Here is a 72,089-nt window from a genome sequence, read left to right as displayed (position 1 = left end):
TTAGTATGTTGCGTCAATGTCTCTGTTTCGGCCGAGTACCAGATTTGGCCCACCTGTTGTTTTTTTCTTGCGGAAGAATTTAGCTATATCATAAGATTTCTGAATTACACATTATTGCGTCGTTTTAAAATGCTCATATCTAATAAATCGTACATCGTGTGTAAAAACATAGATATGTAAAATGTCTACAATTTTGTGTAGATTAATAATATGCCACTTGCATGCATGTTAAAATTATTTAGATGTGTTGTTTAATTAAACTTGCATAGATTCCATATAAAAAATGATTTAAATCATATATAAATAACTGCGCACCGGATTAAATTTATTTCAACATGAAAAGTGGGTAGAATTTTCTGTAGTTTCACAATAACCAACTTGCATCCATGTTAGAAATGATTAACTTGTTGTTTTCATTTAATTTGCTTTAGGTCATGCTAAAACGCTTTTCACCGTATCTAATTAACCGTAGCTCTGATTAAAATGTTCCACATAGGTAACTTGGCTACAAAAATGTGCAGAATAACATGGTAGTATTTATTTTCCTGTTTAACAACTCTAAAATTGAATTGTGTTTTATGCAGATCTGTAGCAAATTCACAATTACATACAGGGAGTTTTTGGAATTTTTATTCGTTGTTCCCGCCTCATTTAAACTTGCTAAGAATTGCGTGTAGCATCATGATATCTTATGCATCCATGATTTACCATGCTTGTGTTGTCGATTGCATACATATTGCGTTCATGGCATAATATCTTCCGATGACCATATCTTTCAAACCCTAACTCCGTTGAAGATGAACTGTATATGTAAATCGACTAGAATAACGTGTAGAATCACATGAACCACTTTATTTTTTTGCTTAATAAACATAAAAAATATGTTAGTACAGATCTGGACAGATTTCCAAATTAACATATGAGGTCATTTCGGAGACGCTATATGTTGTTTTCGACATCATTTAAAATGCCTAGATAGTGTAGTTATTTACGCTTCACCTCTTGCCATGTTTAACAACATTTAATATTGTTGTGTAAGCAAATGAGAGTGAACTAAATATTTGGACGTGGAGTTTCGTCAATATGCAACTCGTTGCAAATTGAGCTTCATTTAATGTGTAGTAATAAATTGTTTTGCTTTGTCGTGTCGTGCATAATTAAACCGGACATGCATCATATGTGATTATGCATCACATCATGCATATGTTGTGGTGTTATCATATGTTGATTCTTGTTTCCGGATTGCTTCTTCTCGATAGAGTTCCGCAAGCGTGTCAGAATGTGATGATTCGTTCGACTACGTTCGTTCGTCTGCTTGATGGATTCGTTCTTCTTCCAAACGGGATCACAGGCAAGATGATCATTTCCCTACATACCATTACTATCATTGCCATGCTAGTTGTCTCCTTTCTTTCGCTATGTCTTGCTGCCTACCACTTAAATGTCAGCCTTCCATCATTGCCATGAAAAACTTCTAACCTTTCCACAACCCAGCAAACCATTGTTTGGCTATGTTACTACTTGCCCAACCTTATTATAGTGTTGCTAGTTGCACGTGCAGTTGCTTCCATGTGGAAACATGGGTGCCTTGTGTATATCACCATATTGTTGTTATTTAATTTAATGCACCTATATACTTGGTAATAGGTGAAAGGCCTAGTCTTCTAGCCTGGTGATTTGTTCCATCTTTGTTGCCTTAGTTTTGCCTATCGGTGTTATGTTCCATAACTGAGCGCTCCTAACATGCTTGGGTTGTTATGGGGACCCCTAATTCGTCTTGGCCCAACTTTGGTACTACATTTGCCTAGTAATTAACATGATGATAATTAATCAACAACTCGGTCTAGTGCTCCTCATGTGTGATAGTCTGGCTTATTAGGGATGATAGACTACTCATATCAATAAGGAATTCCTTTTTTTCCTGGAGCCCATTCGAACAGAACTCTCAGTTTAAGCGTGCTCGGCTTGGAGTAGTTCTAGGATGGGTGACCAACCAGGAAGTTCATCTCGGGTGCGCATGATTGAGGACAAAGTGCGCAGAAAAGACTAGTATTGATATGTGGGGCCAGTCTAGATCCCGCCAGGAGTAACGACCGCCGGCGGGTGTGTCCGGGGCGTTACATCATGAGTGTTGGTCCAAACTAGAGCATCGTGCGGGGCCAACCCGGGGCAACTCGGGAGATTTCTATCAGGCCCCCATACGCTTAGCGCATCTGTCGTGTCCTGAGAACGAGATACGCGGCTCCTATCAGGTTTGTCGACACGTTGGGCGGCCTTGCTGGACTTGTTTTGTCTTTTATGAAATATCTTGTGTGAGGGATTTCGAGATTACTTTGGGCTATCTCGAGGTTGAGGTTTGCCAATATGAACCCGAGGAGATGACGGGTTTTTCGTGGTTGAGGTCATTCCGGCGCAGTGTGTGGTAGTTTGTGATGGACTAGTTGGAGCACCCGTGCAGAGTCAAGGCTTTCAGAAAACCGTGCCCGCGGTTATGTGGCAAACTTGGAAACTTTGTTTAACATCCGGTTCTAGATAACTTAAAGTAAAATTAACTAAAACTTGCCAACTATGGGCGTAACTGTGACTGTCTCTTCTCGTGAGTTCTTCTCCGAGAGAGGACGCGGTGGAGTTATGTCTGACGTAAGTAGGTGTTCAGCAACATTCATTTGATCATCATTAGTCACGTTCATTTATGTGTAGATCATCCCCCTTTTATTCTTGTACTTGTAGGTTAGCCACTCAAATAAATGATTAGTTGCTTGGTGGAGCCTCACCACTTAACTATACCTCACCTATTAAGCTTGCTAGTCTTGATACCTTCCAAAATAAGATTTTTGAGTCCATGTGGATCATAGATTACTACAACAACAGTTGCAGGTATAGGTAAAGAGTTACTTTGATATGAGCGCGATGATTGTTCTATTTGGAGTTTCTTCTTCTTCTTCATCGATCTAGGATGGGTTCTAGGCTGGCAGCCTGGGATAGCAAGGATGGATGTCGTTCCTTTATCGTTTGTTTTTGTCCGTAGTCGGACCCTGCTCTTCAATATGGTGATTGAATATGTTCATGTATTGACGTGATCTTGATGTAGCTTGTGGCGAGTGTAAGTCAATTCCATATAATCATCTCTTCTGTACATGTACTTGTAACAATATCCATTCTTATGAAATGATGAGATGCACTTCTATCCCTGTCGAGACCCTCGTGCCAAAATAAGGATAGGATCGCATCTTGGGCGTTACAAGTTGGTATCACAGCAGTACCGACCTAGGAGCCCCTTGATTGATCGAACTTGGCTGAGTTGGGTCTAGTTATATATCAGATAGTAGGGTTCTTTTTACTCCTCTTTTATGCTCGGTGGGGAATCTCGACTTTGGAATTTTCTACTCCTCTTTGCACTCAATTTTTTTGGATCACGCGGGTATTTCGGAACCTCTACGATGTCTTTGTGACCGGGATTTTGTTCTTGGTGCCTCCTATTATCGAGGAGTTGAGCTCCAGGGGATTCTTGTCACACTCGCTATCGTTCAGTTTCCTTAGTATCTCAGGAAGAGGATGTTCGAAATTGCTTCAATACCAGTAGTGGTAAGAGGATTCTGGCATCTCCAGTACTAGTGGAGAGCGTCTGGATCTACTGCCATACTTGATATCATTGTGATTACGAGGGTCTGATGTAGATGAGTTTCCAAGATCTCTGGTTATGTGTTGATGGATGTGATACACTAGACGGGTCTTGTTATTGCTAGGAGTTGAGTGATTGATTTAACTCCTTGTATCCGTGGACCCGATTGCATAATTAGAAAATTTAGGGAGTTCTAAGGTGGGAATTCAAGTAGTTACCTAGGATTATCTTCCAACAGATGCCTGATGTGAGGTTGGGGTTCGACATATAGTGGATTTGTTTGTTCACAGTCATTTTTACAGAGGACAGTCTTGATATATGTCAATAGATATGCTTCGTCAAGCCTTGTAGTTTTCTACGCCTAAGGAGCATATTTGAGCGTCATTTCAATATGACAATCCAATGTACGATCAAGCCCATGCGAACCTTACCACAAAAATATCGGGCAGAATCTCTATCATGAATTTGTTCTGGCTTGTTTTGTAAGCCTCATCCTTTGGTTTGTTTGAATATGGTAATTCGAGTTCCTTCAATGTCAAGTGGTGATTTCATATATTTTCTAAGTGGTGTTCTCATATTTCTATGGGAGTGCTAATTAATTCGTTTGCTCAATCAAATTGTCTTATCAATTCTTTTGAACCGGAGTCGTCATGTCAATTCTTTTCATCCGGAGTGCTTCTCTTCAAGATAATTCTATCCTCTCCAATATTTGCAAGATCAGTCCTTGTTTCTTTCCGGAGTTCATCTCATTTGTCCCAAGTTTTCTTTGTTTTTCCCCACCATCCCGCCCTTTTTCTTCAGTGATTCAATTATCCTCCAAGTGCCTTTCTTTTCATTTATGCTTCCTCTAATTTTTCCTCCATATTGTATCCGGTGTGTTCCTTGTGAAGATTCTCGGGAGTTTCTAGTTCATAATTCTTCATTCCTATTTTCTTCTCCGGTGGATTCAATTCAAGATTTCGGTGTTCATCATATCCTTTTCATTTGTTCAATGCTTCCCGTGTTGGAAATTATTATTCTAGCCTCTCTTGTTATTCATCCATCTCTGTTTTATCCGGTGTGTTGAAGGTATCTCAGAAGTATCTTGTTTTCAATCCTTTCAGTTATTTCGAGGTTCTCACCTCATCAATTTTTCATTTATACCGGTGCAATATCTTTCTTTCTTAGCAATTTTTTTAACGGTGTTTTCTTTGAGTGGGCCCATAACCCACATGTTTTCCCAGGATCTTACGTGGCTCTTCTAATCTTCTCGAGATCTCTAATTCTTTTTCAAGTGTGACGTAAGAATGATTTTCATCAGTCATATTCCTTCTCCAAGATCTGTTCAAATCAATTTTATTTGTTGGCTCAACCTTTCTTTCTTCATTATTCCGGAGTGTCTCAATAATTCTTGATGGTGCTTCTTGTCATCATTCTCAGCATTGAAGATCGAAGAAGTGTTTCTCTTAAATCTTCTCCATTCTTTTGAAGATTTGTCATCTAATCTTGTGGTGGTCCTCTTAAATTGTTTTCGATCATGAGAAATTCCTTCCATATCTATCCGGTGCATTTTAGAGTTGTTTTCATTTCTCGATCTTCTGAAGGCCACCATTTCAGAATATTTCTTCGTCCTCAGCTTTTTTCTTTCATTCTCAAATTCTTCTCAATTGTTGTCTCTTCGTTCGTATCTCAATTGTTCGGGTGCCTTGTTCAAGTTTTCTCTCACGTGGATCATGATATCTTCATTCATTCTTGGTATCCCCATTTGTTTGAATTCTTACCGGGGCTTGTTCAAGCATTATCTGATCCAGTCATGCTCTCTTTGTCCTCATGTAGGCCAGCTCATTTGTATTATCCTCTTCCATTCTAATTCTTAACGGTGTTTCTTCCAAAACTTCTTCAAGTTTGTGCTCTATCTCTCTCTCCAATCTTTTCAAGAGAAATAAGTGGTATGCTTAATCGGTTGTTGGTCATCAATGTAACTTGATGAAGAATGAGCATAACATAATTCTTATTCTTGTTTCATCAAGGTGATTTCAATATTTCTTCCGGAGTTGTTCATAATGTCAAATTCCTTACCCCAAGTGCTTCTTCTTTTATTTCGGGAGTTGCAAGTTTTCTTAAGTATCTCTTTGCGAAGCTTCATCTAAATCTTTGCAAGGTCATAATCTTATTCTTTTCTACCTTCAATTCTTTTCTATCATCCTTTCATTCCAGTGTTCTCAAGTGGTTTTCATGGTGGTTCTTCAAGGATCTAATTCATTCTAATGTTATTCTTCAAGATTCTCTTGGACAATTTCAAGTATTCTTCTCTTGCATTTCGAAGTGCAATTCTTCCTCCTTTTTCCTCTCATGTGGTCTTATAGCATTCTTGACTCATGAGGAGTCTCGCACTACAGGAATCAGCTTCTTTGCCGTCTGCCATCACAGACGGCAAAGACAAAATCCCGGACGGCAAAGACAAAACAGCACACGCAAAGATTCTCACGGTCGGCAAAATTTCTGCGTCAGCTTACGACTGCATAGGACCTTCTTTGCCGTCTACCCCCCCAAAGCGGATGGCAAAGCCCTTTGCCGTCAGCTTTCCTTAGGAGCTGTCAGCAAAGTGCTCGAGACGGCAGCCGACAGGCGTTGCCTCCGTTAGGGGTTAACGGAGGCTTTGTCGTCTGCCTCTCCCTTTATCTTTGCCTTCTGCCTCCCCTTTATCTTTGTCGTCTGCCTCCTCCTCCTCCCCCCTCCACTCTTTGCCGTCTGCCTCCCCCTCCATCTTTGTCGTCTGCCTACTCCTCCCCTCCCCCCTCCACTCTTTGTCGTCTGCCTCTCCTCTCCCCCCCCCTCCATTCTTTGTCGTCTGCCTCCTCCTCCCCCCCCCTCCTCTATGCCCTCTTCTTTGCCGTCTGCCCACCCCAGGCTGACGGCAAAGAGCCTATATAGACACCCCAGGATGCACAACTGGGTGCCATGTGGCACCTTTGCCATCTGCGAGCTGATGGCACAGGTCTTTGCCATCAGCTGGCAGACGACAAAGTGCCCATATAGTACCTATTTTTTGTTTTATATTATTTCACAGCATATATATATATATATATATATATATATATATTTGACAGCACATTTATATAATTCACCACACATATATGATATATAGTTCACCACACATATACTCATATATATAATTCACCACACATATATGATATACATATAAATCAATGTACATCCCCATATATCGAAAGAACCAACATACAAAGTATTGCACTGTTTATCCATATATACATATACATATAGTTCGACATTGTTCATCAACTCAAATGAAAACTAGATGATATACATATAAAGTTCATCCATCGACATTGTTCAACTCCATGAATGTCAGCTTCCATGCATGTAGTATATCCAATCTGCAAAAATGTGAATAAGAAAGTCAGAAGAAGAACAAAATATGATGTTTTTCAGCTAATTATGTCATTTTTAGCGGAAAACAAGCTAAGAATATAATATTCATGAGCTAACCAAGGTTCTTATGCCATTTTTAGCTTATTATGGCATTTTGGAGCTAAATGGGTTAATTAAAGCAAGGATAATATGAAAGAGGAGAAGAAAGAGGAGGAGGAGGAGAAGAAGAAGAAATAAAGAAGAAGGAGGAGAAGGAGGAGAAGGAGGAGGAGGAGAAGGACTAGTAGGTCCTTGGCCTTCTCCTCCTCCTCCTCCTCCTCCTTCTCCTTCTTCTTCTCTTCTTCTTCTTCTTCTTCTTTCTTTTCATTTTGCCTATTTCTTCTCCTCTTCTCCTCTTGTTGGAGCTAAATTACCTAATTATGTCTTTTTGGAGCTAAATGGGTTAATTATCCCATTTTAGAGGAAAACAAGCTAAGTATATAATATTCATGAGCTAACCAAGGTTCTTATGCCATTTTGAGCTTATTATGACATTTTGGAGCTAAATGGGCTAATTATGTCATCGTTGGGTTAATTAAAGCAAGGATAATATGAAAGAGGAGAAGAAAGAGGAGGAGGAGGAGAAGAAGAAGAAATCAAGAAGAAGGAGGAGAAGGAGGAGAAGGGGGAGGAGGAGAAGGACTAGAAGGTCCTTGGCCTCCTCCTCCTCCTCCTTCTCCTCCTTCTCTTCTTCTTCTTCTTTCTTTTAATTTTGCCTATTTCTTCTCCTCTTCTCCTCTTGTTGGAGCCAAATTACCTAATTATGTCTTTTTGGAGCTAAATGGGCTAATTATCCCATTTTAGAGGAAAACAAGCTAAGTATATAATATTCATGAGCTAACCAAGGTTCTTATGCCATTTTGAGCTTATTATGGCATTTTGGAGCTAAATGGGCTAATTATGTCATTGTTGGGTTAATTAAAGCAAGGATAATATGAAAGAGGAGAAGAAAGAGGAGGAGGAGGAGAAGAAGAAGAAATCAAGAAGAAGGAGGAGAAGGAGGAGAAGGAGGAGGAGGAGAAGGACTAGAAGGTCCTTGGCCTTCTCCTCCTCCTCCTCCTCCTCCTCCTCCTTCTCCTCCTCCTCTCCTCTTCTCCTCCTCCTCATCCTCTCCTTTTCTCCTCCTCCTCCTCCTCCTCTCCTCTTCTTCTTCTTCTCATCCTCCTCCTCCTCTTCTCCTCCTCCTCCTCCTCTCCTTTTCTCCTCCTCCTCTCCTCTTCTTCTTCTTTCACGGGAAATTTCGGCATGACATGTCCCAATTCGAAATATCACGTGTTCAAATCACATGTCCACATATGACATGTCCACTTCAAATTCTCATATAATAGGAAGAACAATATAGAACTTGAAGCAAAATGCAAGAGTCTTTTTTCTTCGCAATATTTGGAACTAGTGGTAATCAATTCTGTTTTTTCTTTAAATAGCCTATATGAAACTTGAAGAGAAATTTGCAACCTTATAAGAATTAACCTAAGTAACTTAACCTAAGAACCTAATAAAAATTTGCAACCTTATAAGAATTAACCTATACAACTTAAAGTAAGAACCTAATAGCAACAAGAACCTAATAACAATAACCTAACTAAATTAAGCTAAGTCACTAAACTTAACTAAATTACCCTTAGCAAAGAGGCAAAGAGAGGAAAGGAGGGCCGGAGGACTTACAAGTGACTAGGGGAGACGTCAGCGACGAGGTGGAGCTCGGGGGAAATGCCGGCGGCAAGGTGGACCAGGGGCACGGAGAGGAGGGGGCGGCGGTGGAGCAGTGGGTCGCAGGGAAGAGGGGGCGCTGGTGGAGCAGGGGAACGGAGAGGAGGGGGCGGTGGTGGATCAGGGGCACGATGGTGGAGGAGGGGGTCGCAGGGAGGAGGAGGGGCAAGCTCCGGCGGCGGGTCGCGGGGAGGAGGGAGGAGGGAGGACGAGCTCCGGCGGCGGTGCAGGGAGAGAGTCGGGGGCGGTGGTGGAGCAGGGGAACGGAGAGGAGGGGGCGGTGGTGGAGCACGGGCATGATGGTGGAGGAGGGGGTTGCAGGGAGGAGGAGGGGCGAGCTCCGACGGCGGGTCGCAGGGAGGAGGAGGGGCGAGCTCCGGCGGCGGGTCGCGGGGAGGAGGGAGGAGGGAGGACGAGCTCCGGCGGCGGTGCAGGGAGAAAGTCACGGGTTGTGGTGAGCCGTTACGGGGGGAGAGAGGGGGTGGGGTGGGGGTTGACGACGTTAGGTCTAGTGGGAGCTTTGTCATCTGCCTCTGACGGCAAAGGGGTAACAGGCTGACGGCAAAGAGGGTGACCGTTATGGGTTAGAGGGCTGTGTGGGGTGGGCTCTTTGTCGTCTGCCTGCATGTGCTTTGCCGTCAGCTGGCAGACGGAAAAGAGGCAGCAGATTGCAAAGACACTCTTTGCCATCAGCCTGCTCTTTGCCGTCAGGTTTTGGGTAGCTGATGGCAAAGAGTGTCTTTGACATCAGGCAGCATACGGCAAAGAAGCAGCAGATGGCAAATTCTCTGATTCCAGTAGTGTCGAAGAGAATTTTGTTTCAAGAATGAGATATTTAAACCCACCAATTCTTTGATCATGAGATATTTTCAACCCATCTTTCTTCCATTGAGCTATCTTGGGTTAGATTTCATCTAAAGCTTTTTCTAAGGATTGTTGCTATTATAATGATTATCGTTGATCCAAATTCCCAATGTATCCTATTTGTGAAAGAAGTTTTTCATATCTTGTTGCTCCCAAGCAATCTCTATTTCCATTAGTGTCCGGTTGTCACCTCATTATTTGAGTTGCTTCTCTTACGTCCACTAAAAGCTTCTTCTTTTCATTGTTGAGTTTCCAACAACTCCGTTCAATTCTTCTTGTGAGGATGCTTCTCAAATTCAATTGTGGTAGTAGTTGTCATTTTATTCTCCGTTCTGTTCTTCTCAATGATCTAGTTTCTATTATTTTATTCCGGAGTTGTTGTGATGTTGCTCTCTTCGTTTCATCATCTCTTTTGTCAAGATCATGTTATTTCCTTGTTTAATTCATTTAACCATAATATTGTGCTTTCTTTCATGTTCTTTCATCTTATCAAATTTTGCCCTCTTTCCTACCGAAGTGCTGCCGAAATTTCTTTTGAATTCTTGCTTGTTCTTCATATCGTTCTTCATCTCTTTGCAACCTTCAAGGTCCTTTCTTTCACTCGTTTGTCAAGAAGCAACTAAGTTTACCACTTCCTTTCTTCTTCCTCTTCCCCTTTCATTCTTAGATATCGGGGCGAGATCTCTTGTTAGTGTAGGAGAGTTGTAACAGCCCGAAACCAATGCTTCAGAAGATTCCCCTTTTTATTCCTTTGTCACCGTATGATTTATTTGTTTTCGCATTCATCATCTCATCATACGCATCATGCACATTGCATCGACCCTCCGTTTCCATCATTTTTCAAAACTTGCATCCGTCATTAGTTGTCGCTTCTCTGTGTTTTGACATTGACCGTTCTAAGACCAACCACACACGGACGCACCCGCGACATCGTTAAAATATTATTTTTAAAGTGTATAAAATTTTCTCGGATTGGGTTGAAACTTGGCGTGTGGTCTTGGTCTGGTGTAGGTAGACAGCGTGCCAAATTTCATCGCAATAGGAGTCCGTTTGATACCCGTAGAGGCACTGTCATCGATTTATTCGTCGGATGTTTGTCGATTTTAAAAACACTATCACGGGCTGCCATCTTCCCTCTCATCTCAGCCCAAGCCCCCCTACACAACCCAACGAAGCCCAATAACCTACCCCCACGATCGGAGTCGTCTGATTGCGATTGGAGGGTCAAAATGGGCTAAATCCCCCATAAACCTAACCCTGCCTATTTATAGATGGTCTAGCCCTCCTAATTTGGGAAACCTAGACATTTTCGTTGTTTTCCGCGCCCCACCAGCCTCCAGCCGCCACCTTCAGATAACCAATCCCCACTGCGGGCCCGTGGAACCCATCACCGGCCCGCCCGGGCCTGAATAGCTGCTCGCCCATGGCTGCAGAACCTAGCTCCACAACGTGCCTCCCCTACATTCCCGAGACGTTCCCCGCGCCATCGCCCTAGTGCACCCCACCACCACAGCAGAGCTCCGACGAGCCCTGCCGTGCAAACCGCCATCGGCCACTGTAGATCCACAGCCGCCCGCCCCCGCACGGATTGTTGCCCGTGTCGTTGCCCGCGCTGCAACCACCACCGGTGAAGCCGTCGCTCGACCCGCTATCCCCTGCCGCCTGGACCTCGCACCAGCAAGATCCGTAGCTCCCTGCTTGGATCCACCGCCTCCCCGCCACTCGAACCTCCTGCCGGCACCATCTTGCATCCCTGTCTCGAGCGCCGTCGCAGCCTCCCGGTGTCCCGCCCGCGTCGCCCATGGGTCGAGCTCGCCCTTGCATGGGCCAGTCCGTTGGAGATGAACTGTATATGTAAATCGACTAGGATGGCGTGTAGAATCACACGAACCACTTTATTTTGTTGTTTAATAAACATAAAAATATGTTAGTACGGATCTGGAAAGATTTTGAAATTAACATATGGGGTCATTTCGGAGACGCTATATGTTGTTTCCGGCCTCATTTAAAATGTCTAGATAGTGTAGTTATTTATGCTTCACCTCTTGCCATGTTTAACAACATTTAATATTGTTGTGTAAGTAAACGAGAGTGAACTAAATATTTGTACGTAGAGTTTCGTCAATATGCAACTCCTTGCAAATTGAGCTTCATTTAATGTGTAGTAATAAATTGTTGTGCTTTGTCGTGTCATGCATAATTAAACCGGACATGCATTATATGTGATTGTGCATCATATCATGCATATGTTGTGGTGTTATCGTGTGTTGATTCTTGTTTCTAGATTGCTTCTTCTCGATAGAGTTCCACAAGCGTGTCGGAATGTGAGGATTCGTTCGACTACGTTGGTTTGTCTGCTTCACGGATTCGTTCTTCTTCCAAGCGGGGTCACACGCAAGATGATCATTTCCCAACATACCATTACTATCATTGCCATGCTAGTTGTCTCGTTTCTTTTGCTATGTCTCACTGCCTACCACTTAAATATTAGCGTCGCAACATTGCCATGAAAAACCTCTAACCTTTCCATAACCCAGCAAACCACTGTTTGGCTATGTTACTGCTTGTTTGGCCTTCTTATAGCGTTGCTAATTGTAGGTGAAGTTGCTTCCATGTGAAAACATGGGTTCCTTGCTATATCACCATATTATTGCTATTTAATTTAATGCACCTATATACTTTGTAAAAAGTGGAAGGCCTGGCCTTCTAGCTTGGTGTTTTGTTCCATCTTTGCTGCCTTAGTTTCGGCTACCGGTGTATGTTCCATAATTGAGTGCTCCTAACATGCTTGGGATTTTTATGGGGACCCCCTTGATAATTTGTCTTAGTTAAAACTGGTCTGGCAAGGTCCAACTTTGGTACTACATTTGCCTAATAACTAATAAACATGCATAGGGAGTAATTAGCCCGAGGATAATTAATCAACAACCCGGGCCAGTGCTCCTCATAAGTGTTGGTCCAATCTAGAGCACCGTGCGGGGCCAACTCGGGGCAACTCGGGAGATTTCTATCAGGCCACCGTACAATTAGCTCATTTGTCGTGTCCTGAGAACGAGATACCCGACTCCTATCGGGTTCGTCGACACGTCGGGCGACCTTGGTGGACTTGTTTTGTCTTTTACAAAATATCTTGTGCGAAGGATTCCGAGGATACTTTGGGCCATCTCGAGGTTGACGTTTTCCAATAGGAACCCAAGGAGATCATGGTTCTTCCGTGGATGAGGTCATTTCGGCGTAGCGTGTGGCAGTTTGTGATGGACTAGTTGGAGCACCCTTGCAGGGTCAAATCTTTCGGAAAGTCGTGCCCGCGGTTATGTGGCAAACTTGGAAACTTTGTTTAACATGTGGTTCTAAATAACTTGAAGTAAACTTAACTAAAACTTGCCAATTGTGTGCGTAACCATGACTATCTATTCTCGTGAGTTCTTATCCGAGAGAGGGCACGGTGGGGTCATGTGTGACGTAAGTAGGTGTTCAGGATCATTCATTTGATCATCATTAGTCACGTCCGTTCATGCATACATCAGCCCCCTTATATTCTTGTACTCGTAAGTTAGCCACTCAAATAAATGCTTAGTTGCTTGCTGCAACCTCACCACTTAACTAAACCTCACCCATTAAGCTTTACTAGTCTTGATACCTTTGGAAATGAGATTGTTGAGACCAAGTGGCTCACAGATTACTACAACAACAGTTGCAGGTACATGTAAAGAGTTACTTTGACGTGAGTGTGATGATTGTTCTATTTGGAGTTTCTTCTTCTTCTTCGATCTAGGATGGGTTCCAGACCGGCAGCCTGGGATAGCAAGCATGGACGTCGTTCTTTTATTGTTTGTTTTCATCCATAGTCGGACCGTGCTCTTCTACATGGTGATTGAATATGTTGATGTATTGACGTGATCTTGATGTAACTTGTGGCGAGTGAATCCAGTTCGATATACTCATCTCTTCTGTACATGTACTTGTAACGATATCCATTCTTGCGAAACGACGAGATGCGCTTATATCCCTGTCGAGGCGCTCGTGCCAAAATAAGGATAGGATCGCATCTTGGGCATTATAGATCTGTTGTACCAGAGGCTGACGAAGCGTGGAGATCACCTATGACGGCCGAGAGGACGAGGGAAACCCTAGGGTTGGGCATGAATTTAAGGGCTCTTATAGGGGGGAGATCACAACACGTCGCAGGTTGTCGTCACCCTGCTCACGACATTATGTGCTCCCTCTCTTGGGAGGAAGATGGCGGGTAGTGACGGGGCCGAACAGAGCAAGTGGTCGCTTCGACTAGGTGGGCTTGAGCCATCTTCAGCTTAAGTTAGGAGGTAAGGTGGGTTGCGATGTTCCTTTTTCTTTTTTGCCCTTCTTGTTTTCCCAACTATAGAATATAGGGGAAAGAAAATGGAAGAAAATAAATTACTAGGGGGCTTGTGAAAATGTGAAACTTTCTCTATGGGTTGTTTCATTTAGGGAAAACTTTGTTTTTGCCACTCTACTTTTTGCCCACCTTGCTTATGCCACTCTAGACTTTGACATCTCACTTTTGTCACTCTTAGCTTTTGATAATACATCAGAAATGCCACTCTGTGGAAAAAGCATTAATTTTTTATTTCGCTTTTGCCACTCTTAGATTTTGACAATGTATCACAATTGCCACTCTGGAATTATTGTTTTTACCACGGAATGGCAATTGTGATGTATTGTTGAAAACTAAGAGTGGCAAAACTGAAATGTAAAATTCTAGAGTGGCATAAGCAAAGTTGGCAAAAACTACAGTGGCAAAAACAAAGTTTTCCCTTTGATTTACACCTAGCCCCGCGGAAGAGGTTTCACCAAGTTTTGAAGAGTTTGAATTCAAACTTATTTGAATTTAATTCAAATTGGTTTGAACTAGAAGTGTTTGATAGGAATGTCCAATTTTTTTGAATTTCTTGGTGGGGTTTTGAAAAGTGAATAAAGAATTATGGGAAACATTTGGGAGCTTAGCTTGGAGTTGAAATTGAATAGGATTTTTGGAATGGTTTGAACTGAATTTGGAAAAGCAATTAAATAAGATCGCAAAAAACTCAAATTGATTTTCAGACAATAGACATATTAATTATTTGAGGTGAAATATTTAATGGCATGATGACATGGAAACATATTAATTATTTGAGATGAAATATTTAATGGCATGATGACATGGAACTCCAAAATAAAACTATTATAACTCATTATGCCAAATTAGGTTTTCGCGTCTAGCTTTGGGTGGTATTCTTCCTAGTATGAAACGACTTATTAGTAGATTAATAAATCATTTTGGAATGAGATATACATCCCACATACTTGATCAACTAAAGACTCCGGCCTTCCATCAAGCCACTTCTACATCGATTTTGTTAGGAATCGAGGATCTTTTAACAATACCCTCTAAGGGATGGTTAGTCCAAGACGGGGAACAACATAGTTTTCTTTTGGAGAAATATTTTATTATGAGGCTGTTATGACTCTGGGTTGTTACACAAGTCAATCGCTAACTTGTCGGATCAATCTTCTCTATTTTTTAGACTTTTCTTTCACCTTTTCAAAACAATAAACTTTAATTTGCTTTTATGAAAGGTTATTATGGTGGTCGTATAGCTGTTCGCCTGCTCCAAGACACTTAAGATGAGCTTCATATTCGTTGCTTGGTCCAGGCTATGATCCTTAAAATGATCACATTATTGGAATATTGGGGTATTGATAACCCTAGTCTACTAAATGCCATGTGATGCATAGTTAGACACTATTATTTTGCTCAATTAAATAAAATTGTAGGATCGAAAGTATGTCTAGAGGGGGGTGATTAGACTACTTGACAAGATAAAAAAACTTAGCCTTTTCCCAATTTGAAGTGTGGGCCAGTTTTAGCAATTAAGACTAGTCAAGTACACCCTACACATGCATATCTAAGAGTATTGCAGCAGAAAGTAAAACATGCAATTGTAAAGTAGAGGGCAAGGAAGGGATATCAAATGCAAAGGTTGACACGATGAATTTTGGCATGGTTCCGATAGGTGGCGCTATCGTACGTCCATGTTAGTGTAGACTTCAACCCATGGAGAGTAACGGTTGCGAGAGTCCATGGAGGGCTCCACCCACAAGGGGTCCATGAAAAAGCTGCCTTGTCTATTCCACCACGGCTTCCGTCCACACAGGAATAGCCTCACTAATGGTAGATCTTCATGAAGTAGGCGATCTCCTTGCCCTTACAACCATCTTGGTTCAACTCCACAACATAAAGTAGGAGGCTCCCAAGCAACACTGTAACGCCCAAGATGCGACCCTATCCTTATTTTGGCGCGAGGGCCTCGACAGAGATAGAAGCGCATCTCGTCGTTTCGCAAGAATGGATATCGTTACAAGTACATGTACTGAAGAGAAGAGTATATGGAACTGGCTTACACTCGCCACAAGCTACATCAGAGTCACATCAGTACAATACATAAATATCATGAAGAAGAGCAGGGTCTGACTACGGACGAAAACAAACGAGAAAAGAACGACATCCATCCTTGCTATCCCAGGCTGCCGTCCTGGAACCCATCCTAGATCGACGAAGAAGAAGAAGAAGAAACTCCAAATGAACAATCACCACGCTCACGTCTTAATATCACTTTACATGTACCTGCAACTGGTGTTGTAGTAATCTATGAGCCACATGGGACTCAGCAATCTCATTTCCCAAGGTATCAAGACTAGCAAAGCTTACTGGTGAGGTATGGTTAAGTGGTGAGGCTGCAGCAAGCGACTAACCAATATAAGAGGTTGCTAACTTACGAGTACAAGAATAAAGAGGGGGATGATCACGCATAACGGACGTGAACTAATGATGATCAAACAAATGATCATGAACTCCTACTTACGTCAGACATAACCCCACCGTGTCCTCGATCGGAGAAGGAGCTCACAAAAGAGACAGTCACGGTTACGCACTCAGTTGGCATATTTTAATTAAGTTAACTTTAAGTTATCTAGAACCGGATGTTAAACAAAGTTTCCATGTTGCCACATAACCGCGTGCACGGCTTTCCGAAAGATTTAACCCTGCAGGGGTGCTCCAACTAGTCCATCACAAACTACCACACGGTGCAACGGAATGACCTCGATCAGGGAAATCCGTGATCTCCTCGGGTTCCTATTGGAAAACCTCAACCTCGAGTTAGCTCAAAGCATCCTCGGAATCCCTCGCACAAGACGCTCGATAAAGGTAAAACAAGTCCAGCAAGGCCACTCGGTGTGTCGACAATCCCTATAGGAGACGCATATCTCGTTCTAAGGACACGACAGATGAGCAATACGTACGGTGGCCGGATAGAAATCCCCCGAGTTTCCCCGGGTGGCCCCGCAAGTGGCCCTGTTTTGGACCAGCACCATCAGCACTAGCCCTCCATGTATTATGTTGAATTACTTCTCCGGTAGCGCTAACTCCCTATGCTTTTCAGTATTAGCAGAATTATTATGTTGGGAAAATATAGTACCAATGTTGGGCCTTGCGAGACGAGCTTTATCCCAAAACAAGAATCTACGGGGTCCCCATAACAACCCCAAGCATTTTAGGAGCACTCATTTATGGAACATAACACTGGTAGCCAAAACTAAGGCGGCAAAGGTGGAACAAAACACCAGGCTAGAAAGGCCGAGCCTTCCACCTTTTACCAAGTATATAGGTGCATTAAATTAAATAGCAATTAATAGGGTGATATAACAAGGAACCCATGTTATCACATGGAAGCAACTGCACCTGCAACTAGCAAAGCTAACACATGGTTAAGCAAGCGGTAACATAGCCAATCAGTGGTTTGCTAGGTTGTGAACAGGTTGAAGTTTTTCATGGCAATGTTGAGAGGCTGATATTTAACAGGTGGTAGGCAGCGAGGCATAGCAATGGAAACGAAACAACTAGCATGGCAATGATAGTAATGGTATCTAGGGAAATGGTCATCTTGCCTGAGATCGCGCTTGAAGGAAGAATGACTCCGTGAAGCAGACGAATCGATGTAGTCGAACGGATCCTCACTTTCCGACACGCTTGCGGAACTCTATCGAGACGAAGGAAACCGGAAACAAGAATCAACACACGATATTCACCACGCGATACACAACACACATGATGCATGAACGGCTATAGTTATGCAGGGTATGGATGGCGAATCACAACAATCAACCACTACACATTAAGTGAAGTTCAATATGCAACGAGTTGCATATTGACGAAACTCCACATACGAATTATTTAGTTCTATCCCGATTAGGTACACGGCAATATTAGATGTTGGTTAAACATGTCAAGATGTGAAGCGTAATTAAGCTACCTATCTAGGCATTTTAAATGAGGTTGGAAACGACATATAGCATCTCCGAGACGACCCCACACGTTAAATTAGAATTATGTCCAGATCTGAATTAACATGTTTTAATACTTGTTAAACAGCAAAATAAAGTGGTTCGCGTGATTCTACGCATTGTTCCAATCAATTTACACATAAAGATCATTGCAAACGGAGCTACGGTTCAAAAGATATGATCACCGCAAGATATGATGCCATGAATGCAATATGTATGCGAATAATAGCCACAAACATTTCAAACCAAGAAGGAAGAAACATAATATGAAACTACACGAGATTCTAAGCAAGTTTCATATAGGACACGATCAAAACGGAGCAACGGTTCAACAAATACAAGCTACACAAGAAATAGTCATAATCTGCCAAAAACAGCAAATGGCATTTTCTACACCCTAAAACAACAAGCTACATAATTCTAAAATGCTCAAACAAGACATGAGGCAGTAGTGGACAAGATGCACTACAACATCCTACTAATAACATCTAGCATGGCAGCTTGGAATACTAGGAAACGAACTCACAAAATGGCATCATGCACACAGTTTCAGACTTAGTGAAAATAACACTGTTGATAGTGCAGTTTTCGATCTGAAGGCATATTGGCGGCATCAAAACTATATGCTATAGGGCACCGAATGACATGAAAATTGACAACATGCTAGAGAATCTTAAGGACTACAAATAACTCCATTGCACCAACCCCAAAGGAGTTGTAGATCGCTAGCAAAACTCATGGCAAGACAGCAACAAAATATTACAGATCTGAGACATAGAAATATTTCAGCATCTCCAAATCAGCACTATTTCTAGTAAGTTGACAACAAGCAAACAACACCTAAACATGGATATCTAAGGCAACCAAAAATACCAGGGGGCTAGCTTACACATCCGAGAGCATATCTCTAGTTCAAAATTAATTCATATCACGCATGAAATAAATCGCACGAAATAAACAAAAGGGCAATATGGCAAAATATCATGCACGCAAATATACTCGGAAGGCAAAACTAAATGTATAGTTAAATTCTATGGATTTCTCAACCCCCAAAACATATATAATATATGGGGTTGCAAAATAAAACTTACGTCACACATATATGCGAGAATATGTCCTAAACACGACATAGCAAACTACTGATAGCTCCTACATGCAAAAATGCAAGCAACTATTGTAAAATACATGGCAAAGGGTCATGAACATTGTGAACATTTATCTATGAGGTTTGAACGATCCGGACGCGCACAAAAATAAATACGGAAATATAACACTAATAGGACAGCACGTATATCTAGGCAAACGTCAGGTCAAACCACTTCAAATATGCATGCAAGTTATAAAATAATATTCTACGAGAAAATCTACACAAGTTACATATATAACTCATCGCAATCCGACGCACGGATAACAAGCTACGAGCGTTTTAAAATCCGGCAATTTTCTCGAATTACTAAATTCGCGGGTTAAAATACCTAAACTACTATGGGCCGAATCTGGAGCTTAACGGGCCTAACTGGGGCAAGCGCTACATAGATATTCTATGCACGAGCGGGGCTGGGGCCTCACCTTGGGCCATCGGGGTGGTCAGAGGAGTGGAGTTGGCCCGGCTCGAAGGCTGAAGGGGCGGCGGAGCTGGGCCGGCTCGGATCTGGCTCAGGAGCGGAGCTGGGCCTGGGCGAGACGGGAGCAGGCCGAAGGGGCGATGCGGGCCGTCTGCGTGCTGGGCCTCGTGTCCGATGTGGCCCACGCGCGGTCAACGCCGGCTGGATCGAGATCCAACCTGGATCGGGCGGCGACAATGGGTCCATGCGGCGGCGGCGACCTGGCGGGAGCGAGGGCAGGGGCGCCCCGGGGACCTGTCGGGCACCGGCGGGGCGGCGCTGCCGGCGGCTAGGCGGCGGGATCTGGCGAAGGCGCGGGCATGGAGGCGGGGTTCGAATCGTGATGCTCGGCACGAGCTGGCTCGAAGGCTCCTCCCCTCGAGCTGTCGACTGGCGGGGACGGTGTTGGCCCGGATCGGGCCCGGGCGGGCTAGATCTGGGTCCGGCGGGCCTTGGTGCTGGTAGGTGGGAGATGGCTGCTAGGGTTTCGGGGTTGGCACGAAAAACGAGGGAGAGGGGGGATTGCAGTCTATTTATAGGGAAACGGGCTAGGGTTTGCCGATTCGGGCGCTTTGGACCCTCCGACGTCTATCGGACGGCTCCGGTACGTCCTGGGGTTATGTTAGGCCGTGTAGAGGGGCAAGGCGGAGATGAGAGGAAATTAGTGCGGTGCGGCAACGCGTTTTAAAACAGTGAAAAGCGTCCGATAAATAACCGACGACGATGCTGCTACGGACGCCGTTTGGGTACCAGACGGACTTCGATTGCGACGAAAATTGGCAGGCGGCCTACCTATATTAAAATAAGACCGCACGCCAAGTTTCAACCCAATCCAAGAATATTTTCAACGCACTTTTAGAAACAAGGTTTTGACGATGCCGCGGGCGCGTGCTAGTGTGGTCGGGCTCAAAACGGGCAACGACGAGAATGGAGAGAACCGGCAACTAATAATGGATGCAAGTTTTTAAAACCGACGGCTACGGAGTGTCGATGCAATGCTGATGATGTGAATGACGCGATGATGAGTGCGACAAACAAATAAGTCACACACCAAAAACAGAATAAAGGGGGAATCTTCTAGAGCGTCGGGCTCGGGCTGTCACAGACACCTAACCAATCTAGGAGGCACCAACCTCCAAAAGGTAATAGATGTAGTACAACGATGAACTCCTTGCTCTTGTGCTTCAAAAGATAGTCTCCTCAACACTCAATCACTCTCTCTCGGATTTGGCAGGGGTAGGAGAGATTGATCTTGTGGAAAGTAACTTGGGGAGGCTAGAAATCAAGGTTCAAATGGTTGGAATGGAATCTCTTGATCTCAACACATGAGTAGGTGGCTCTCTCGCAGAAAAATGGATCTGGCAAGTGTAAGTGTGTTCCGAGTGCTTCCTCTGTGAGTGAGAGTTAGGTGGAGGGGTATATATAGGCAACCCCCAAAATCCAACCGTTACAACATTACTGCCCAACTCGGTGACACCGAAATGAATCTCGGTCTTTTGAATTCTCGGTGAAACCGATATAGGAATCTCGATGGTACCGATACGATGACCTAGACTGGTTTCCAAACTCGATGAGACCGATTTCAAACTTGGAAATTCCGAGACCTGAAACCATCTCAACAGAATGTTGGTCACCCAATCTCGGTGGCACCGATAGGAATGTTGGTTGTACCGAGATGGTGGGTTCGGCATAGGATATGTTTAAGTGTAAAATCGGTATGGCCGAGTAGGAAATGTTGGTGGCACCGATTTTGCATATGTGGCTTGGCATAGATATATTTTGTGGGAAAGTGGTTGAGTATTTTTGGTGTCTATCTCTAAGCACTTGAGTAACCAATTCATCATGATACATCACCCCCTTTTAATAGTATTGACTTTCCGATGGACTCAAGGTGATTTCTCACAAAGTACAAAATGAAGAGTCTTCTTGCTTGAAGCTTTAGCCAATCTTATTCCTTTCTTGCATCAAAGGGGCATCTCCACACAATCCTATAGCCAAAGCATCTTTGAATTTTTATGAAATGTACTTGAATAAGATCATTAGTGCAATGATGCATATGTTGTGATTAATTACAAAAACCACCTTAGGGAGTAATTGTGCTTTCAATCTCCCCATTTTTGGTATTTGATGACAACATATAGATCAAAGCTTTGACAAAAGATATAATCAATGATTAGCATCGACGCTTTGAGAAGTATGTGAAAAGCAAGAGATCCCCCTAAATTTGTGCATTATTTTGAATTTGTATTTGAATGCAAATGCACAATCGATTAGGATCATGGGTTATTCTACATGCTGAAGCTCCTCGGAAGTAGTGGTCAACTTTGTTACCTTCACATCCAGGTCATGGAATTTTTTTCTCCATGATCCTATCTAAACTATTTTGGTTCAGCAAGATCTATGTAATATTCTTCTCCATCCCTTGGATGGTGTATACCAAGAAAGACATCTGCTCATCTCTAGTTTTGAGCTGGGGTGGTTGAGCTAGAGCATTTCTAGCAGTTTATGCAGTTGCTGCCTCTCTACACCTGAGTTGGGATGGGTGTCATCCATCAGAACTACATTGTCCTCAAACTCTGGCTGAAGTGGCAAATGAGAACGAACAAGCTGATATGCATGCTTGCCAATCTTGGCATTGATGAGCATCTGAATGTATGGTTCATATCTGCATGATCTCTTCTAGTCTCCAGCAGTCCTCCTGATAGTCTCAGCAATCAAATCCATCACCTTGAAGCGAGTGCGGGTGACGCATTGTTAGCCACTCTTCTTTTGCTCTATTAAATAAAACAACTAAAAGGTCCGTTGAAATATGGGAAACGTTTCCCGACGGACGATCGGCCGAGCACTCGGCCGGTCGTCCCTCTAGCTCGCTCGCCTTTGTACGCGGGAGCGACTAGGCTAGGTGCGTTGCGTGGGCCGCTATGTTTGTATTTTTGCTTCATTGCACAAACCAACGTCGGGAATTTTTGCTACAGTTGGTGTCACGCCGTGCTATAACCAGTCTTTTTGAATTGCTGCATAGGCTAGGATGGTGTTGGGGCGAGGACGGACGGCGGCTATCATGTGTTTTGTTGCATTGATTTTTTTCTGGAACCAGCAAGCATTTTTGCTACAACCGTGTTATTTTTTGCTGCAATCATGCTATCTTTTGCTACAATTGGCGTAGCAATTTGCTGGAACCGGCATCTCGTTCTACTACAAGACATAGCCGACGTCGATTTTTTGCTACAACCATGCTAGCTTTGCTACAATCGGCACTTCATTTTGCTACAACGCACCACCTATGTCAACAGTTCAAGGACGACGACGCTGCTCCGACCAACACTTCCCTACTACAAGCACCATTTGTGATACTATAGTTTGCATCTCATTTTGCTACAACTACGTCGGGTTTTTGTTACAACGAATCGCCGGTGCCGATTTCTTGCTACAGTGACGTCCGCTTTTTGCTACAACCCACATTTTGTTTTGCTACCACGCACCACTACCGTCGTTATTTTGCTACAACCACGTTGATATTTTGCTACAACCATGTTTTGCTGCATCTGTGATCGAGTTTTGCTAAAACCGTAACTTGTTTTTGCTACCATCAATGTTTCTTTACTACATGGTTCGATTTAACGGTCTAACATGGTTTGATCTGATGGCTCGTGCGTGATCGACCGAAAGTTTCGACTGGCGCCGACGCCTAGCACTCCCCTTGAAATATTGAACATGATTTGGATAAAGGATCATCTGCCTAGTTGCAGGGTCTTTTTTTGTTGAAAGAACGGTCTCAGTTTGTCATTGACTTTGATCGCTCCAGTACCCTTTTAGACAAAACTTGTTGGGGAAAAGGTTTACTTAAGATCAACTTAAAAACTAACCCTAACGTTTTACAGTGTTTCGTTCTACTACAAGACATAGCCGACGTCGAATTTTTGCTACAACCATGCTAGCTTTGCTACAATCGGCACTTCGTTTTGCAACAACGCACCACCGACGTCAACAGTTCAAGGACGATGACGCTGCTCCGATCAGCACTTCCCTACTACAAGCACCGTTTGTGATGCTACAATCTCCATCTCATTTTGCTACAACCACGCAGGTTTTTTGTTACAACGCATCGTCGTGTGGATTTCTTGCTACAATGACGTTCTCTTTTTGCTACAACCCATATTTTGTTTTATTATCACACACCATCAGCGTCGTTATTTTGCTACAATCACGTTGATATTTTGCTACAACCATGTTTTTGCTGCATACGTTGTCAGATTTTGCTACAACCGCAGCTTGTTTTTGCTACCATCGACGATTTTTTGCTACATGATTTGATCTGACAGCTCGTGCATGACCGGCCAAAAGTTTCGGCCGGCGCCGGCGCCTAGCACTCCCCTTGAAATATTGAACATGATTTGGATAAAGGATCATCTGCCTAGCTGCGGTTTTTTTTTTCTTTTTTTTTTAAAGAACGGTCCCAGTTTGTCATTGACTTTGATCGCTACAGTACCCTTTTAGACAAAACTTGTTGGGGGGAAAGGTTTACTTAAGATCAACTTAAAAATTAACCCTAAATTTTTACAGTGTAAGATGCAGGGTCGTTTGGGTTAGCTGAATGACATTCAAAGCCATCAAAGTGAAGCCATTGGTTCCTACTCGAGCGAAAATCCTGAAGCTTGACATGGTAATGAAAGAATTGGTCAAGCAAAGTTATCGTATCAATCCTTTCAAGCTCTGAAAACACATTCCATTAGTTTTATACCAGCATGCGAAGATACATAAACCGTTAGTTTGAACCCATGGGCGGGTGACCAGCCATTATGCTCGTCACCACAGCCAGCCATTGCTTTAATTTTCTGAGCTCAAACCTAAGGATCTCCGCCTCCGCATATAATACGCCTACTTGTAAGGTAAAACTGTCCAACTGGAGCACGCCTTGTGGGGAGCAAAAAGGGTAACCACGGCGACGCAGATTTTTGTCAGCCAGAGTCAGAGCAGAGGAGACCGCTTCAAAACAGAGCCATCCTCCGCCGACACCCTACACGGAGATGATAAATCTGCACTGCACCGGGCGCCGGCTGGCTAGAACTGGCTACCGGCGAAGGTCTGGCCGAAGGTCCAGCCGTAGGGCGCGACGTTGTTGGACGTGGTGGTACGGCCGTCGCTGGTGGTGACCCGGAAGGACAGCGGCTGGCCGTTGAGCATGGCGCCGTTCTGCCAGTTGGCGCCCCAGTTGTGGCTCATGGTCAGCCATCCTGTGCTAGGAGCTTTCACGTACACCGACATCAGGTCGCCGGCGCCGGCAACGTTGGTGATGAGCACCAGGTTGAAGTAGGAGTGGCCGGTGATGGTGAACCGGATGCCACCCGTCTTGACACACGCCACCCTACAAAGTACACCAAATACACATGCATGTTTAGTTTAGCTCGACACACAGTGACGTTAGAGTGTTTAGTCACCGACGGCGATGGGTACCTTCTGTACTGGACGGGCACGACGCCGGCACGGGCCTGGGCGATCCTAGTGAACACAGGCTCAGCGAGGTCGAAATGCGACTGCGGCGGGTTGCACCACCCGCCGTCGTTGTTGGCACGTGCGTAGTTGGCCGGGCAGAGGTTGGTGGCCGTCACCATGGCGGAGCCCGACAGGCAGCTGCCGCTGCCGGCGCACCGGATCTCAAAGCACGCGCCGCAGCTCTGCCCGTTGTTGAACAGCGCGGTGCTCAGCGCCGCCGTGTTCGTCCCGTACCCCGCGCTGAACATGTTGCCGTACCCACACGCTCCTCCTGCACACACCACACGAGTACACACATGTCTCAACCCACAAAGATTACTAGTTGGCATGCACCGGCGACAGCGATGAACACCTCAAATGGCTTGCCTAACTAGACCTCATTTCTGTGCGCTTACCCATCGTTCCTGACGCGTCGTTGCCGCCATAGAACGTGGCGCGGCCGTTGCTCCAGCCGTCGCCGGCGACAACTCCGAGCACCCCGGCGATGGCAAGAGCTAGCAAGCCTAGCGACCCCATTTCTATATGGAATCCTTCTGAAAATCAGCAACGAGAGGGCTAGTTAGTCGATAGAGCCGAAAATCGCACGAGAGAATAAGCACACAAGGCTTGATAGCTCTGGCTAACGACTTATCATTTCATCCACTGCTTACCGTGTTAAGGAACTAGGCTTTGCTAGCTCGACACTTGAATTTGCAAGTGCGGAGATGTTGGGAGGAGTGTGCGAGGATCCTAACAGGAAGCTGCTGCCTATATATAGGCCTAGGTCGGGATGCTCTGCATCTGAAATTGTGACAAGTAAAGTCTACGTTTGCCACCGATCTTTAAAAAAATTGTTAGGGATTTCTAAGTTAATACGTAGTACTATAATGGTGCGTGTTGGCTACTGTAAATTCCAATGGTTAGTCCCACCTGTCGGTGATACAATGGAATATTTCAGAGAAGATACGCTCGTAGTACATATATACAGTGAATCATATTTTGGCGGGAAAAAGTTGGAAGCAATTAAGTTCTCTAGAACATGGGCAAATGGGCACCTGTACTGTTAGCTCGAATAACAAACTGTGACAAGACCTTGACTTCTCATCTATCAAGGAGTTGAGATATTGGAATACATTGTTAATGGCCAATCCTCTGCAGAAATTAAAAGATTTGATACGGTTTTAATTTTGCCCACGGGTGCAAATTCCAAGATCACTTTGACTTCCAACTCGCTTCAAGTGCAAGGTTGTGTCCCATGTGGTAGATTTGCTTATCACGAGATCATTAACCATTTTATTAGCCGATAGTTATGTCGGCTGCTGTTAAAATGGTATGTCTGCAGGGTAAACAGATGATAGATTCGGAATGAACACTGGAAAACTGGGAAATGTAAAACTTATATGTGCATAGTTTTTATTTGATCATTCTATAATTTGGACTATACCGGAGAATCCAGGCATTAGGCATTCAACTATGACAAAAAGGTCACGCTAAATACCTATATCCAGAGTTAAAAGTGGCAAAGCAGCAATAAGTAGCTGGATGATGTTGAGCTTTGAATTTCGAGTAGCTACTGGCCTTTTAAAGGCACACGCTCGATGTAAATGAGCTAAGAATTAAGATGCCTATGAGTACGTAATTCACAGGAAGCACATGGTGAATATACTCTCTTGCTACAATTCAATAAACAAATATTCTCTTGCTACAAAAGGAAGTTGAATGTTGTCTTGCAGTACACCAAAGGAATAGTTGAAAGCAGTCAGTCAGTAGTACCTTAGTGATGGACTGATAGTTGAAATTTTTTTGTTCAATATTTCTTCCGCATAGCAATTTATCCCCATCTTCAAAAGGGCAAAACCCAGTTAAACAACCATTTATTGTTCCAAATTAATAACCAGTATCAGTCCAAGGAAATCAAGCAAGGAACTTGTTATTGTAAGGTGCCGAATCAGAGCTCAAGAACCAAGAATGTACTTGTTTAGTGGTTTCAAAACAGAACACTTGTTTAGCTCTACCAGCACGGCCAGCAAGATGCGGATCAGATGCTAGGGCACATGGCCACAGGGTCCTCCTAATTTGACTCTACATAGATTTAACTAAGCCCTCGATATTGGAAAACAAGTGTTCCATAAAAATTTGTCAAGTAAACTCTCAACAGCCGATCACATGTTGCCACTCCGCAGATTTCTAGAACCACATGGGATCGTGTAAATTTTTTAAGAAAATGGTTTTTTGTTTTACTTTCTCTTACCACTGCATATTCAAAGGTTTTGCCAAATACGGAAAATAATGACTAACTCTTTAAACGAGTAGAGGTTTTGACACCAAGGACAGGCGAGGTCTTTATATGGCTGATATTTTACTGAAACAGGAAACCATACGTTGATCTTGCAATAATACAACTAGGTACTGTATTTTCGTTTACCAGATATAGTAAGAAAACAGTGGTTTACATAGCATACCCATGCTAGTACACTATAAAACACTTCCAGATTTGGCTCTTCTCCTGCTACAATGATCGCTATGCCGAGATCGCATGCCCAGCAAGCCCTTTGCAAGTGCAGGACACGAAAGTACAGAAAGCACTGGCTAATTATGTTTAACTAGTCAGGAGTCAGGAACATGGACCATCTCTTTCAACAAGGTGCTCCGTCACACAGATATGGTTGTACTGTACCTTCAAACATGGCCTTCGTATTTTATTTTTATTTTTGTATTTCGGATTCCTTTACTGGCCTAGGGCCCTGGGATAAATCAAGTTGCTCTCATGAACTTGTCAAAATATATGGGGTTTGAGAAGCTACTCAAGATCGCCTGAAGATCTATATCTCTGTTGTCTAAAGGACAGTAAACATTTAACCATGAATCCATGACTAACCTTACCCCAAATATCAGACTTGTTCATATTTATATCAGCGAGACAAGATGAATAATATATATCCCGATTCATAAATAACACAACTGTTACATAAAGAGGAGATGGGAGATTCAGGAATATGGTCCAACCTTGGTCGTCTCTGATTGCAGCTGGAACACGGGTCCACCAGCTTGATTCAATCAGCATGTACTCCCTCCGTTCCTAAATATAAGCATTTTTAGAAATGAAATTCAATACGAACTAAATACAAAACAAAATGAATGAACCTATAATTTATAATATGTCTATATACACACATATGTAGTCTCTATAGAAATCTCTAAAAAGGCTTGTATTTAGAAACGAGGGAGTAGTACAGTACAGTGAATCTTGAAAAAACACCCACTTTGCTAAGCCGTAGGGTGTGAAGCAATTAATTCGCAAAAACATGCTTGCTGTAACTTTCAATCACTCCATCCAAGTAAACAGTTACATGTTCAAATCTAGTCAATGTTAAGACTTACAAGAAGATAAAAATGAGAAAAAATATCTCACACTTGTCTCGGTAAGCGCTAATGTCGTCTGATGAGGCTAAACTGAGTGCAATCTACTGCTATGAAAATTGCAAGTTTTCCTTTTTGTGGGAAGAAATTATACAAGTATTACTCTCATTTCAGAAATTCAGATAGCCTTCCAATCTTAAAAAAAAAAAGATGATCTTGCCCATTTTCTTTAGGCAATACCCACGTGCTTCTGGAAACTTCATGCCCGTTATTTCCACACCAAAATACTCCCTGCGTCCCAAAATAAGTGACTACTAAATTTGTATAGATTTTGTATTAGATCAACGACACTTATTTTGGAACAAAGAGAGTACATTTTTGAATGAAGGGAATGTCGTACAAGCTATAATACCATTCTTCAATGTACAACTTGGAACTTCCGAAAGCACAACACGTCAACACGCCAACAGCCCTAGATCAAAATATTCATGCATGCCAACTTATTTGTTTGTTTCAACAAAAGAATCACTCATTTGGTCCAGTTTTACATACAAGCGTAAACCTCAAGAAGGGGGGGGGGGGTACTCTCTGCCCTCTTCCTCTTGCAAAATCATTCTAATATGTATACAATCAACAAATCAAACAAATCACGTGCTCCTGCCACATGTATTTACAGTGTTCCTCTGTTGCTGATTTCATTTCCAGCTGCTTCAACAAACTATGCACAACATCAGATACATATGCACATCTTCTTTACATGAAAAGGTAGGTTGGTAGCGGTAATCCGATATAGTATACACCCTGCACACCAAAATGGAAACTTGGCAGGCAGAGAAACTTTCACATCGCTGATTCACCCATGAAACCCAGATCCGCAACTTCCTGGGTTCATGGTACTCAAGCAGTCTAAACCTCGAAATGGGAGCACCGGACATGCCAAAACTCACATAAGTCAATCATTTAGCATGAAGAACGTCACCAGCATTCTTGTAGATCCTCCCCATTATGCTTCTTTACTGTACCAGTTCATGATTATCACAAAATCCTATCATCACTTCTGTTTTGTACAAACAAACCCTATACATCACTTTGATTGCTCCGAGGGCTGCCGTCATGTTCAATTGCACTGCTTGTACCATTATCCACATGTCAGGTTCCGTCATTTGCTCTTCTGTATGATATATATCAGGCACCAGAATTAGAAAACAACAGGTATGATTGTTGCTTTAAAATCAAACAAACAGAAGCTAGCTTTGATGGATGAAGAATTAAAGATATCCAGAAAACTAATTTCCATTTAAGAAAAATACTGAAGCAGGAATACTCTAGCCAAACCATCGTAGATCATGATGATAAACCAAAAGTTGAATGTGTTAATGCCACTAAGAACTACTCCCTCCATTCCTAAATATAAGTCTTTTAGAGATTCTAATATGGACTACATACAGAGCAAAATGAGTGAAACTACACTCTAAAATACATCTATATTCATCTGTATGTAGTTCATATTTAAATCTCTAAAAAGACACATATATAGGAACGGAGGGAGTACAATGTTGATGTCCCATTAAAGATAATACTAACATATGTGCAGAATTTTGCAGATGAAAATATATGAAACGTTCTTCGACTTACTCTACTTTTAACCCCATAAACTTGATTCCACTTTCAAGTTCAGCTCCCACCCAGGCAAACCATACACGACTCTTTTGAGTCCACGGAGAATTCGAAGAACTTAGCTTGGAGGCTCAGGTTTCTAAGTCAATTGATTGATAGTACTTCAGTATTAATTTTGCTGAAACTGCCGTAAACAACGGTTTGTTGAAATTATCAACAGAAGCACCACAAAAGCATTAGCACTGCAAAGGTGGGCACTTAACATGGCTCCAACTGTTACTACTTACTACTCCCCCCTCCGTCCTATAATATTAGGGGGTGTTCAGTTGGTGGAACCAAGTGGAACGGGACGGGTCGGTTCCGTCCCAAAGGCCCATTCACGTGTTTAGATTGATAGAGGAACCGGAACCAGTTGATTCCAGGGAACGGCATATTCCCTCAATATGCCGTTCCGCGTTGTCTCTTCAAATCGAGCGGACCACGCGGAACCGGCTGCGTCTCCTCGTTCGCTGCAGCTGCTCGTCCGCGTGCGCCGCGGCCGCTCGTCCGCGTGCACCGCCGCTGCTTCTCGTCCGCGTGCGCCACCGACGCTGCCGCTTGGTTTGTGTGCACCGTAGGGAGAGGGGGAGACGTTCTTCTCCTAAGAACCATTCCATCCTACCTTGTTCCATTCTAACCGAACACCAAGATGGAACCATTCGATTCCATGACATTCCACTTGGTCCCCCAACTGAACACACCCTAAGAGTGTTTTTGATACTACACTAGTGTCAAAATGTTCTTATATTATGGGACGGAGGGAGTAGTTAGTAGGATGTGCTTGCCAGATGTTCATACTGACTGTTATTAACTTGCCGTATAGCTTAAGTTCATTCAGAAATATCAAAGAAAATGCAAGCCTTTATAATAACAAGACTGAACTAAAATAGAGAACTGCTCTAATCTGACATATTACTCAATCTAAACTAACATAAAACATTATTAAAAGAAAGCATCAGCCAGTATAAGAATCAATGTTCAGTTTTCGACAGATAAAACTTAGAAAACACTAACAAGAGCAAAAACACCCAGAATATGACAAGAAACCCAGTAATATGTACCATGATAGGGTCTGAAAGTATAGCATATGCTTTCCCAATAATTTTGAACAAATAATCAGCGTCTCTGCGGATCGCATTCACAATTTCGCTCCATACTGTATCATCGATATTTTCACTTCTCACGAGAAAATTACCTGCCTGTGTCATAACTAATGTTAGTGAACAGAAGGAAACAAGAAAGATGCCATACTTGCCTACATGAAGATCGAATATGGTACCTTGTCTGGATGATGCCTTAGTGCTGCTTTGCGGTATGCCTTTTTTATATCCGCAGCAGAGCAGGATGGCTCAATTCCTCTGCATGGAAAAGCGGGTCTCTCAGTCAGACATTCCAGATGTGTTTCCAGGACGAGGCATTCAGTAACTAAGTTCTTCCCACTTTTGCAGTACAAAATTTTGGACCTATGTTCCAACATGCTATCCATATTGCCTTCCAAAGGAAGTTCCTTTCCATAGGGAGCAAATGCATGTAATATAATTCTAAAAGCGCAACTCCCCATTTTTTGCAGTAATATGAAAAATAAACTGCAACTACTAAGCCACTATCAGACATGATTTTCATAACCACACACATGAAAGAAAGACACATTCATTGACAAGATGATGTCATGAATGACATGGTAATAATGTAGCACTTTCATCTACTGCAGAACTTATAGGTAAAATGACAATTTCACTTTAGGAATATGTTGCAAGTCAGAGTGCCCTTCTATCAACTTAATTAATATTAATTTACTGCATTGTAATTGATGGAGGTTTAGAAGGACAAATTCTGATACTTTGTGGCTTCATTAGCAATGAAATGGAGCAGGGGGGGAACCCTTTTTATTCAAAAAAAAAGGACAAATTGTACATTTTGAAGGATGCAGCAGTGATAAAATTAGACACAAAGATGCACGGATAGATAGATAACGCAGAAGCATAGGTCATTGTAGAGAACATGATTTTGTATGTTCTACTTCAAACAAAATTAGAGTAAGGACATAGGCTTACAATATCAGATACATATTCAGTGATGTCCTTTTTCTGGCATCCCGCTCCAAAGCAGAAAGCCTAAGATTGGCTCGGTGTAGATTGTTACGAACATTGTCTAACTTTTCTGGCGGCATGGACATATTGTCTTGTAGTTGTTCCTCAAGAAGAGAAATTAGTCTCCGAAGATCATTTTCTGCCTGACAGTAGTCCCTTATAAGTTCATACAAACTAGCCCTTCTAGAAATAACCTACAAAACACAACACATTAGTAGGAGCATTTTTCTTGGTTCTTTCTTATTTTCATACTCTTGTCCCCCATTTTGTGTAGAAAGAAGGCTTTGGGATAACATCTTCCCACAGGTCTACAATTTATCTACTCCCTCCGTTCCTAAATATAAGTCTTTAAAGAGGTTGTATTAGTGGACTACATACGGATGTATATAGACATAGTTTAGAGTGTAGATTCATTCATTTTGCTCCGTATGTAGACTCTTAGTGAAATATCTTAAAAGACTTATATTTAGGAACGGAGGGAGTAAAAGTTAATTGACAAACAAAACTAGTCAAACAGCTCTATTCAAGACTTACCCAGTCAAACTTCCAACATCATAGAAACAGTATATACGATATAGAAATAACTCTATGTGAAAGGTTCAGCCAAAAGAATCCAGTAATAACTCAAGCAACCGCATTGATTTTTAACATAGTTTCTCACATCACCGAATATGAAGAAATTTTCCCTACAATGGTGATGTCAACTTCATCGGATCGAAAGGATGGAGAAAGCAGTAACTTTGCATGAAACATACAAGGTTATAACTGGTAAATGGTAGTCCAGAAAGATCTCCAAGCTTTGGGTTTCACTAAATGCAAGTATGCAACCCAAGAACATGAATGTCATGCATAGGAAAATGAAGAGCAGGAAATTACATATTGGAGCATTCCTATGCCCATGTAGCAGTAAGCCAAATCCAAAATCAATATATCATTATCTGCCTATTTTGGGGCAACTTAGACAAAAAAAGAGTACCAAATCAAGACATCACACATCAGAATGTTTAAGGTGGAGGGAGATGTTCACCAGATGGGTTAGCAAGACTAAATGCATGCCCTGCCAAAATAGTTGATGAAATAAACAAGGACATTTATAGCGCCATATCATAGACACTTTTTGCCAGAATCTAAACAAAAATAGAGAGCATGGCTAAATTTTAATTTGATAGAAAATGAGGATCTTTCACCAACCTTACAATAACTAGTGTCAAGGGCTATAGCTAGCGAACAATCTGCTATGGCATCTAAAACTTGACCCATTGCTTGGTATGCAGCCGCACGGTTGCCAAAACATATTGCTGAAAAATGTAATGACTCGGCGTTGCTTAACAAAGCAGCAGTATAATGTTCCACAGCCTCTGAATATTTACCAGCTTGAAAAGCTTCATTCCCAGCAACCTAAAATGAAGAAAATAAGAATTTCATGCCTCTAATGCAAAATCTTTGCAGAACTTGTGGAATCGGGGAGGTTATGTATGTATATGACCGAAGGACAATGAATGGTAGATAAAATTTGGATATAGTGGGACATTATATGATCAGACCAACACAGCATAGACAAACCGTAAACAAAGTGCTGGATAGTTTTTTTCTAGAACAGTAATGTTGGATAGTTGGAGTATTGGACATTATATCTTTAGATGGTGAGGCTGCAATGATGCAATTGATAGCCTGTGACGTGTCATCAACTAAATCATCCATGGAAGTGAAACAATAGAGGCAGAATGGACATACTTTAAGGTGCAGTAGTTCAGAGATTGTCTTCAAAAGTAACGAAACTGATTGTTGAGACTGCTTCCCGCACCTAGTCAATATTTTCACAAATTTAGCAAACCATATGAATAGTAGTGACATATAGAACATAAAACCATACAACACTGACATAGAAATCTTCACAAAATATTACTTGTATTCCGCAGGTGTTGTTTGCTCGTACTTTTTCAAGAACTGATGAGCCTCTTCGAGCTTTCCTATGAAGAAATATGACTTGGCGATAAGATAATAGCGCCATGATTTCACAGAAAACCCGTAGCTGTCCAAGTTAATATTTTCTAGACGCTCATCAAGACACAGAGACACACTATTTCTTTCTGCCAGTTGAAGAGTTTCTTCACAAAACTGAATTAATTCTTCATATCGCCGCAACTGCCAAGCCCCATGAAAGTAACAGTTAACTAATACACTTACTAGCTACAGTAGCAGAAGAAACTTGGCAATACGGTATGTAGGAAAAACAAGTTTACCGTAAATACAGACCAGTAACAGGGCTTCTGCTTTCATTTTCATCAAGTTATCTGAATGAATGCTTATGGACAAAGCATCTGTGATCATTTGTAAGGCGCTTGGTATCTCGTTAAATTCCTTTTTAACAAGATATTCCTTGGATTGAAGCATGAAAGTAGATACTTTCTGTTCGCAAATGACAACATACTGATTAGATAATAGTTCATATCAATAATCAGATTCAGGGTGGCTTTTGACCCATCATAGTTCATATCAATAATCAAGTTCCATGTAATAAAAAAAAGTGATCAAATATTTCCTGAAAAATTGCTATATATGGGTGCAGAATCATATAAACTTTATTATCTGAGATTCTATGGTAAGCCATTCCGCTATGAAAAAGGACAATAGAAATGAAACAAAATATTTTAATTGACTACTAAAAGGAAATAAGAAAACATTTAATCAACCATCACACAAAAACAGATTTAATGATAAGAAAACTAGTTTAGCAAGAAAAAAGGTAGGTTAGTGTATGTGCCCCCTTTGTGGGTTTTGGATGATTAATCAAAAACAGTTAAAGAACTAATGCGTTTGTGAATATACACAGGTGAAAGTCCCTGAAGATTTGGTTTAACCGTGGAATATGACCCCTAAAAATGTTGTAAGAACGCTGAAGTCTTCGGAATGCCCATTGAAGGATTGAAAGTTGTTGTGAAGACTTTTGTTCACTAATTTATTTTTCTTCATTTGAGTCGTAGGGCAAACCGTACTATTAACACTTTAACAGTGGTCTAAGTGAAAGTAAGATTGAAGTCTTCGTGTGTGTGCACAATCCAACCGAATTTTTCAGAGAATGAAGACTTAGAAAGCTCTTACGAAGTGAGTCATTAGCCTTGGTGCCGAAGTTAAATCTTCAGGACACTTACGTTAAATTCCTCGTTGACGAGTTAGATGACTTGTTCTGCAAGTCAGTCAATGTGCGCCTGTGTTTGAAATTCATATCGTTAGCCACGTGCCGCATGGGAGTGCTCCTCCAACAGTCATTTCAGCCCCGTTGGGTTATTCACCGGCTATAAATAGCCACCCTACCCCAACCACTTGCTGTTGGCTACTCCAAGTGAATTTGAGACAAGTGTTGTCTGAGCAACCCTTCCTCCCAAGGATTTGAGAGAAATTCTAAGTGAGGAAAAAACACCCAGAGCCTAACAGTGTTAAGTGATTGAGCATCACTGAAGAACTTGATTAAACCTAACTTTGACTTGTTACTTTTCAGGACTGTGCATCCTCTAGACGGTTAGGAGTCGCAATTGCAGAACAACAAACTTTACCGGTCCGGAGATCACCGCAAGATCTACCCCAAGTAATTGGGTGAGTTCCGAGGGCTTAGCTTAAGGAGAACAAGGCGAAGACTTGTGCGTACTCAGAGTTGTGGCTCAGCCTCTCCAATCCCGAAGTAGAACTAGGCCAGCAGTTTGAACTGGGGTAAACATATCATTGTGTCTTCGTTGAGCAACAGGTTCTAATTCCTCGCTCCTATTTACTCTCTGTGATCTGCCGAGTTCCGAAGAATTTTCTCTTCCTTCTTTCTTTGTGATTGTTGCAAAGTTATCTAAGTACTTTCATACCTTTCCGCTGCTTAAGTTTTCGTTGAAGTGTTGTACTTTGTTTTCTCAGTGAAGACTTTGTCCGTGCTTAGGCTGTTAGATTTACTCGCATCTATCTTCTGTTCCTGTGATACCATGTTTACTTTTGTCCTGTTTACTTAGAAGGTTTGCCGCTTGCCCCATAATTTATCTAGTTCTTCTACTAGATTTCTTCTGAACTGTGGTGTTGTTGTGCTGTTATTCTTCTACTCCCTCCGTCCCAAAAAAATTGTCTTAGGTTTGTTAAAAAATGAATGTATCTAAATACAAAAATATGACTAGATACATTTATATCTAAATAAATTTAAGACAAGAATTTTGGGACGGAGGAAGTATTTACCAAAGTATTTCGCATTTTAGAAAATTTTGTTCAAATTTAATTCCTCCGATCCATATTAATTATCGCCATCTTAGTACAACGTTGTACTAAAGTTGTACTTAATCAGCGACAACTAATATGAATAGGAGGAAGTACCATTCAGCCCCCCCCCACCCCCACCCCTTCTCTGGTTGATACTCCCTCCGTTCCAAAATATAAGACCTTTTAGGTATTTCACTAGGAGACTACATACGGACCAAAATGAGTGAATTTATACTCTAAAATATGTCTATGTACATCCGTATGTAGTTTATAGTACAATCTCTAAAAGGTCTTATATTTAGGAACGGAGGGAGTACATTTGATCCAACAGCTAGGTATTAGAAATTGTAAGTCATAATAAAAGGGAGGTGTGTTTAAATGGTATTTTCTGCTCATAGTCATGTACTGAACATATCATTGCAAGGTAGGGGCAGAAGGCAGGTAAAAGATCCACCAGGCATCTTGTTCATATTTATCAGGTATGTCATGGGCTAAATGGAAATAACTTCGTAAAATTTCATCAGAAATATTGACGAACGCATTTTTTTACCAATGGATCTTCTAAATAGATTAAGCTATGTGATACATTCCAGTTTATCTGGCGTGTTCGGCTGAACTGCAGCAACTTGGGAGCTCTATTAATGCTTCATTGTGATGGAGACTTAGAGGACGAGTGGACGACACATGGAACAAATTGTGAAGCTCAAGGAGTAGTAGCATTTAACAGCTTGTGCGTAGTTGAATGAAAAGTGGAAACGGTTGATGTAACAGAGACCGCAAAATCTCAACACAAGATGCTTTTAAAATTCTGCCGTGAATTTTTTCTTAATTTTTTGTATAGTTCCCACAACAACATATAGTTTTTTTGTACTTTCCAGTTGAAGCCGACAACCTACTAAACTACGATAGTCAACTACTGTACTTAACATAAGCATTCCAGAAATAATTATTTTGCAATACGGTTCCTCAATAGCTCGTAAAGTCATATTCGAGAAAAATTAATCTCAAAATCACGTATGCTTCTGGTTTCACAATTCTCTACTCAAAAGTCAAAACTCACTCAAAGTAGCATAAATGTGCATCATTTGCAATTAAAGGAATGCAGTTGGAAGAAAAGACTAATTCTACAGATTCTACAGTTCCTCAAGATATGATAACATGAACAACAACAGTATGACACCAGAGACATGCCTACCTGAGCTTTTTGTAGACCATCGGAAGCCTCTTGTATGATTTTATGATCCAAGCTTGCTGCATGATTAGACTTCAAACAGATTTCAAAACCCTTTTGTGCTTCTTTGACGTCCCCCAGAGCAAGTAGGCAACTATACACATTTAGCCGAGCATATTGATTAGATCATATATTCAGAAATATTATACAAGTCATATGACAAGGGCAAGACACTTATGATCAATTACATGCACTAGTAACTCCTAACATTAAATAACGTCATTAAGTTATGGAATTGGAATTAACAAGGCTATTATTAACACTTAAAAAAACCAATGTCAACTGAATATACACAAACAACAAGGAGTAGAGTTAGGTATGTTAAGGCAGTACTAAGCCTTAGACTTAACTACAACACATGAAAATGTTTCTTTCCTCTGAGATCTGGAATCCCTAAGAAAAATCAATTGAATTAGAATGATATCTCCTTAAGAACAATATCTACTTTTTCTCCTTCACCAAATAAAAAGTTTAAGATTATGATGCAAATTCCAATTGTTTAAAAAAAAACTGTATATATGTGAAAGTTGGCAAATTGGTGATTTGTCAATGTAACAGCCCTAGGTATTCATCTTACTTGGCAGCTCTGACTTGTGCCTTGAGAAAGCTGGAATCAATTTCAGTAGCTCTCCGACAATCAGAGAGGGCATCTCTCATCCTACCGAGAGATATCCGGGTAGCCGCACGGTTGCTGTAGCACAGCATTAATGCTTTCTGAGAAGCTTGATTTTGAGAAACAGAATTAATCCCATGGGTATAGCATTCCTCCGCCTTAGCTAACTGTCCTGCAGCATAAGCTTGGTTCCCCCTAGTGCACAATAAACAATTAAGCTTAAAATAGATCAAATATACAGTTAAAGCAACAAATAAGAAACTCTAATCCCCCTATTCAAATCAAACCAAAATTCAACATATTTCAGTTTTAACTGTTTATATTTCATAAACTACCACTCGTGTGAATTAATTATAAGCCAGCAAATTCCAGATTTATCAAACACATCACATGATCCATATATTCAAAGCATAAACTTGATTACATAGCATGAGGAGCGGGTGTGAAAAAAAGGCAAAAGGCTAACAGAGGAACAAATAGCTGAATTTCCATTGACTGAGATACATCGCATTGGTTCTTGGTTGGAGATAATTTTCTTCTGTTATGGAAGTTCAAGCACAGTTGCGATCCTTTCTAAGTTTGCTTTCAGATTAGTGCAGATGTTAAATTGGTGTCCACATATAAATAATCATATTTTATTGACTTGTGCTATTTGCCTATTTTAGAAGAAATGGTTGATGTAACTGTGATATTTGCACCTGTGCAGGCATAAGTTATTAAACATAGTATGTAAGTTCATAAATACAGAAGGTTGTGTACACACCTTATACGCCAAGTTTCACAATCCTCCTGATATCTAAAGTTTCCTGTTTTTGTACATGTTACTACTGTAGGTTCTGCTTTGCTGTATTCAGTCCATTGAGGCGCTAAAACTGTGTGTGGCTGACTTGCTGAAACTTCTGTGTGTGCAAGACTGATGGCAGATGTAGGAAGGCTTTGAACAGAGTTAGTATGAGACGTCATTCCTTCAGAGCTTCTATTCTGTTGTCTTTGTGAGCCCAACTTACTTCGATCGAAAGTAGATGAAGCAAATATTAAGTCAGAGTTACCACAGCTTTCCAAGTTTGCTGCAAAAGTAATCCCTGTTCCATGATGGCTACTTTCTGCTGTTTGCGTAGCATCAGCTACCTCTGGGCCACTGTTACCTACGCAGATACCAGAGTCCTCTAACCTGAGGTCAACTTTTCCAGATTGTTTCATACTAAAGTTTGTTTCCGGAGTCACTTTTACAGAAAAACTATCAGCTGCAAGGACATTCCGCAAGGAAGAAACCTGGCGGGGTGAGGAGAACTTCTTTGGTTTAACTGCCCTTCTATTCATGCTCATAGCCTTAATCACTCCCTTCTCTCCAGATGGTGAATTGTGGTCCTGTAGAGTAAATGATCTCTCATCAAAAGATCTACATTCAGCAAGTCCAGATGCTGCGCCTACTTGTGTTTGTATACCATCAGGCAACTTTATGAAAGAAACCTTCACAATGTCATCTTGAGCTCCAATGCTAAAAGGTGCAGTATTCGAGGCTTTTTCTGTTTCATGAACCTCACAAGGTCTGGAATGTGGAGCATCCCTATTACGTGAACCAGGTGCAAGCTGTGACTTGATACATCTGCCATCCTCGGTGGCTGAAAGACCAAGTTGCCCAGAACTGCATGTTACATCCTCTTTATCAGATGAATCCAACTTCTTGACATTACTTTGCTCTGTATTTGCAGCGAACATACTATGTTGAGCACTAGCACCCTCCCCGAAAACAAACAAGTCATGTTTGACATCGTCACCAGTTGCAGAAAGTTTGCTTCCATCCTTTGTGAAGTAAACTTTATCAACAGAATCTCCTGCGGATGAGTTACCACGGTCCTTGGGGAATTCCAAGGAATCGTTCCTGACAGTACATTTTGTTGCATTGACCGCTGGACCAGCCAATGATGAATTTGTTTCCCTACTCTTGCATCCTACCCTCTGAGAGAAAATGCCACGCCCTTCATCGCGCTGCTTGGCGACACCATGAAGAATGCTCGGACGAAAAATGTCATGTGAGCTCAAATTGATTTCCGAGGCACCAAAACTAGCACGAGGATCTATCTCCAGCACGGAAGCATTTCCTCTAGAAACATGAGCACAGCCATCTCTTTGCTTGCCTGCAGAATCATCGTGTACGAGCTCATCGGCTGCTGCAGAGAGGCTGCACAACGGGGCAGCACTGGATCCAACCGAGGAGCTTCTCTTCATCTCCGATCTCGCCGAGACGCCACTCCCGAAAACAAAATTAGCGGCACGGGAAGAACCCCATGAGCCCGCCGACGCCGGATCCTCCGCTACGGCGCGGTTCGGCGTCGAGGCGTCCGCGCCGAAGACGAAGGCCGAGGGGCGTGATCCGCCTGCTGTGCTCGGCCGCGAGCCAGGGCCCGCAGCGAAGCTCGCGGGATCAGCGCCGAGGCGCCGGGTAGAGGAGCAGGAGGCCCCGGGGTGGTCGGAACGGAAGGGGGCGGCCTGGCGCCGCGGGCGGGCGACCCGCGGCCTGTGGGTGGCGGCGGGAATGGTGGGGAATGGGGCGGAGGCGGCGTGCGGATCGGGCGAGGGATCCATCGGGGTGGGCGGCACGGGAGAGGAGAGCGCGTGCGGCGGAGGGCGGCTTTACGTCGGCGGCCGCGCGGGGGCGACGTGGATTTCGTTTTCCGGCGGGGCAGGGGCGTGGGCCATATAGACAGAGAGACAGGGACGGGAAATGGATTGGATTGAATTGAATTGAACTGATCTGTACATACCCCAGCTGCTGCATTAAAATAGGAAAAGAAGACAAGATGATGAACGTGCCGACACGTGCATTACATGGTCAGCGGCTCCCCCACCCCGTGTCCATGGCATATTGGCATGGTATCCCACTCCCATCGCATCGCACCCATCAGGGTCTCCAACCAACCTCACAAGGTTAGCAAAGCTTTCACGCGTTTTATTAGCTGGAGAAAAGTGTTCTCGAATTTTTCAGCTTTTAGGAAATCCAAAAGGTTACATTTAGACCTTACACACACTCTTGAGACGGTGGCCTCAACCGAATTGATTGTACTCCCTCCGTCTTAAAATTCTTGTCTTAGGTTTGTTTAAAAATAAATGTATCTAAATATTAAAACGTGACTACGTAAATTCATATCTAGACAAATATGATACAATGATTTTTAGAAAAGGAAATATCATTTTATAAGATTTTAATAAATAATTAGTAAAATATAAAATGCTTGCATGCATCATCTTATTTCCTTTTTATTTTGAAAGATGTGTCGAAGCCTATATTAGTAACATGTTATCAGGGACCGGACCAATGTTCGAAGAGTGTGTATTCAAATTTTTGAAGAAAACACAATTTTTTTTAAATATGGGGAATTGGCGCGGAAACCCAATAAAAAATTAGCATCGCTATTTAGCATACACTGTCGCTTTCATAAGGGCAGCTATAATGTGGCCAAATGGTGATTTCAAAATTCCATTTTTGGCTTTGGGATGGCTCCCACAGATGTGCACCCCAATGTCGTATTAGAGAAGTTGGGAACCGAAGCAAAGTATAGATGCTCCGGTGTCAAATTTGTGCGACGGTCAATGAATCAATTTTTTCGTTGGAGTGTGGATAGTTGGAGTAAAATAATGATGTGAAAGGTGAAAGCATCCATTTTTCTTTTACCAATAATGTATCACATCTACTCCCTCCGTTCCTAAATATAAGTCTTTTAAGCGATTTCACTATGTGTCTACATACGGAACAAAATGATTGAATGTACACTCTAAAGTATGTCTATATACATCTATATGTAGTCCACTAGTGAAATCTTTACAAAGACTTATATTTAGGAACGGAGGGAGTAGTTGACATTTGGCATTGACTACATGAGAGAGAAAATGACAAGTTGCACTAGACTTATATTTAGGAACGGAGGGAGTAGTTGACATTTGGCATTGACCGCATCAGAGAGAAAATGACAAGTTGCACTGATGCTATGCTACTGATGTAGGCAAATTTGACATGGTACACATCCTCAACAACAATGTCATGAAGGGCATGGCATCCCTCTTTATGCTAGTGTGTAATACTATAGTAGCAAGCTTGGTAAACATCCTCAACGACACTGTAGCAAGCTTGGTCCCGAGGCTTTGCCCAAACCTAGCTCCGTCCACGTACATATGATACTGTGTGTAATACTATAGTATCAGGAAGTAGCATCATATATAATTTTATCTATTGTCATAGATGACATAAAATAGTATAATATTTAACATGATATGATATCTACCTATATTACTTTAAAAAATATATTCTCTCACATCAACGTGTTTGCTATTCCCGAGTGGAAGCTAAGATTCCACCGGCCTACGTTGCTCAGAGGCTCACTCGCTACAGTGGAGCTCAGCAGCTTTTCTCCATGTAGGATTTTTCATTGACATTTCATGCAAAGTTTTTGTCCTATGCCTAAGTTAAGCTCCCTGACGTGAATAAGTTTTAACCCTAGCTACATTTAATATGGGACGGAGGGAGTACATGTCTACGACACAGTAACAAGACTAGAAAGTGGAACCATTTGGAATCACAGCTCAAGGAACCAGATCAACCCAACCATAGAAACAAGAGCATCAATGAGCCATGAAATCAAAACGGCAATCCCGTACCAGAATTCCCCAGACTAACACTTCTGCATTGCATTTGCCTATCCAAATCTTGCTACAAAAATACGCCTACGTGTAACGCCCCGTTGTTAAATTAATTCTTTCTTGACTTCGGACACGAGGCCGGCATCTGTTTGGCTTTTCACATTGTGCAGCACCTGTAGAATTTGCAATGGCGTTACTATGATGAGTTGCTGTTAAAATAGGTTCGTTTTGCTCGCAATGGGTGGGGATTCGTGAGAGCATACCTTGTCGATGATACCGTAATCCACTGCCTCACTTGGGCTGAAGTATTTAGGCCGCCTGATGTCTCGGGCAATCTCTTCCATTGGTTTACCTATGTGTCTTGACAGCAGCTTAACCTGAACAGCATAAAGAAGAGTCAGGCACCTCATCATACCAAACCAATGGCCTCGAATAATTGAATCTCCCTTCAGCTCTATCTTCGTGGACAATTAGTGTGATTTATGTATCGTGGATGAAAACAGTGCAAACGAACATCTTCTAAGTCACAAGGTTTTATCGTCATTTCAGTACAGAATAGTAAGACCATATGAGGCCACACCATACTTCATGCAAAGCAAGTAGATTTTTACCAACATCAGGTCAAAGAAGCAATTAATTACCCATAGGCAATTTTGGTTTGCAGTAAATTTGCATGTAACCATATGCTTTTTTTATGTGGATCGCTGTTGGAATGACAAAATATCGAGATGTCATTATCATTTCCCAGGACAAAAAGCAAAAATATAACCTTAAACTATATACTTCTACATCCACGTATAGGCAATATGCTTAATTTTCTTTTATTTCTAAAAAAATAATTAATTTTTCAGGATCCAAGGCTTGTCCTCTCCCCAAAGTCATGAGCCTATATTTCCATAGCATGTGGACACCCTAGAGATTTTTCTAAAATATGCAGGTTGTACTGCTAATGAAAGATTATCAAATACTCCTATTTAATTGTGTTTCCTTGAGAGCTCATTCAAGCCTGGAACTATGAAGGAAATTGATATAAGGAATGCTACACAGGGAACTAGTGTATACTTCATGTGCTGTGATCGTGGTAACATTTGAAAATTGAATGAAGCGGCTTCAATCTTCCAACCATGAAGACATTTAGAAATAATAGAGCGGATGCTGTAAAACAAAATCCTTACTGCCGCTGCTATTGATTATCAAAAACCAAAAAAATGAAGAAAATAGTACGAGTCCATGGTAATTAGAATAGTATGAACATGTTAACAGTAAATAATGCTGAATTAGTTTAACTTCAAACTGAGGTTATCAGCTCTTTATTTCCGGAAGAAGTGAAAAGTACCATTTCTATCTTCACATTTCGTATTTCCTTTCTTGCTATGTCAACATCTGTCGCCTGACCTTGAAATCGACCAATTGGCTGCACATTGCAGGACAGAAAAGTAAGACAGTCTGGCCTCATATTTACAAACAAGAAAAAGGATCTTGTACACAGCTAAGTGTGTTAACAAAAGAAGTATCGGCGTGTTTTTTGGTGCCCAAGCAAACTAAACCAAGATTTTAGCTATTGATTATTATTATTTCTTAGAAGAGCTATCGAAAAATTTGGACGTGCATGTTTTGGCCAACATCGGCGAGAAAATGCATTGGAACACGATGAAGGGGCCTGTGCATTCCAACACGGCAAAAATGGCAGCATAGCCTGTGCGCACGTACGTACCACAATCTAGGAAGATGGATATAATACGATATTCTGCCGTCATCATCTAACTACTCGTGTGCAGTATAACCATCTAAGATAGAAATTAATATGTTATCTATATCAACAAAAGGAACAGAAATAACCTGCTTCATCATTATCGTCGATGATGGAAGTGCAGCACGGTTACCTTTAGCACCAGCAGCCAAGAGTAAAGCAGCTTCTCCCCATGCATTGCCAATACAGAGTGTGAAAATTGGAATTTTGACATACCTGCATTTGGTGAATACATATAAGACGGCATTGCAGAAGTATTGCTGGAATTGCTAGGATACATGCATATCTTTATACATGATTAAGAACTGAGAATATCTTTTTGGATGAGGGAACAAGGCATTGACAATGGCTCTTAAAATAAAAGAAGTCTTAAAAGACAGTTAGCAATAGCATAGTACAGCTAGTAAAACCTTGCACACTAAAGACCTTTTTGATCCAGAGAATATTCATAGAAATTTTAGAGGAATTTTAGAGGATCCTAATCCTTAAGAAATTTTCGTATGTTCATTTGATTTGTAGGATTGTAATCCATATAAATTTCTCGATGGGCTTTCTCCACTCTATTTCATAGGAAAATCTCCGTTGGCTCATACATCTTGGAAAAAATTCTATGAATCAAATAGGCAAGATGCCCGGTCAAAAACAAAGGATTAAGCAAGATGCATTCAATTGAAACCATATGTTTTTCCTACTCCTGCGTCTATGGAATCTACAGAGTTAAAAGGCCATACCAATTGATGGAAAACACACTAATTGGACTATTCTCCTATGTAACCTTGGAGAACATGCAATCAAACTTTCCTAACTTGGGGAAACCCAGTGCACGTAGCTCCTGCTTGCGCAGGGTCCGGGGAAGGGTCCGACCACTTTGGGTCTTTTGTATGCAGCCTTCCCCTACATTTCTACAAAGGCTATTTTCAGGACTCAAACCCGTGACCTCATGGTCACAAGGCAACAGCTTTACCGCTGCGGCAAGGCAACTTTCCTAACTTTGAAGAACAAACTATGTAAATTATTGAGACTGCCGAATGAAAATAGTAACAGTATAATCACCATATTGAATTTCGGATACAAAAAATAACCATATTAAATGTGCCTGTGATAATATTCTTATATACTTTTAGAAACATTTTTATATAAATCAGTCGCCAAGGATGCATCTTGGTGGCCGTTCTGCGTCCAAATCATTATAAATATTTGTGAAGCAGGGCAGTGCTGGCAACTTGGCATAACTTTGGCAATGCACAGAGCCACAGATCATAAGAATGGCTGAATATGTATGCACAGTTTGTCCCAAACAATTACCATATATTAATAATCACGCAGAATGGGAGAAGTGAGCTAGCATTTGGTCCAAGAAAGATAGTGTTGGTCCATAACACAGTTCAAGTGGATCAGAGGGGAATTAGGTGCAAGTGATGAGTTAGGGTGCGTTTGGATTATAACCAAAGCTGACCCTACCAAAATATTGGCTTGCCCTTGAATTTTGGTAGTCGTTTGGATGGTCGCCAAAGTATTGGCTCGCCCGACTCGCCAACGCAGCGCCCATGTATTTCTCACCAACAAGTGGGCGATTCCAGGGCGCTCAATGGCAGGGGGACTTCCACCCCTCTGATTGGTGGGTCCCATGTACTTTCTGGTTCTTTTTCTATATCTAGACTCTAGTGCATGCAAGCTGGTGTTTTCGTTTCTTAAGATTGTAATTCATCGACGTCCCCACACAATTAGCAAGTGCATGCACCGGGCTGTTTGACTGCAATAACATACACCGCTTCTGTAGGATCTTATAGTGCGTCTCAGTTTTTTAGTTATTTTCTCTATTGGACTGCAAAACAGGCTTTTGTCATTGTTAGAAAGCTACGGAAGACAAATATTCTTTTATCATATCAGTATGTCGCAAACCAATTGTCGATCTATTCTGCCATACGATGGCTATAAACCAAACAGAAACAGCTAGCCAAAATTTTGGTCATACCCTTGCATTGGTCATGCCAAAATATTGGTGGGGCTAGTTGGAGCTCAAACCAAACACACCCTTAGAAACAGGGAGTTGGGGGTTGTGACTTAGTTAAGGTCTTAGGGGAGAGATAGTGTGATCATGCGCTAGTCAGGAGGGAGCATCAAGTGCCGTTTTATCCTCTCTTCAGTGTCAACTCTAGGCTCTTGCGCACTAGGGGTCAAGGTTAGATTTTTGGGGCTTGTTCCATCAGACCCCAGTGACCACCAGTCCTCCACATCGAACAACCCTACGGAGAACATGGGCAGAAATATGGGAGTGATGAAGATGAGGGTAAAGTATGTGGGAAATAATCACAAGGCCCTTCTACACTATGTTTTAACACTCCTACAAAATGTTCTTCATGAATAGTAAAGGACATTTGTGAGTAAGCCGAGCCAGACGCAGTTGTTGTTCCTCCACTGGCTCAAGAAAAGGGGACAAGTTGGAGAAACATTATTGTTGTTTGATGAAGGTTTGAATACAACAAATCTGCATGTGTTCACATCTGATATCATTTATTGCACGATACAGTGTATAAATATCCACCTGACTAATGGTTAGAAAGGCAAAGGAAAAATTGCTCTAGACTTCGTCTACAGTAACAGTAAGCTCATATTTATGACTATCGATAATTCCATATGTAACCTAAAGGGCGATAGTTCCAAATTTTACCAAGAAAATGCAATTAATGAGGTCCTTTAGTATTCATGCCTTCAGCTTGTCAAAAACAACATTTGCACATTTCATATGAAGAAAGAACTAGCTGCTAGTATAGAAGTCGTGATCGGTTAAAAAAGCACAAAGCAACCACAAGAGGATGCAATCTAGAGGAATTAGTAACAGAAAAAGTTACTCCCTCCTATTCAAACTAAAACCACGACACTTATTTTGGAACGAAGGGAGTACATGTGTAAAAACTAAAAAGAGGTGAGCATGGGGAAGGACGTAGGCAGGAATTGACCTCATGGCATCATATACAGCAAAAGCTTCCGTCTCGTAACCCAATTTCTCGCCATTCTAAATAAGAAGATAAATATATTAGCACAATCTGAAGACCTAAAATAGAACAAAATTCTGGTAGTACATTGGAGATTATTGAGTTGTTACACATAATGTGCTGAAAGAAAAAAGAGGAGAACTTAACAAACTGTAGGTGAAAGGTACAAGCAAATTTTCATTTTCTAGATCATTATAACTTCGGAAGTCTGGCCTCTGTATGATCAATTTTCAACAAAATATGCATTAACTGCATGATATCTGAATCATCCAACGACTAGTAAAAGAAGTGGAACAGATTAACACTGCTAATCGGGTATTAAAGATGCACATACTCCACAGGCTACCCTCAATTGAGGTGCATTTCATACCTAATCATTAACTATCAAGGCTATAAGGAGGTTTTGGAGACACGCTCGTTTCTGTAGCAACAATCATATGTAGCCATAGGTGGAGCAGAAGCACCGACCTTGGTAGTACCGGTGGAGTTGATGTACATGTAGATGGGCTTCTCTGCGTCCTCGTACTGAAGGTAGAGGAACTCGGCGAGCATGAGCTCCGTCACCGACGGCACGAGGCACATACCCAGGTATACGATCCTGTTCTTGTAAAGGAACGAGGCCAAATCCGGCGGCGGCTGCTCAAATGCTGTTCCCCTCAGGAACGGGATAACCTGCCAAGCAACAAGACGGCAATCACTTTACCCAGCTGGATGAGCCATGGTGCAGATTCAGCCAGGGAGCACCGATCGAAGTGTAGCTCCTCGTACCATCGCGACGACATCCCTAGCGCCGCGGCCACCGGCGGGGTCCGGGTGGGGGGTCAGGAAGCGCTGCTTGGGGGTGGCGGCGACGGAGGCGGGGGAGGCGGCGACCGCGCGCGGGCGGGCGGCGAGACGGAGGCGGGAGGAGGGGAGGGCAGTTGGAGGGGAGAAGAGGGCGCGGGCGTCGAGGGCGGCGACCGCCTCCATGGCGTGGCAGTTTGGGGGGAGCGAGCTGAGCTGAGCTGAGCTGAGGAGGAGCGGAGTAGGCACAGTCCGAGAGCGGATAAGCCCCGGCGGTCGGGAGTTTGGTTTGGTTCGGGCCGACGGCTACACTGGACCTGTTTGGTTGCCTCGCTCAGGCCAACTCCACCCCGCCACCCCATCCTCTCCACGTCCGTTTGGGATAAAACGGACAAAGCAGACCGTCCGACGTGCGGGAGCAAACGAACTTTTGTTCGTTTTGTGTCCGTTTTCGACTCATTCCGGCCCAACTTTGCGATGATTTTGGATGAAACGGACAGCGCACGGACGGACGGGACGCGCGCTTGTCCGCCCCTGGCCCGCCTGTCGGTGGCACAAAGGAAACCCCCACCCTCTTTGGCGCCATTTCCTCCCAAACCCTCCCACGTCCCGTCGTCCCCCTCTCTCCCCCGTCCATGGCCAACGCCCAGCCGAATTTCGGCGGCTCGGCCGTCGACCCACCCGGAATGGCCAAGAAGAAGAAGGCCAAGGCGCCAAGGAAGCCGCGGGCGAGTGCACGCCGGAGGAGATCGCCAAGTCAGACGCGGAATCGACGAAGGGGGGAACCGGAGGGCGGTCGTGAAGGATAACGCCGCCGCGCGCAAGTTCGCTGCTGAGCCGCTGCGATGGAGGCCGTTCGGCGCAAGGCCGAGGTCGAGGAGAAGGAGGCCATCGTCAACAAAGCGCACGCCCTCTTCATGCTTGGCATTTGTCGTCCGACCGGTTTCTCTGCAGCGGCCGTCGGCCCGGCGAGCATAGGCTCGTCGGTCGCCTGGTCTCCGCACTGCCATTCGCCGACGTCGCGGACCACGCCTATGTCGCGTGGCTTCCCCTAGCCAAGGCATGACGCCCACACCCGTTTCTCGGGGTCGCCGGACGTGAGCGTGGTCGCGCCTTCCACCCCACGCCCCTCGGCCTACATCGACCTCAACGTCACACCTGGGTCCAGCAGCGGCGGCCGGTCGTCTGTCGAGATGCAAAGAAAGCAAGCACGGCCGCGTTTGCGGGCACCATGTCGTCCGCTGGGCCGTTTGCCTGAACTAGGTCGTCCGATCGGCCGTGACCGTTCTTTTTTGGAGGCTGGCATGGGTGTCGCCCGCTGGGCCGTTGGATGTGTGCCGGCGAAAAACAGATTCATTTTGAAGGCTAGATGTGTTGCCGCCCGCTGGTTGTGTTGCCGGCGAACAAAACTATTCATTTTGAAGGCTCGTTGTGTTGCCGACGAGGACGTGTAGGCCGATGGTTGTGTTGCCGGTGTGAACTAGGACCGCTCTCGTGAACTAGGCTGCTGGCATTTAAAAAGTTATTCTTTTGGAGGCGGACAAGATGGGGCCAAAGGATGCGGTCGCGCGCTGGGCGCACGGCCACCGCATCCCAGGACAGGCCCGGACACGACCCCATCGCCCTACCCAAACGGACAGAATCCGAGCAAAACGGACGTCCGTTTGGGGTCACGCGGTGGAGTTGGCCTCATGTCCGCTGGATGAAAAAAATAATACATTACATATGCAAACGCTCATATACACGCGGATACACTCATCCTTATAAACGTGTGGGTGGATGCTACTTTAATACGTTTACTGTTTGGCTTGTATAGCATAAAGTTTAAAGCACCTCTCGCTAGTCAGGTTTGGTGGAAACGATTGAATCGGCCATTTTCTTCCAACCAGACTCGCGACGTGTAGAGGAGAGAAACATGGCATAGAACTCGTGCTCGTTCATGAAAAAACGGTAGGAAGAATTGGGTCACCTCCTGCCGAATCAGACGCCCCTATTTGGCCTCCTTCGGCTCACCTCTGATTTCCCCGCCATCATTCCCCCTTCACACTCTACATCTCACACGAATTCGTCAGTGACAAGCACATAAGCGGTGCATCTTCTCTGGTCGGCGATAAACGACGTCGACAATTTGTCTTCCTTCTCTTCTCCGATGTGTTGTGTGTCACCTCCTTGCTCCCCTGATGGTTGTAAGTTCTATCACCCCCCTTCCTACTCATTCTAGTTTAGACGTGTGAACATGTCTTAGGAATAGATCCGTGAGAATGTGGTAGCATTTCAAACTGTGGATATGTGAGCATGTGAAGTTGTGGTAGATAGTGGTGATGGATTGCTAGAATGGTAGGTTTTGCTAGAAGGGTTCATGGTGTTCATGTTATTTTCCATTTTGGCTCCGAGTATGTTATGGAGATGTGGTTCCCGCTTGTGAATCAGAGCATGTACAGTATGGCCACTGGGCTTCAGGACAGGCTTGTCGGGCCAGGCCACCCATGCCCAGGTTTAGATGAAAGTATGGTCGACATGCAAGTGTGGTGGTGGAGTTTCATGCTTGCAGCTCATGGCACTCTTTTGTGGTTGTGGTATGATTGTGGACTTGGGTAGTGTTGATCATACCACAACCATACATGGACATTATGATCAATGTGTAGTGGTGTTTCATACTAGTCATGATACCATTGTAGGACATGAGCACCGAAGACTTTAGTCAGACCATTGTTTTGCCCGGCCAGTGCATGACGTCCTATGTTGGGGACTCCTAGCCCGAGGAGATGGCTCAAGATTCATAAGTGTTCAAGGGGCATGTTCAACCACAAGCATTTATGGTGATCATGTCTAACGTTTCAATAGTTCACGAATATAAGGCATCCATCAAGGCCAGGAAGGCCTGGGAGGGGGAACCCAATGAAATGGCGGCCTTTCGTGTCCACCTTTGATACGTCCATTTTGCATCATGCTTTCATGTTGATATTTATTGCTTTATGGGCTGTTATATTACTTTGTGGTACCATATTTATGCCTTTTCTCTCTTATTTCGCAAGGTTTATTTGAAGAGGGAGAATTCAGGCAGCTGGAATTCTGGACTTGAAAAGGAGCAAATCTTAGTCCACTATTCTGCACATGTCCAAATGCCCTGAAAAGTTACGTGGATTTTTTGGGGATTATATAAAAAATACTGGGCGAAAGAAGTACGGGAGGGGCCCTGGTGACAGAGTGGGGGCTTGTGGGCTCCCTGACGGCCCACTAGCCCCCCTCTTTTGCTATATGAAGGGTTTTGGTCCAAAAAAAATCATTCGGGAGCTTTTTCGTGGTTTCACCGCCGCCACGAGGCGGAACTTGAGCAGATCCAATCTAGAGCTCCGGCAGGACGATCCTGCCGAGGAAACTTCCCTCCCGGAGGGGGGAAATCATCGCCATCGTCATCACCAACACTCCTCTCGTCGGAGGGGAGGCATCTTCATCAACATCTTCATCAGCACCATCTCCTCTCCAATCCCTAGTTCATCTCTTGTAACCAATCTCCGTCTCACGACTCCGATTGGTACTTGTAAGGTTACTAGTAGTGTTGATTACTCTTTGTAGTTGATGCTAGTTGGATTACTTGGTGGAAGAGTTTATGTTCAGATCCTTGATGCTATTCATTACACCTCTGATCATGATTATGATTATGCTTTGTGAGTATTTACTTTTGTTCCTGAGGACATGGGATAAGTCATGCTGATAATAGTCATGTGAATTTGATATTCGTTCGGTATTTTGATATGTTGTATGTTGTTTTTCCTCTAGTGGTGTTATGTGAACGTCGACTACATAACACTTCACCATATTTGGGCCTAGAGGAAGGCATTGGGGAGTAGTAAGTAGATGATGGGTTGCTGGAGTGACAAAAGCTTAAACCCCAGTCTATGTGTTGCTTCGTGAGGGGCTGATTTGGATCCACTAGTTTAATGCTATGGTTAGACTTTGTCTTAATTCTTCTTTTGTAGTTGCGGATGCTTGTGAGAGAGGTTAATCATAAGTGGAATGCTTGTCCAAGTAAGGGCAGTACCCAAGCGCCGGTCCACCCACATATCAAACTATCAAAGTAACGAATGCGAATCATATGAACATGATGAAACTAGCATGACAGAAATTCCCGTGTGTCCTCGGGAGCGTTTTTCCTCCCGTAAGACTTTGTTCAGGCTTGTCCCTTGCTACAAAAGGGATTGGGCCACTTGCTGCATCGTTGCTACTACTTGTTACTTGTTACTTTTTGCTTGCTACGTTTTACCTCGCTACACAATCACTTGTTACCGCTACTTTCAGTGCTTGCAGTTATTACCTTGCTGAAATCCGTTTATCAGAGCTTTCTGCTCCTCGTTGGGTTCGACACTCTTACTTATCGAAAGGACTACGATTGATCCCCTATACTTGTGGTTCATCAACCTTCATGATTAACAAGATGTGTGGATTATACTCAATGGGGTGAGGACGAACAAGGGCTTCAAGGCGGTGCATCTAAACATCGTTGCCAAACAGGTATTCTAGTTCTATGGCCAAGAGGTCACCTCGTCTTAGGTCTACAACCACCTCGTAAAGTGGAGAGCCAGATGAGTCCAAGTGTTCAGGATCGGGGACCTTAGCGACGCATAATAGGATGAGAACACCTTCATGATTCTATGGAAGGTCGAGCACTACCAAGGCCATACCATGGTTAGATCACATAGCACTTGGTACACTACCTTAGCATCTTGATCATGCCTATCACAACTAACATCTATTTGTTTCTATGTTAAATACACCCCAAGGACGTTGAGTTACTCAACCCTCCCATCCAGAATCACTCAAAGATGCAACAGATCTTCCCCTATGGGTTGGATGCCGGCAAGCATGACATGGGCTACAGTGAGCCGCTCGGTTCGCATATGTCTGAGTATCGAGACACCCAGGAGTCGGAAACCATCAACATTGATGTTCCTGAGAAGGTTTTTGTCACACCCCAAAATTTTAATCATATTTTTATAAATTAAAATATTGCCTAGAATAATTTTTTTGAGAAATAAATTGTTTCATGGCTCTTTTCAAAGCCTCTTTCCAAAAACTTTCCTTTTCAAGTGGCATTTTTTAAAGATCCTTGAGTACGTGAGTTCTTGATTGAGACCATTTTAATCCTCTATTTAAATCAAGTGGGGATATTCTTTTCAATTTGACCATGTTGGTTTAAATTTCTAATTTCTGGTTTTCCATTGATTTCAGAACCACTCCTTTTTCTCCAATTATATGGTTCTTCCCTAAGTAGAAGTTTTTGAAAATTATGTTGGGAATTGAGTACTTGAATCAAAACATTTATTTTCTTATCACAAATTCATTAGATATATTTTTATAAATATTTTGCCAAAGTTTCTCATATTCAAAGATGACTTTTAATTCCTTTAAGGACCTGTTTTACACTACAACCTCTTGATAACTTCTTCTAAAAATTCTATAAAAACTTGAAGATGACCTATTGAAAGGACGTGGATGTCGCCTAAAGGGGGGGTGAATAGGCGCTTTAAATTAATTACGGTTTAGACTTGAACAAATACAGAATAAAACTAACGTTTAATTTATCAAGCACAAAACCTTAAACAACTAGGCTCACCTATGTGCACCAACAACTTATGCTAAGCAAGATAAAAAACTAAGTGATAGCAAGATATATAACAAGAAACAATATGGCCATCGCAAAGTAAAGTGCATAAGTAAAGGGTTCGAGTAAGAGATAACCGAGGGACGCGGAGACAACGATGTATCCCGAAGCTCACACCCTTGCGGATGCTAATCTCCGTTTGGAGCAGTGTGGAGGCACAATGCTCCCCAAGATGCCACTAAGGCCACCGTAATCTCCTCATGCCCTCGCACAATGCAAGATGTCGTGATTCCACTAAGGGACCCTTGACGGCGGTCACCGAACTCGTACAAACAAGATTGGGGCAATCTCCATAACTTAACCGGAGGCTCCCAACACCACTACGAAGCTTCACCACAATGACATATGGCTTCGAGGTGACCACAAATGCTCGGGGCAATCTCCACAACTTAATTGGAGACCCCGACGCTTGTCCGGAGCTTTACACCACAATGATTGAGCTCTGAGGCACCACCAAGCTTCTAGGATGCCAAAGCATCCACGAAGAACAATCTCTAGGGTACCAAGTACCAAAGGGGTAATAAGCTTCTCAAACTTCACTTCCATGTATCACCGTGAAGAACTCAAACCTATGCACCAAATGCAATGGCAAGGGCACACGTAGTGCCCAAGTCCTTCACTCCCAAATCCCACCACAACAACTAATGTTATGGTGGAAAATGAGAGGAAGAACAAAGAAGAACACCAAGAACTCGAAGAACTAGATCCAAGGGGTTCCCCTCACTTAGAGGAGAAAGTGATTTGGTGGAAATGTGGATCTAAATCTCCTCTCTCTTTTCCCTCGAAAAGGAGCAAGAATCATTGGAGGGATTGAGAGTTAGCAAGCTCTAAGAAGGTCAACAATGGGGGAAGAACACGAGCTCAACGGATAAAAATGACCGTTGGGGAAGAAGACCCCCTTTATATAGTAGGGGAAAGAATCCAACCATTACCCCCAATTTCAGCCTGAGCATAGCGGTACTATCGCTGCCCGGTGCGGTAGTACCAGACACGTTTTTGTGGTACTACCGCCTGAGGGCGGTACTAAAAAAATATGTCCGCTCTTACACAGCGGAAGTACCGCCCAAGCGGTACTACCATGGTACCGAGCGGTACTACCGCCTGTTTAGAGAAAAACAACTCTCGAACTGAAACTGCCATAACTTTCGCATACGAGCTCCGAACCGAGCAAACTGAAGCTTGTTGGATTCAGGACAAAAAGAGCTATCCAAACAGCTATGAAAAATTCCAATGATATAGATATGTGAGACCTCTATGAATGAAGAACCGGCAAAAACTTCCAACATCAAAAACATCATAGAAGATGCATATGGACTCCGTTTTCGATGAACTCGAGCTTGTCATGGAGATGACCATAAGCTCTAAAACTCACAAAGAGAAACACCAAATAAGAACCAAGAAATATGATGCAAGGATGCAAATGGTTTGAACTCTCAACGAACAATGCGATCAAGCTACTCACTTGAGAGCCCCCCCCCCCTTGAAAAAATGTCAATCTATCCTAAAATAGAAAAACCTATCAAGAGCAAACCTATGCCTTGCACCTAGTCCTCCTGAGCTAGATGACGATGATCTTGGCTTCCTCAAGATGGACCACCTTTCTTGATTGCGTTGGTTTGATCAAGAATAGTTGATTGCCCCCCATACTCACTGTGGGTAAGCCACTCTCTAGCACATCTTCACAAATCCATTGCCACCGCAATGGACGACAAACTTCAAGCAAGATATCTTCGTGATGCTCCACTTGAACTTGCACACCGCAATCTTGATGACGATCACCACTTGAAGTCATCCTCGATAGTTTGTATGAGATCTTGCTCTTGACGCAAGCCCATGGAAACACACCTAACCCCACATAGAACTCATACAAAGACCATGGGTTAGGACACAAAAGTGTAATGGACAATGCTTGCCATACCATGGGCTCACTTGGTCCCTCTCGGTACATCTTGTACACGTTGTGTGTTGATCGACTTGATTTACTCTTTGTCTTAGTCTTGATCAACCTTGTGTCTTTATGACCAATCTTTGGATAATATTTTGAATACCACCTTGGTCATCATATAAACTCCTTGAAACCAACAAATGGACTTCAAGAAGTGCCTATGGACAAATCCTTCGAATATAACTCAATGCAACCATTAGTCCATAGGGATTGTCATCAATTACCAAAACCACATACGGAGAAATATTCTCTGACACATGTGACGTCCCTGGATCATATTTTGTAAAAGCTTATCCCAGTGTTTTGGAAAATTTGAGCATATTAACTTCTTTTCTGCTCTGGTCCAATTGGCATTTTGCACTACAACCACTGGATTTAATCTTTCAAAAAATCTACAAAAAATTGGAGATGTCAAGTAATGCTTGAGATTCACTTTTATGCAAAAAAACCCCAACTTGGTGCTTTGGAAAAAATTAACAAAACAATCATTTTTCTATTCTGGTCCAGTTTGGAGTTTTATACTGCAAGCCCAATTTTTATTGCTCCAATGACAATGAGATTTTTCATGCTTGTAGAAAACCTTACCAAACCCTTAAGTCCAATAGTTAAGCCCCATTGGACGATTTTAAATGCAGTTAATAATAGTCTAAACCTGTTGTCTAGAATTGTTCTTCTCAAAAATTTGCTTTACCAAGTTTTTCTTTTTCCCAAACTAAACTTGCCATCTTGGTTAACACCTAAGAGGACCTTGATCTGGTAATTTTGGTGGCCAGAGGATCTCCCTAGGTGCCCTTGACATTCTATCGAACACCTTGAGTTCATGTACTGATTTGGCATGGACTTTTGTCTGCATTGTAGAGTTGCTCAACTGGCCCAAGCAGGATGTCTAGGATGTTTGGCTTGACCAGCAACCCCACTCTAGTGATTTTGGTGAACAACTGATCTCTGTAGCCATGTCAGGCTTTCTGTCGAGCACCCTGGGTGCATGCCCAGAGCGCGCCCGTGGTGCGTCTTTTGCAGCCTGCGCGTCCGAGCTGCCCCGTCCCACTAAACCCCACAACCTAGCTCGTGCACGCTTGTAGAACCACCGTTGACCCCCTACAAGCCCACAGAGGCACTACCGTGCTCTCGCACCCTCGCAGCGCCACCGCAGTGAGCTTCCTCACAGCGCCTACAACCGCGTCTACTCCTGCCATGGCTGGTGCCGCCCCGAGCTCTCCTCGAGAGCCAGCTAGCCTTTGGACCCCCCCCCCCCCCCGTGCATCCACCGCCTGCTTCTGGTCCTGCTGCTGCCCCTGTCGTACGTTGCAGCCCGTGCCGCGCGTGAGCATTAGCCGCCATCGCCACCTGTTGTGCCCAGCCCCGATCAAGCCACCTGGCGCACCCCGAGACCACCAACTTGTCGTGATCATCCACAACTGTGTCGTCTTCCCCGTCAAACCCCTCTAACCAGGTCCCCGCGCTTCCCTGTTTTGCAATAATGGTCGCCGCGGCCGTGCTTATCCCCTCGCACCGTTGAACTGACCTTGGCCACCTATTTAAGCCCCTAACAAGCTCATTGAGCCACCCGCACCAACCCTGGTAGCCTCCCTGCCAAAGCAACCCCCCCCCCCCCGTGGTCAATTTCATCAGCGGCGGCCGCCAGTGCCATGAGCAAACCTCCGCTCAATTCCGGCAACCCAGAGCCCTTTTTAGGCCACCATAGCTTCCGCTAGACCCTCCATCGCCCCCAGAACTCGTTCCCTCCGTCCAATTGCGCCATGGCAACCGCAGGCCAATGCTGTGCTCGTCGGAGCTCCCGGTCCGCCATAGGTGAAAGGGCGCTCGCCCCCGAGCTCCCCAGCGGCCCGTGTACCTCCGGGGGATGGGGTACTCACCCCTGAATGCACCGGTGTGCTCAACTTCGGGAGCGAAGCCTCCTAGCGCCGGCGAGCATTGTCGGAGCTCTCCCCTGAACATGTTCCCTGCGCACGAGAGGAGGAAGGGGAAACTCGACTGGCACGCCCCGCCTGTTAGCGAGGCAAGCCCCGGTCGTGATGGCGCAGCCACGCAACTGCGTTTCTGTCACGCCCAAGATGCGACCCTATCCTCAATTTGGCACGGAGGCCTCGCCAGGGATAGAAGCGCATCTCGTCGTGTCGCAAGAATGGATATCGTTACAAGTACATGTACTGAAAAGATGAGATATTTATAGAATTGGCTTATACTCGCCACAAGCTACATCAGAGTCACATCAGTACATTACATAATCATCAAGGGTAAAAGCAGGGTCCGACTACGGACGAAAACAAACGAGAAAAGAAGAACGACGTCCATCTTTGCCATCCCAGGTTGCCGGCCTGGAACCCATCCTAGATCGATGAAGTAGAAGAAGAAGAAGCAACTCCAAATGAACAATCAACGCGCTCGCGTCAAGTAACCTTTACCTGTACCTGCAACTGGTGTTGTAGTAATCTGTGAGCCACACGGGACTCAGCAATCTCATTTCCAAAGGTATCAAGACTAGCAAAGCTTACTGGGTGAGGTAAGGTTAAGTGATGAGGTTGCAGCAGCGGCTAAGCATATATTTGGTGGCTAAACTGACGAGTACAAGAAATAAGAGGGGGACGATCTACGCATAACGGACGTGTCTTCTGATGATCAAATGAATGATCCTGAACACCTACCTACGTCAGACATAACCCCACCGTGTCCTCGATCGGAGAAGGAACTCACGAAAGAGACAGTCACGGTTATGCACACAGCTGGCATATTTTAATTAAGTTATCTTCAAATTATCTAGAACCAGTGTTAAACAAAGCTTCCACGTTGCCACATAACCGCGGGCACGGCTTTCCGAAAGATTTAACCCTGCAGGGGTGCTCCAACTAGTCCATCACAAATTACCACAAGCCGCATAGAAATCCTCAATCACGAAGCTCGCGATCTCGTCGGATTCCCTAGTGGAAAACCTCAACTCTGAGATTACCCAAAGCATCACCGGAATCCCGATGCACAAGATTGAAAGGATCGATATGGTTGACTAGAGGGGGGGTGAATAGGCAACGACCACTTTTTAATTAATCTTAGCAAGTTAGGGTAAACAACATACGGGTTCACAAATATGACAACAATGGGGTGAACCGTAATGAAGCTAGCAACGATAGCTACTAAGACAAGTAAGGGAAAGACAACAACATAAGAATACACAAAGTAAAGGTTAGAGATAACCACAAGTGGAACCAATGAAGACGAGGATGTGTTACCGAAGTTCCTTCCCTTTGACAGGAAGTACGTCTCCGTTGGAGCGGTGTGGAGGCACAATGCTCCCCAATAAGCCACTAAGGCCACCGTATTCTCCTCACGCCCTCGCACGATGCAAGGTACCGTGATTGCACTATAGGTGCCCTTGAAGGCGGCGACCGAACCTTTACAAACAAGGTTGGGGCAAACTCCACACAAAGCTTGGAGGCTCCCAACAAAACCACGAAGCTTCACCACAATGGAATGTGGCTTCGAGGTGACCTCAACCGTCTAGGATGCTCAAACACCCAAGAGTAACAAGATCCGCAAGGGATTGGTGGGGGAATCAACTTTTCTCTTAGTGGAAGTGTGGATCTAGGCCTTCTCAACCAATCCCTAAAGAATCAACAAGTTTGATTGGCTAGGGAGAGAGATCGGGCACTTTTGAGCTTAGGGAGCAACAATGGAGCTTGGGAGGGTAAGAGATGAAGTTCCACAGCTAGACGAACCCTTTATATAGTGGGGGGGGGGAATCCAACCGTTTTCCCACTCACAGCCTGTGCCTAGCGGTACTACCGCTGGATGCAGCGGTACTACCACTGGCACTCCAGCGGTACTACCGCTGGGCCCCTGGTAGTGCATAAGCACTACCACCGCCAAGAAAGTCTTCGCAAAAAGGTTCATCCACGTACAACCGCTAGGCAAGCGGTACTAGGCTCCTGGAGCGGTACTACCGCTGACTAGGGGCGGTACTACCGCTGGATGCAGCGGTACTACCGCTAGCACTCCAGCGGTACTACCGCTTGGGCCAACGGTACCACCGCTAGGCCCAGCGGTACTTCCGCTGGGGGACCCTTTGCAAAGAAGAAAGAAACACTACGGCGGGAGCCACTCCAAAGTTGCCGGCAAGGGGGAAAATATGTGGAGTGTGCGCGTGCGAGATTGATTCCACCCAAACCTTTCCACTACGGTTCCCCTCTTAATAGTACGACTTTCCTATGACTCAAATAAAGAGAATCGTAGAGAACACCGTGCTTTTGTTCCACGAAAGAGGGGGCGAGTCGTCTTGTGCCGTTGACGTGTGTTATCTGAAATCTTAACACACACGGTTAGTCCTTTGCGGTACTGTCATCAATCACCAAAATTACTTAGGCATAAACTATGCCCCAACAATCTCCCCCTTTTTGGTGGATTGATGACAATACTGGATTTGCACAGAGAGTAATATGAGAACAAAAAGATAGAGATATATGAAAATAAAGAGCATATGACTCACAGCATATGATGGAAATAAATCTCACATAAGTTCATGTCTCACGAAAGATAGCAAAATAGAAGCAAACCAAGTTCGAAGCAAAACACGAAAGATAAGCAAAGCTAAGCAAAGTTCAACTCTCAAAGTAAATCCAGCTCCTAGACTCTCTCCCCCTTTGGCACAAGACACCAAAAAGGGGCACACCTAACGCCACAGGTGGTTACTCCTCATCCTCAGCATCGCCAGACTCGTTCGTATCCTCTAGATCGTCCTGCTCCTCTTCATTGTCCTCTTCCTCCTCAGCGCCAGACCACTGGTAACCTTGAGCCCGCATCCAAGCAGCCTCTGGAGTGATGTCGTCCTCTGATCCGCTGGAGATGGCCACATCAAGTGTCCTCAGGACACGCTTGTGCCTCTGGCGGTTCTCCTTTTGAGCCACGTGCGTCTGATACTGGCCCTTAGCCTGCATACAGAAGAGAGTCTTCATCTTATCCTGCAACTTTATTGCCCAAGATGGCATGGCAGAAGAGCGGGACTGAGAGGCGGTCCCTCTGTCAGTAGCAGTCTCTGTGTCAGTGTCCATGTGCTGAGATGAAGTTGATGGGTTGGCCCATTTGTCCTTGACGCGAAGCTTGACAGGATCGTGCACAATGTAGTCAGCCTGAATGTATAACTCCTCCTGCGGATAGGTGTCTTGCCACTTCTGACGGATATAAGCAAACAAGTAGGGCCCATAGATGGGAACCTTGCGCATCATGATGCAGTTCCCGAGCTCAGTGAACATCACATCAGAAATATCAAGAGGGGCAGACTCCTTAGTCATAGCCTCCTCACAGAGCAGTAGCATCTCAGCCAGAGAGCCATGTACCTCGTCGAAGTTGCCAATGCGAGGAAAGAGGGTGTTGCGGAAGATCCGATGCATGATGTCCAGATGCCTGGGGAGCACACCCTTCTTCACATAGAGTAGCTGCAATCTGTCCTTGGCGGAGGCCCTATCAGTGGAAGCTGCAGCATGAGGACGCGACCCAAGTGGAGTGTCAGCTCCGTGGAAATCAACCTTGAGGAATGTCATGAATTCACGCCAGGAACCGGTCATCTTCTGAGTCCCAGTCATCCACACCATGGAGCGCTCGTCATCAGGAGAGAAGTGGACCATGACATAGAACTGGGCAACAACATTGGGGTCAAAGTCCGTCTTGAAAGAGATGATTTCCTTGATGCCCAGTTTGTCAATCAGAGAGAGAGCATCACCAAAGTAGTCCATGTTCCGCTGAAGGTGAGCCAGGTCAATCCACTGAACGGGGACAAAGTTCTTCTTGAAATGGTTGATGATATCACGGTAAATCCTGCAGTGATCCCTTGTCCACACATGCTCGACATTCTTGATCACAGCCCGCTCTTGGAGATAGTGGTTTTGGGTGCGGAACCGCAGAAAATCCTTAGGGGGCATGGTGCGAATGTTGAGCCCCTTGTCCTTGTGAGCGGTCTTCTTGAAGGACTGCTTTTTGGGTTGCAGACCTAAAGTGGCGGAGCCCTCTGGAGCCTCTGGGTTGCGATAATGCTTTGACTGTGTGTCCCGTGGAGGGTTTGAGCGGCGAGCACCACCTGTGACACAAAACACACACCGAAAAAGAGCGACAAAAGGAGTCAAGGCAATGAACAAGAGAGGGCAGAAAAGTAAACACACATTGCCAAGCACATGAAAAGAATACACCGAGAATCCTCCTAGCGGTAGTACCGCTACCCCTGGCGGTAGTACCGCTGGGGTCCTAGCAGTAGTACCGCTACCCTGGCGGTAGTACCGCTGGGGTTTGATTTTTCAGATCTTAAATATGAATAGAACCCATAGAGAGGGCTACATGGATTTGACGAGGGTCATGGGCTGTGGATGAACACTAAGAACTCCACCATAGCCCTAATCACATGAGGATCACAAGTACCATCTAAATAAGCACATGCCTAGTCAAGAGAGAGCAAGTTTTAGATCTAATCCAAACATAGTCCAACTGCTTGATCTAAAACATGTAAATCCTAGGGCATGGCAAAATAAAAGCACAGATTCATAGGACCTACCCTCGCCTTGAACATCTCCTTCATGCCATCCAAGAACAAGGCACAATATCAAAGACATGGATCCAAACCACCAATGCTCCTAACCCTAAAGCAATAACAACAATCAAGAGAAGAAGGGGAGGAGCTTTACCGGGATCCATGGCACTTGGAGGAGGAAGGAGAAGTGGAGCAAACCCTCCAACTCAACGGAGAGAAGGGGCTCCACGAATAGAGATCGAAATCAGGGGAGTCCGAGGTTGGGGAGGGAGGATCCGCGAGGAAGAAGAAGGAGGCAGAAAAACGGGCTCCCCCTCCTTTATATAGCCCAAGGGGTACGGGCCAGCGGTAGTACCGCTGTGGTCCTGGCGGTAATACCGCTACCTGGCGGTAGTACCGCTGGCTGCAGCGGTAGTACCATTGGGGTCCTGGCGGTAGTACCGCTACCCCTGGAATGCATAGTGAGGTGCAGCATGCCTAGCTTCAATCCACATTACTTGAATCAATGATATTTAGCTCATGCCTTAACTCCCGGAACCTTGCTTCATCTAGGGGCTTAGTGAAAATATCTGCAAGTTGCTCTTCAGTGTGGATGAAATGAACCTCAATATCACCTAGCTTGATATGTTCACGAATGAAGTGATGGCGAATATCAATATGCTTGGTTTTGCTATGTTGCACTGGGTTGAGGGAAATCTTGATAGCACTTTGATTGTCACATAGAAGAGGCACTTTGTCACAAGTGACACCGTAATCCTTTAAAGTTTGCCTCATCCATAGCAATTGTGCACAACAACTTGCAACTGCCACATACTCAGCTTCGGTGGATGATAGAGAGACGCAATTCTGCTTCTTTGAAGACCAACTTACCAATGAGCGACCAAGGAATTGGCATCCTCCAGAAGTTGACTTCCTCTCCACACAATCTCCTGCCCAATCTGAGTCAGAATAGCCAACTAGATTGAAGTTTGCTCCTTTGGGATACCAAAGACCAAAGTTTGGGGTATGAGCCAAATATCGAAAGATTCGCTTCACAGCCATATAATGAATTTCTTTTGGTGCAGATTGAAAACGTGCACATATCCCTACACTCAACATAATATCCGGTCTAGATGCACAAAGGTAAAGGAGGGATCCAATCATGGAGCGATATACCTCTTGATCCACTGCTTTACCATTGGGATCACTGTCAAGCTTGCATCTTGTTGGCATGGGGAACTTGACCGGTTTGACATCTTCAAGCTCGAACCGTTTGAGCATGTCTTGAGTGTACTTGGCTTGTTTTATGAAGGTCCCTTCTAGGCCTTGTTTAATCTCGAACCCGAGGAAGAACTTCAACTCTCCCATCATGGACATCTCAAATTTCTCAGTCATTAGTGCAGCAAATTCTTCATTGAAGGAAATGTTAGGAGAGCCAAAGATAATATCATCAACATATAGTTGGCATATGAACAAATCCCCTTTAACCCTCTTAGTAAAAATAGTGGGATCTATCTTCCCGATTTCAAACCCCCGATCTTGTAACAACTCGGTAAGATACTCATACCACACACGTGGGGCTTGTTTAAGGCCATAGAGTGCCTTATTAAGTTTGTACACATGATTGGGGAGCTTGGGATGTTCGAATACCGGGGGTTGTTTGACATAGATGAACTCATTTAAAGGACCATTAAGAAAGACACTTTTCACATCCATTTGTTGTAATTTGAAGTTGTGATGAGAAGCAAATGCAAGCAACATGCGAATAGATTCTAGATGAGCAACAGGGGCAAAGGTTTCACCGTAGTCGATACCCTCGACTTGGGAGTAGCCTTGAGCCACCAATCTTGCCTTGTTTTGAATCACAATCCCATTGGAATCTTGCTTGTTCTTGAATATCCATTTGGTCCCGATGACATTATGTTCCTCCGCTGGCCCTGGCACTAAATCCCAGACTTGGTTGCGCTCGAAGTTGTTAAGTTCTTCATGCATGGCCATAAGCCAATCCTCATCATCGAGCGCTTCGTGTACCTATTGAGGTTCACAATACGAAACAAACTCGTGATGCTCACAATAATTCCAAATCTATTGACGGGTGGATACTCCCCTTTATAAACTGCGAAGTACATTCTTCATAAGATGTGACTTGACTCTCAGCTTGTTCGCAATCTTGGCTGCTCGACGCTCCAAGAGTTCTTCATTGGATAGCGGGGGAGCATCGACTTGTTTACTTTTCTTGCCCTTGCGTCTTGAGCCTCCCTTGGCACCGACTGTTGGTGCTGCAGAAGGGAATTGTGAGACAGTATCCTGATCATCTTGACTTTCGACTTGAGCAGGTTCACTAGTTTGATCTTGTATTTGTGGTTGCTCTTTATCTTGATATTGTGCTTCTACTTGGTCTGGATCTCGTGGTTGCACTTGATCTTGATCATGAGCCGGTTCGGAGTCTTGGGTGAGTGCTTGAATATCATGAGACACATCATCGTTGTTGGGCAATTTATCTTGACCTTGAGCTTGTTCATTTTGTTGAGAGTCTTCTCTTTGTTCATCGGAAGCGTGTGGGGCTTGTGGAGGTGATGGCTCCACTTGAGTAGAGCATTGTCCTTCTCCTTCGGCCACAAGGGGTTCCTCAATGGGGAGTATTTGACCAAACCCCATTCTTCTTATGGCTTGGGGAGGAATTTCATCACCTATATCACAAAGACCACTTTGCTCCACTTGGGAGCCATTATTATCATCAAACTCCACGTTACACGTCTCCTCAATGAGTCCAGTGGACTTGTTAAGGACACGGTAAGCATGAGAGTTTGTAGCATAACCAACAACGATGCCCTCATGAGCTCTAGAATCAAATTTAGCTAAACGTGCACCTTTCTTGAGAATGAAACACTTACAACCGAATACCCGGAAGTACTTGAGATTGGGTTTGTTTCCAGTCAGAATCTCATAAGGAGTCTTGTTCAAGCCTTTGCGGATATAGAGCCGATTGGACGCATGACATGCTGTGTTGATGGCCTCTGCCCAAAAGTTATATGGAGATTTGAATTCCGCCATCATTGTTCTTGCAGCGTCTATCAAGGTCCGGTTCTTCCTTTCTGCCATGCCGTTTTGTTCAGGGGTATATGGTGCTGAATATTGATGTTTTATTCCCTCGTCACCTAGAAACTCATCCAAGGTGTAGTTCTTGAACTCGGTGCCGTTGTCACTTCTAATCAATAAGATCTTTGCTTCATGTTGACGTTGAGCTTCATTAGCAAAGTTGATGACAATTTGTTGAGTTTCACTCTTCCTTTTGAAGAAATATACCCAGGTGTATCTTGAGTAATCGTCAACAATCACCAAGCAGTACTTTCTGCCTCCAAGACTATCAAATGATGGAGGGCCAAACAGATCCATATGGAGGAGCTCCAATGGCCTCTTAGTGTAGATGAGAGTCGTTGGACGATGAGCAGTTTCATGAATCTTTCCTTCAATGCAGGCACCGCAAACACGATCTTTAGCAAAACTCACATTTGTTAGTCCACAGATATGGTCCCCTGTTAGAAGACTTTGCAAAGATCTCATATTGACATGAGCTAAACGGCGATGCCAAAGCCAGCCCACATCAACTTTAGCCATTAAACACGTCGCGGTCTTAGGGGGTCGCTTTGAGAAGTTCACCACATAAAGACCATTTTCGACATATCCAACATAGGCTACTTTAAGAGTCTTGCTCCACAGGAGGACCACAATATCAATATTAAAGAATGTGGAAAAACCCATAATTGCAAGTTGACGAACCGAAAGTAAATTGTAGGCAAGTGACTCAACAAGCATGACCTTCTCAATAGATAAATCTTGAGAGACGACCACCTTACCAAATCTCAATACCTTTGATGAGGATGCATCGGCGAATTGGACATGGGTGGGCATAGATGGAGAAGGATGCACATCCACCACTAAGTCCTTGCTTCCGGTCATATGATTTGTTGCTCCACTATCGAGCAACCATGACACCCCACCGAAAGCAAACTCCTGCAATAGATCAAGGCTTGGCTTTAGGTACCCATTTTTTAATGGGTCCCTTCATGTTAGAGACAAGGGTCTTAGGAACCCAGATAGCCCATTCAATGTACTCATCGTAGGAACCAACAAATCTGGCATAAACATGCCCATCACTAGCACAACATAAGACATAAGAAGAATTGAGTTTGTCGGTTGTGTTAGTAGGAATGGTGTTGCCCTTCTTGTGGTTTCCATAGTCCATCTTGTTCGTGTTCACCTTCTGAGTCCCCTCACCCTCTTTGACAAAGATGTCCATGAGGGTAGGAGATCGTTTGTTCCTGTTTCTCCTTTTACCTTTTGACTTGGAGGTAAGTCCAAGTCCCTCCTTCCCTACAACACCCTTTTGAGTGCTCAAGAGGTCGTTCAGGCTCTTCTCACCTTGTATGCATGCCACAAGGCCCTTCTCAAGTTTCTCCTTTAACTTGGCATTTTCCTCCACAATATGTACATGCTCACAACAGGGATTAGTTGCACAAGCATTATCAATTAACACAAAGGGAGGACAAGTAGAGATCTCCTTGGTAAGCTTTGCTTGGAGTTGATCATGAGACTCTTTCAGAGAGAAATGAACACCTTTCAAGACCTTGTGGGCCTTGTCAAGTGTGTCAAACTCCACTTTGAGTCTGTCATGGCCAACCCCAAGAGCATACTTTCAGACTTAAGCATACGAGTAAGAATGACATCATGATCAAGTTTCTTTTGCATTTTAGCGCAGTCATCGTTATATGACTCCTCAAGAGCCAAACGAAGAGTGCGCTCCTTTTCTAGAGCAATAGATAATTCAGCAATTTCATTGGCATAGTCACGACTGTGTCCCTGAAGCTCAGAGATGGTCTCCTCATGAGACTCAGTGAGGTCAGTGGCCTCACCCAGTTGTTCCAAGAGAGCAACAAAGTGCTTCTTGGATTCTCCCTTAATAGTGCACAGAAACTTGTCAAGATCATGCTCATTAAGTTCCCCAACATTACTATCATCAACACAATTTAACAATGAAGGAGCAGTAGCGATGTTGGTCTTAATGATGGGAGTTACCTGATTGATACCTTTTGCCATGAGGCACTTGGTGATGTGGTTCTCGTTGGGGGTGTTGAAGAGAGACACCTTCTGGGGAGAGGTAGTGGCAATAGCAACAGTTGCCGTTGCCACTGCATCATCATCATCATCACCATCGGAAGGGTACTCTTCAAGGGCCACTATCCCTTTTGGGTGGGGTTTCTTCACAAAGTTGTTCTTGATTGGAAATGATTTGGTTTTGTCTTTGCGAATGAGCTTGCCCCCGTTGTCTTCCCTTTTCTCATAGGGACATTCGGCCACGAAGTGGCTCACGTTACCACAGTTATAACATGTCCTCACTCATTTCTTGGGTTTGAAACCACTCGAGTTGTTCTTGGTGAAGGTGGGTTTTGAGTTCCTCTTGTTGCCCTAGAATTGCCTTGACGCAAGAGCCATGTGCTCATGATAGGCGTACTTTGTGTCTTCAGGGCAGCTCTCCTCTTCCTCATCCTCTTCTTCTTCTTCAAACATTGCTTTTGCTTTTAGTGCAAGGTTGGGTGAAGTTGTCTTTGAGCGAACACGAGCAAGTGCATTGTCGGCTGTTTCGTCCATGATTGACATTGCAATGAATTCATCCAACACCTCACTGGAAGACAAGGAGTGGAAGTCTGGCCGCTGACGAATGACAGATGACATGGCTTTTTTGAAAGGCATGATGGCTTTGAGAAACTTGCGCTTGACCCATGTATCATCCACATCCTTGCTCCCATGATCCTTGAGTGCCATAGCAATAGCAGTCACCCTCCGATAGAGATCACGAGGGTCCTCGTCTTCCTTCATCACAAACTCATCGGCCTTATCAAGGATCACTTCATAGTTGGATCGTTGAATGCTTGAGCTTCCCTTGTACAACACCATAATATGCTCCCAACAATCTTTGGCCAAAGTGAAGGGACGCAAGTGAGGAAGATCTTCAGGTGGCACTACAGACTGGAGAATAAACAAGGCGGAGTGATTGTATTGATTGTGTGCATCTTCTCTTGGAGTGAGGTTGCTTGGATCATGGGGATAATATCCTTGCTCGATGATTCTCCACAAGTTGGTTGAGCTGTGATTCAAATGAGACTTAATAGAAAATACCTAGTTAGCAAAGTCACCTTTCACAAGCTTAGGAGGAGGACCAACAGGATTAAGACGCGGTGCGGGAACGGATCCTCCATAGACCATGGGAGGTGGAACTGAGGCATATGTTCCAGTCCCATCCTTTTCGTGAGATGAGGAAGGTCGCATACCTTTAGCCGCTTCCTTAGAGGAATTGGCCTCCGAATCGGTGTTGGTGGGTTTAACCACTAACGCCGGTTCGGGTGGACTTTTAAATCCCTCAATTAACTCTTTAAGCATGGTCTTGACTTCGTTCGTCAAGGACGTCTTGAGGGCGGTCATAGCCGTATTCAAGTCGTCCCTTGTGACCGAAGTCAATTCCATGGCCTCGGGTTGCCCATGGTTAATTCCCTCTTTGCCTTCCATACTCTTCGAGTGGTGAAACCCTTAATAAAGAGACGTGGCTCTGATACCAATTGAAAGGATCGATATGGTTGACTAGAGGGGGGGGGGGGTGAATAGGCAACGACCACTTTTTAATTAATCTTAGCAAGTTAGGGTAAACAACATACGGGTTCACAAATATGAAAACAATGGGGCGAACCGTAATGAAGCTAGCAACGATAGCTACTAAGACAAGTAAGGGAAAGACAACAACATAAGCATACACAAAGTAAAGGTTAGAGATAACCACAAGTGGAACCAATGAAGACGAGGATGTGTTACCGAAGTTCCTTCCCTTTGACAGGAAGTACGTCTCCGTTGGAGCGGTGTGGAGGCACAATGCTCCCCAATAAGCCACTAAGGCCACCGTATTCTGCTCACGCCCTCGCACGATGCAAGGTACCGTGATTCCACTATAGGTGCCCTTGAAGGCGATGACCGAACCTTTACAAACAAGGTTGGGGCAAACTCCACACAAAGCTTGGAGGCTCCCAACAAAACCACAAAGCTTCACCACAATGGAATGTGGCTTCGAGGTGACCTCAACCGTCTAGGATGCTCAAACACCCAAGAGTAACAAGATCCGCAAGGGATTGGTGGGGGAATCAACTTTTCTCTTGGTGGAAGTGTGGATCTAGGCCTTCTCAACCAATCCCTAAAGAATCAACAAGTTTGATTGGCTAGGGAGAGAGATCGGGCACTTTTGAGCTTAGGGAGAAACAATGGAGCTTGGGAGGGTAAGAGATGAAGTTCCACAGCTAGAAGAACACTTTATATAGTGGGGGAAAAATCCAACCGTTTTCCCACTCACAGCCTGTGCCTAGCGGTACTACCGCTGGCTGCAGCGGTACTACCGCTAGCACTCCAGCGGTACTACCGCTGGCTGCAGCGGTACTACCGCTAGCACTCCAGCGGTACTACCGCTGGCTGCAGCGGTACTACCGCTAGCACTCCAGCGGTACTACCGCTGGCTGCAGCGGTACTACCGCTGGGCCCCTGGTAGTGCATAAGCACTACCACCGCCAAGAAAGTCTTCGCAAAAAGGTCCGTCCACGTACAACCGCTAGGCAAGTGGTACTAGGCTCCTGGAGCGGTACTACCGCTGACCAGGGGCGGTACTACCGCCAGCTAGCGGTACTACCGCTGGATGCAGCGGTACTACCGCTAGCACTCTAGCGGTACTACCGCTAGGGCTAGCGGTACTACCGCTTGGGCCAACGGTACCACCGCTAGGCCCAGCGGTACTACCGCTGGGGGACCCTTTGCAAAGAAGAAAGAAACACTACGGCGGGAGCCACTCCAAAGTTGCCGGCAAGGGGGAAAATATGTGAAGTGTGCGCGTGCGAGATTGATTCCACCCAAACCTTTCCACTACGGTTCCCCTCTTAATAGTATGGCTTTCCTATGACTCAAATAAAGAGAATCGTAGAGAACACCGTGCTTCTGTTCCACGAAAGAGGGGGCGATTCGTCTTGTGCCATTCATGTGTGTTATCTGAAATCTTAACACACACGGTTAGTCCTTTGCGGTACTGTCATCAATCACCAAAATTACTTAGGCATAAACTATGCCCCAACAAAGATATTTCGTCAAAGGTAAAACTAATCCAGCAAGGCCGCCTGACGTGTCGACGATCCCGATAGGAGTCGCGTACCTCGTTCTCAGGACACGACGGATGAGCTAGACGTTGGGATAGCTAAACCTCCGGGTGACCAGAGGGGCGCCGGACATCGCTCAGGTGGGACTAACACTCATGAGTAGCACTGGCCCGGGGGTTTATTAAATTAGTCCGCGGGTGCCGGCGGGTCCCTATGCATTATTATTAGGTTATTAGGCAAATGTAGTACCAAAGTTGGGCCTTGCCAGACCAGTCTTAATCTAAAACGAATTATCAAGGGGGTCCCCATAATAACCCCGATTGTGTTAGGAGCGCTCATTTATGGAACATAACACCGGTAGTCGGAAATTAAGGGGGCAAAGGTGGAACAAAACACCAGGCTAGAAAGGCCGAGCCTTCCACCTTTTACCAAGTATATAGGTGCATTAAATTAAATAGCATTTAATATGGTGATATAACAAGAAACCCATGTTATCACATGGAAGCAACTGCACCTGCAACTAGCAACGCTAACACAGGGTTAAGCAAGCAGTAACATAGCCAATCAGTGGTTTGCTAGGTTGAACAGGTAGAAGGTTTCATGGCATTGTTTAGAGGCTGATATTTAACAACTGGTAGGCAACGAGACATAAACGATAGAAGCGATAAAACTAGCATGGCAATGATAGTAATGGTATCTGGGGAAATGGTCATCTTGCCTGAGATCCCGCTTGCAAGAAGAATGCCACCGTGAAGCAGACGAACCGACGTAGTCGAACGGGTCCTCACAATCCGACACGCTTGCGGAACTCTATCGAGATGGGGAAAACCAGAAACAAGAATCAACACACGAATTCACCACACGATGCACAACACATACGATGCATGAGCAGCTGAATACATGCAAGACACGGCATGTCAATCCACACAATCAAACACTACACATTAAGTGAGCAGCTGAATAACGAAACTCCACGTTTAATTATTTAGTTCTATCCCGATTAGATACACGACAATATTAAATGTGGTTAAACATGGCAAGAGGTGAAGCGTAATTAAACTACCTATCTAGGCATTTTAAATGAGGTCGGAAATGACATATAGCACCTCCGAAACGACCTCACATGTTAATTTACAATTCTGTCTAGATCTGAACTAACACAATTACGACCGCATGCCAAGTATCACCTCGATGAGAGGAAGTTTTAAACGCACCTTTTAAATCAGGGTTTGACGGTGCCGCGGGCGCGTGCGTGTGCGGTCGGGCTCAAAACGGAGAACGATGTGAACCGGCAACTAACATCGGATGCAAGTTTTTGAAAACTGGCGGCAACGGAGATGCAGATGCAATGCAGATGATGCGAATGATGCGATGATGATGCGACAAAATAAAACAGACACACGATGAAA

General features: G+C 43.9%; 3 protein-coding genes across 4 annotated transcripts; all 3 read right to left on the bottom strand.

The window, feature by feature from the left end:
• Positions 1-24,276: 24,276 nt before the first annotated feature.
• LOC123439786 (expansin-A11-like) lies at positions 24,277-25,809 on the bottom strand. Its single transcript, XM_045116461.1, has 4 exons — positions 25,716-25,809; positions 25,461-25,598; positions 25,027-25,336; positions 24,277-24,937 (listed from the first exon to the last, which is right to left on the bottom strand). Exons 2-4 carry the CDS (start codon positions 25,579-25,581, stop codon positions 24,634-24,636), a joined length of 735 nt encoding a protein of 244 aa, XP_044972396.1. The 5' UTR covers positions 25,582-25,598; positions 25,716-25,809; the 3' UTR covers positions 24,277-24,633.
• A 3,068-nt stretch (positions 25,810-28,877) lies between these two features.
• LOC123443509 lies at positions 28,878-40,964 on the bottom strand. Of its 2 annotated transcripts, XM_045119898.1 has the most exons (11): positions 38,988-40,963; positions 38,189-38,419; positions 37,576-37,705; positions 34,407-34,559; positions 34,057-34,295; positions 33,885-33,954; positions 33,342-33,548; positions 32,115-32,344; positions 31,340-31,418; positions 31,122-31,259; positions 28,878-29,575 (listed from the first exon to the last, which is right to left on the bottom strand). In XM_045119898.1, exons 1-11 carry the CDS (start codon positions 40,808-40,810, stop codon positions 29,564-29,566), a joined length of 3,312 nt encoding a protein of 1,103 aa, XP_044975833.1. In that variant the 5' UTR covers positions 40,811-40,963; the 3' UTR covers positions 28,878-29,563. The 2 variants fall into 2 exon arrangements, with proteins under 2 accessions (XP_044975833.1, XP_044975834.1); XM_045119899.1 differs by lacking the exon at positions 33,342-33,548 and having other exon boundaries at positions 38,988-40,964.
• A 1,865-nt stretch (positions 40,965-42,829) lies between these two features.
• LOC123443508 (ATP-dependent Clp protease proteolytic subunit-related protein 4, chloroplastic) lies at positions 42,830-48,654 on the bottom strand. The gene is made up of 7 exons (XM_045119897.1): positions 48,374-48,654; positions 48,074-48,277; positions 47,570-47,625; positions 44,699-44,825; positions 44,196-44,273; positions 43,123-43,236; positions 42,830-43,032 (listed from the first exon to the last, which is right to left on the bottom strand). The coding sequence occupies exons 1-7, from the start codon at positions 48,572-48,574 to the stop codon at positions 42,964-42,966; spliced, it is 849 nt and encodes a 282-aa protein (XP_044975832.1). The 5' UTR covers positions 48,575-48,654; the 3' UTR covers positions 42,830-42,963.
• Positions 48,655-72,089: the final 23,435 nt, after the last annotated feature.

Source organism: Hordeum vulgare, chromosome 3H, assembly GCF_904849725.1.
Source record: "Hordeum vulgare subsp. vulgare chromosome 3H, MorexV3_pseudomolecules_assembly, whole genome shotgun sequence".
Lineage (NCBI taxonomy): Eukaryota > Viridiplantae > Streptophyta > Magnoliopsida > Poales > Poaceae > Hordeum > Hordeum vulgare.
This window is presented reverse-complemented; position numbering and strand designations above follow the sequence as displayed.

Bases quoted from the DNA above. Each gene is read 5' to 3' on its own strand.
- LOC123439786 (XM_045116461.1), bottom strand. From the start codon at position 25,581: ATGGGGTCGCTAGGCTTGCTAGCTCTTGCCATCGCCGGGGTGCTCGGA. The intron at 25,337-25,460 runs GTAAGCGCACAG...TGGTGTGTGCAG, and splicing joins CGACGCGTCAGGAACGATGG to GAGGAGCGTGTGGGTACGGC. The intron at 24,938-25,026 runs GTACCCATCGCC...TGTACTTTGTAG, and splicing joins GTGCCCGTCCAGTACAGAAG to GGTGGCGTGTGTCAAGACGG.
- LOC123443509 (XM_045119898.1), bottom strand. From the start codon at position 40,810: ATGGATCCCTCGCCCGATCCGCACGCCGCCTCCGCCCCATTCCCCACC. The intron at 34,560-37,575 runs GTAGGCATGTCT...ATTTGCGAACAG, and splicing joins ATGGTCTACAAAAAGCTCAG to AAAGTATCTACTTTCATGCT. The intron at 31,419-32,114 runs GTAAGCCTATGT...TTTTCCATGCAG, and splicing joins CTGAATATGTATCTGATATT to AGGAATTGAGCCATCCTGCT.
- LOC123443508 (XM_045119897.1), bottom strand. From the start codon at position 48,574: ATGGAGGCGGTCGCCGCCCTCGACGCCCGCGCCCTCTTCTCCCCTCCA. The intron at 48,278-48,373 runs GTACGAGGAGCT...GTTGCTTGGCAG, and splicing joins CTAGGGATGTCGTCGCGATG to GTTATCCCGTTCCTGAGGGG. The intron at 47,626-48,073 runs GTCGGTGCTTCT...CTTCTTATTTAG, and splicing joins ACTCCACCGGTACTACCAAG to AATGGCGAGAAATTGGGTTA.